The following is a 72,089-nucleotide window of genomic DNA, read 5'->3' on the forward strand; positions in this document are numbered from 1 at the left end:
TGGATAGTTCCTATGAAATTTGAAAATGGGGGAGATGAAGAGATGTTTAAGGTCTTGCAGCTCTTTCCTTTTCTGTTGAAGGGTCTTGGATAGCTCAGTTGCTTTAGAACCAAAAAGGGCAGAGTTATCCAGAGGTGCATCCATTAATTTTGCCCTAATATCATCGGGTAAGGGCTGAAGCCTTAAGCAAGAATATTGTCTCTGGACTGAGGCAGAGGCAGCCGATCTTGCAGAGACTTCTGCAGCATTACAGCTGCAACAAATAGAATGCCTGGTGACTTGAGATGAGAGATTAATGAGATCAGAAATGTGTGCCTTGGAAGCAGAATTTGGGAGGTCAGCCAAGAGTTTGGTGACCTGGGTCACAAGTGCCAAGGCATACTTGGACATGTGTGTTTGGTAATTTACTGTCCTGAAGGTCAGGTTAGAGGAAGTGTTACTTTTCTTACCAAGGCACTCCCATGGCCTTACTGTCCTTGTCAGTGGGGAGGACTGAGGTAGAAGGCAATAATTTGGATGGCTTACCAGTGGAGACTGAGACAGTGGCAGGGTCACCTACTGGGCATTTTATCAAACATTTAGCCCCTTCAGGGACCTGGTAGAACCTGTCAGGTCTCCTGGGAACAGGTGTTTGGGAATCAGGGTTAAGAGAGGCAGCATTGAAGGCATCCATGAATGCTGGTAATATTGAGGGAATTGTAGAAGGAGCAGGAGTCTCCATCTGCAGGACCTCATAATATCTTTTTTGTACCTCAGAAATCTCAGAGGAATCCCACTTAAAAAAATACCTCATTTTGGTAACTGTCTCCCCAAAGGTGAGATCCTCCAGCTGAGGAGTCAGCCTCAACAGATTCATCCTATGTGAAAGCCCAACCAAGAGGAGAGGGCATCTGGAAGGAATAAAAGAGGGAGTTCTCCGAAGAGGAATCTGAGGAATCCTCAGCTTCAGGTAAGATGACATCCTCAATCTGAGGCCTGCAACTGATTGGATGAGGCCTTGCCTGTAGAAATCCAGGCATGGCAGGCCTTAGAGCCATAAAAACATTAAAGAGGCTCTGAGAAAAAGCCTGCCAATCTGGTTGGCTTTCAGGAGATGGGGAGAGATGCTTGAACTTGGCTTTCTTTTTCAATGAAGGCCTAGGAGGCGTAGGGCCTAAGGAAGGCCTAGTGTCTGGATAAGGCCTAGATTCAGTAGACTGAGAAGCAGATGGAAGGCCTGTCTGGGCAGCCATTGGAACCTGTGGTTCCCCCTTAATATTGCAAGGCGATGTCTGAAAACCCTCCCCGGACATGCCTAATACATGAGGTTCTGCTCCATCCTGAGGGGTACCTGCTATACCTGCATCAGCAGACTCTGAGCATTCCTCCAGGTGAAAATTGGCCCAGTGAAGGACGTCAGATGGAGGAGGGGCAGCAGTAGCAACTTCGGGCCTGTAAAACCTTGGCCTTCTTCTTAGGTGGTTCCATGGGCTGACTGGATAATCCTTTCATCCCTAAGGCTAAGCATTTTAGATGCTGATTTTCAAAAAATATATTTAACTCATGCAAGTGACTACATAGGGTTTTCTGCACGAAGGCCTGACAGATCGAAGAAAGATGGTCATGTGTAGGACCTAGGCAGAAAAGGCAAAAAACGTGGGCATCCTTATGGGGGATCTGACGACCGCACTTGCACTTTCCCTTCCTGGATGACATGCAACCCTAACAGGCATGCAGTGACAAAAGGAAACAAAAACTTCCTCAATAGGGTGCTTATCTTTAGCGAAGATCCAAAGTGAAGACGGCAGGAACACTGGCATTCAACTGCTGACAGAGAAGTTCTAAGGAAAGGTACGTGCAGATGTGACTTTATGGCCCCAATCCCTGGGCCAACATCAGATGTCCTATGGACCTAGCAGTGACTGCAAGCATTTGTATACTGGTCGGATGTTCAGGTAGCAAGAGAGTACTGCAACATGAGAATAGAAGGACATCTTTACACTTCACTTTAGGGAAAGGTAGTTTGAATACATCCTTGCGGTAACAGATTATAGGTTGTCAGTTCCTATAATTTTATTTTAGTAGATATTTACTTTAGTTGTGAGATTTTTTTATTATTGTCATCAATATGAAGGAATATCCCTTAAATATTATTGATGATTAGAGAGTTAAAACAATTACTATCATGCATGGCAGCTTCTTCTTTGGCAGCTGGCTATTCAACCAAAACAAAGAGCATGTTTAGTGAGCTTATTGGTTATCAGTGTTTGTTATTTTGTCCTGAGATTCAGAGAGAGTTTAGGTTTAGTAGAAGCATCAAGACTTGTTTATAATTCTCCTTAAATGTCGTTGCTTGTCAGTTGAGGGAGTTAAAAGAAGAACATCATGAGCTGTGGCTCATGAGCTGTTGTACATGCATTTGCACCAGAAAGAAGAAGAAATGTATTTGCATTGACAGAGTATTGGTTAGGAAAGGAAAAGGAAAAGACAACAGGATAAGAATGTCTGCAGTATTTCAGACAGAGAGAAACGGAGGTCTCATGGTTCAAAATAGCTTTCCAGTATTTGCATTTCATTTCCTACTTTCATGTCTGCATAAGGGCACAAGAACACCACAACTAAGAAAGATTTGAATTTGTATGCAATGAGCATCATGCCTCATGCACAAATATTAAAAGCAGAGTAAATAGTATTAAGCTAGACTTAAATAAGGAAGTAATAATTATCAACAACAAAAACAAAAAGTGAGTCCCAGCTCTACTTTCAAAGTCTGGATAATTTATTCACTGCGATTCAATATACTTTCAAAAGAAACAGTTCTTATTCTCTTAGCGCCTCGGCCACACCCCCTGTAAATTAAATATACCAACTCCAAGATAGCACTACAGTGGAAAAAAATAACTTTTTCCACTGTAATGCGATCTTGGAGTTGGTATATTTAATTTACAGAACGGTCTGGAGGGCAGAGTCCCCCACATGGGGGGTGCAGGGGGGGCTTGGCCCCCTACAAAAACGTAGTAGAAAGTGTGTTAGTTAGTTAGTTGTTGTTGTAGGTGGATGTGATATTATTTACTTGTGCAATGTAGTTTTCAATGTTATGAAGCACACTTTCAATGTTCTGAGTTTTCAGTGTTTTGGGTTTTAAGTGTTTTGAATTTTCGATGTTATGGTCTCAATGTTATGAAATTCAGTGTTATGAAATTTCAATGTTATGAAGTAGACCCCATTAACACACACCCTAGAGGACATATTGAGCTTAGAGCATGAGCTCTCTGTAAAACTGTTGTGTTTTACTTACTTATTTATATTTTTATTACTATATTATTTTTTATATATATTTTGGATGTAAAACAGTTTCTCCGCCTAATGTTTCAAAGTTGCTGTAGTATATGTAAATGGCGTTAGAGGAAGCATTTTACATTCAGAATATATCATTTAAAAAATATATAGATATTTTTTATTTTTTGGCCCCTTACTGCTAAAATGTTTTTTCCAGTCATTGAGTATTGAAGTCACTAAATAATGACATACATTTGACTTTCAGACTTTATTTCCTTCAGAGAATTCATGTTAACACAAGTCTTGTTATTTAACTTAATTTTTAATATTTTTAAATATAACATTTAAAATCTGTTCCTAGTTTGAAGCCTTTGTTCCCCTTTATTTCAGGATTTATCTACATTTCTTGAGCTAAAAGGTCGAGAGGTACTCAAGCCTCTTATCTGTTGCTGCCAGTGTTCCATTAATGTTACTGGGTCTCCCTCTATCACAAAGCATCATCCCACCAGACAAATACACACCTGTACTTCAGAAAATGTATGCCAACTTTGTGATTTTTTAAACAGGAATATGATCCTGTTTTGAGCCTTTGTTCCCCCTTTATTTACGTTGTATTCAGTTAACTACGAGGTGAAAGGTCCGTAAACCTCTGGAATGCTGCTGCCACTGTTAGATTGTTCTCTCTTTCTCACTGACACACATTTCAGTTTTCTGCGTGCATTCACATACACAGACAGAAGCATAAACACACACACACTTTCTTCTGTTATATTTAGATTTTACACTTGATAAACAGCAAAAGCGTTGCTTAGCGAGTGTAAAATAATGGCTCGATTGTTCTTGCTTTCACTCACATGCACGCATACAGTCACACACACAGACACACACACACACCACACCCATACACGCGCACGCACACACACACACACACACACACACACACACACACACACACACACACACACACACACACACACACACACACACACACACACACACACACTTTGTTTTCCAATTTTCTTTTTTCTTTTTTTTTAAGTATATTTTACACTCGCTAAACAGCAGAAGCACTGCTTAGCCAGCATGAAACAATAGGAACAGCTCTGTTTTCTCAGTCCGAACTCCACAGCAGATTAATATGCTGCTGTGAAGTGGTGGACTCATTTTTCAGTGGGCATTACTTGTACATTAATACCCTGCTGGAGAAAGTTCATTCTCCGATCAGGGTGCTGATCTACAGACAGCTTCCCATGTTCTAATATTTTATATTTGCCAAGTCTGTTTACTGTCCTTGTGCCTATATAGCCTTTCCTTAGGGTTTCCTCTTTCCACCCATAACCTGAACAAAAACTGACAGATGACTTGCCAATCCTTTAAATTGCTAATGTGTGTGTGTGTTTGTGTGTGTGTGTGTGTGTGTGTGTGTGTGTGTGTGTGTGTGTGTGTGTGTGTGTTTGCACACTAATGTGTGTCGGTGTGTGCTTTTGTGTGTATACGTGTGCGTGTAGTGTGCATGAGCAATGTGTACATTTCTGATGGTCTGAAATTCCTTCCAGGAGAGTTTTTTATGCACATTGCCTGCCTGGATAAGCTATAGTTCCCTATAGCACTGAACAGAATAAAGAAAATATCTGTAAATGAAAGAATGGATGATTAACTGAAACCCTGCATTTTATTACTCTCTCTCTCTCTCTCTCTATATATATATACATATATATATATATATATATATATATATATATATATGTCATATTCAGGACATTCAGGACTGACTACACTTTAATGAAAGGGCAGAATATCTGCAGTCATTTAAAACAGCAATAGGCTGCAAGATTCTGAAAGTAGATCATTTTAAGTACTTAACACTACCTGTCAGTGTACTTGTGTGTTGTATCAATGGAACCCAGCTGCCAGCTTTCTTGCTTTGGTTTTACACACAACTCTAAAATAAGGTTTCATTTAATTTAGCATCCTGACTGGCATTGTAGACAAGGAAATGGTGACATTCCTTTACAACAATAATACTTTCCCCTGGATTCACTATCCTTCCATCGAGGACTAGCTTAGTCCTGCACAGAAGTGGCCATTTAGGAGCAGGATGTGGCAGCGCACCATACATATTAATGAAGGCACGCTGCCTGAGCTCTTAAACTTACACAGAGCGTGTACGAGTGCAGGGGGAGTGTCTGAGAACAGAGCTCTCAAAATATACACGCCCCTGCAATGAAGAACAGCAGAGTATGAGTAAGAATGAGTGAGACCACTCATAGGTGTTCGCATACCCCCAGCAACATACCCTCACATTTACAAGAGCAATAGTTAAACATAAAATATAAAGAATTTATATTTAACCGTAGGTGCGCGGGTTTGCCCATCGCTTAGCTACAGTTAATGCAGCTTAAATAGCACAAGAGGATAAAAAACAAGATATATACAAATGAAGCAATACAGCAATAGTGTAGTGGGCAGAGCATTCGCCTTACAAGCAGTCACTCCCGGTTCGAGTCCCATTGTAGTACTATCCATTTTCCATGTCAAATCATTGTATGATCAATTTATTTTGTTGCATAACCTACGATAACATATATTTACAACATTTATATATTTATAACATATATTTGTGAACTTGAGTACTGCAATAAATGTAGATGCGAGGTGTCATTGTCATAATGTTGCAAAGTCCACAAATAATCACAAGTGCCCCATACAGTATATGTACACAGGAATCAGGGATACAAATGGAAGGTAAAATGTGTAATGAATGATAACTCCATACAGTTTCCAAATCCACCACCTTCCCAAGAACCATTAGCCATTACTGTCTAAATTAGTGCAGTGGTAAGCGGGAGTAAGCACTAATAAGCAAGTGTAAGCACTATTAAGCAGTAGTAAGTGGGAGTAAGCATATTTAAGCAGTAGTAAGTGAGTTTAAGCCTGTTTGCATGGGGGTAAGCAATGCGCACACAGGTTAAGCAATATTGAAGCTAACACTCTGTAGGCATATTTAACTGGAGGTTAGCATTGCTTACCCTCACGCAAACCTGTGCAACCCCGCTTACAATTGCTTAAAAGTGCCTTAATTGCTCTGTATGAAACAGATGCTGTTCTGGCCAAAAACAAAATAAACAGCCTTTGCAGGTCTTGAATCCTGGACCTTGTACACTATAGTCACAGTAGTTAACCAATAAGCCATCACAGCAGTACATAAGATTGAGGTATCACCAAACAGATCCTCACTATAGGAAAATCAAACTGAACATGTGAAAGGAATCTATATACAGTTTTCTGTTGTATAGCCTTCTATATAACATAAATATGTGAACTGGAGTACTGCATTAAGCCCAGATGTGAGGTGTCATTGTAATAAAGTGTTGAATTCGAATAATAAACACAAGGACCCCATACAGTGTATGTACACATGAATCATGGATACCAAACACATATATAACATGTAATAAATAATAAATCAATGCCAAAAAGCAAATAGTATGCAAATTAAAAATTATTAAGCAATGCTAAACATTGCACAGCCCAGCGTACTAGGTGTAAACAATGTGTAGGCCAGCTAACTCAATTTTCCCATTGGTATACCACTTTAAGCAATGCCACCCTTAGGTAAGCAGGTTTGCCCATAGCTCAGCCTTTTTAAAACTGTCCAATCACAGCAAAGTGTGAGAAATTGGCCCTATTTAAACACAACAGGTGGGAATACATCTGATAACTGGTTGTAGCTTCCCCTTGTAGGCACTATGTCTGGAATGGGAGAGGCTGTGCGCTTTCGGGTGCAACGCTGGGGAATCCAGGAGTCCAGAGTCATGGCAGGACTCCTTGTGAAAGACCATGACCAAAGACTGCTGCAGGGCCAGTACCAGGGTTCCCAATACAATGCAGAAGCCTGGGACCATCTCACCTGTGACCTCACTAATGCCACTAGCGTACCCCAAATTGGTGAGCAGGTCAGGCATCACTATGCCAACCCGAAGCTGCAAAAGGGGGATCTCTTGAATCAGTGGATCCAAGAAGCTAGGAGGACAGGGGACATGCCAACTGTGTGTAAGTATCAGTCCACTACCTGTTTAATAATTGCCAGCTCATGTATATTATGGATAGGTATGGCTAAATATTCCTCTTATGTCCCTCACAGTGGCAAGTGAGTGGGCTACGAACCAGGAGGTCCATGAATGTCACTTGGAGCAGTTGCAACCCGAGGCATGTTAGTGATACTCTTGCAGGTACTGTCATAGGAAATAAATCTAAAAGTAGTAGTAAGTTAATTGCCTGTATAAAACCTGTATTGTTTAAGGCATGTGCTGCATACACCAGAGAATATGGCAGGAAGAGTCTCATATAGGTTGTATGTAAATAAAAGCATAATAGACTGACAATAAATGTCTAACTGCTGGACTGCATGTGTTTACTCTGGTATCACATGGTAATGTAGATTTGCAATCATTTAATAGTACTGTTGTATTAAGCACTTTTACCCACACTGTACAACATAAATAAAATGTGTAGAAATATCTGTATATGACTGTTGTAATCCCAAGAGGTTATATAGTACAACTGAGAGAGACATAGACAGAAAACAGTGAAAAGGCAGACAACAAAATCCAAATAGCACACTCAACTGAGACTTGAACTGTTGTAATTTTAGCACACACAGCCATGGTTCAAATCCCAGGAGTGGTAGTAGGCTGCACACAGAATCATACCCCATAACTGTACAGATATGTCCAGAATGTCCAGTAAATTGGCCCATATCTGCTGCCTGTCACCCTGTCCCCCTGGGAAATCAATGGGATGATCCCATGTATTTAGGCAGCAAACAAGAAATACAACTGATTGCCAGACATCTATAAGAACAAACCTGTCACTCTAGTAACTCCCTGAAATGTTATGAGAGTAATAAGCCAAGTATGTCCCATCTACACCCCAATTTTGTCGATCTGTGTCCAGAGTGTGTACAGTAACAGAGTGAGATGTGTGTGCATAATACTAATGTGGAATCTGGTAATTTGTGTGGCAACATTCAGGTAGTTCTAACAAACATTGTTCCTGCAGGTCTGTTAGATATGAACACTGTGCTTAGAAATAAAATATTGATATCCTGTACAGGTACTGTGTACTCTGTTATTGTATGGCATTGTTAGTGTTGCAGTTGCTCTGAATAATAAGGTATCACTCATCACTGTCACCCACACTGTGCTACATAATATAACTGTCTAGGAAATCCTGTATAAGAGTGTTGTAATTCACTAAAGGTTTAAGAGGGCAATAGTCAAAATATGTCCAAGTTCACCTGCATGTGGTCAAGACATGCCCAGAGTCTGGGCAAAAAGAGATGGACAGATATGTGCATAACATCAACCTGGAATCTGGGAGTATGTGTAGAAACAGTTAGTTGGTGTTAACAAACAATTCCTCCACAGGTATACCAGGTGAGAGGTGTATACTGCAGGTAAAACCAGTTCATGTATATAGTTGTCGACAGCCATGCCACTGCCCAAAGTAAGGCAATAGGGTAATGTACTAATACTTATAAGGTACAGATAACAGCACTGACTAGGAAAGTAATGCAGACTACAGGAACATACTAGTTGTTAATTGACATCCTTCTCTCACCACCCACCATACCTGCAACAATAAGCTAAATACCAAACTCAATTGGTGTGTGCTGACTTAACTCTAATGTTGGGACATATGTCCTATTGTTCTATAATTATTTAAATCTGTTTCAATGCATGTTCTATGTTGAAATACTCCCACATTGGTGGCATGGTGCCATCACTGTACCTGCATGCTGTTGTAATTACCACTGTGGTCCCATATATGCATGTATTCTGTTTGCTATGCAACTGTTCCATATCTGGTGTTTGAGTTAATGGGAATAGCTATGAATGCTGTTATACCTAATCCTGAAATGTGTTGACTATTACTAACCCACATATGTTGATAAAACATAAACACCATAGCACGCATGGGAATGCGGGTCCCAGCGGACCCACTTGTCCCACCTCATCTGGCCATGGCACTGGGCACCAGCACATCTGGCACCCACCCTGGGACCTCCTCATCTGCTGGTCCTGCATCACCTTCACGTGGAACCACCTCAGGGGATGGGGATCACCCCCCCTGGCAGCGGGCACAGATAGGACACTGTCATCCATCACCAGGCACGAGGCATGGTGCATAGCGAGCTCCACAGGGAGTTTGGAGATCTGCTACGCCAGCTTGAGGGCCATGTGTCATGACTAGAGGGTCAGCCTGGCTCTCCAACTCAGCCCCCAGCACAGCCACCTTTGGGGCTGTGAAGGTGCAGTGGTGACTGCCCATGGGTGGGGACCTCAGTCCCACTGTTTCCACTAGGGGGCTCATGGGCTTCCGATTTCCCAGCACCCCTCCCCATCAAGGTGTTTACCCCATGTGTCATATACCCCCCGTATGCGTCTTGTTTGTCTTGTCTGTTAACCTACCCAACCTACCACCCCAAATATATCTACTATCCCTCCCAACATCCCACTCTCATCTGAAAAAAAGGGCAAGCTGTTCCCCAAAAATATCTCGCCCCTTACATAGCTGCCCATTTCGCACATGTGTCCACTGGACACATGAAATCTGGTCTAATTGGCTTAACAACATATTATTGTTGTCTTCACCCTTCTCTCAGGGGTATGAGTGTCCAACTCTATCTCCAAATTCAGTGTATATGCACAGCTGTTGCTGTAGAAGAAATGGGCAGCTATGGACCTTCCCTACACCCTTCCTGCATATCCCTAGTTATTTTCCCTACTGTATTTCCCTCTTTCTGCCCCTTTTTCACCACTTTCCTATCAACCCTTTTTTCTTTTCTTTTAAAGAAATTAGCATGGGGGAGTAAGCACTTTTAAGCAGCAGTGAGCATGTTTAAGCTTGTTTGCATGGAGGTAAGCAATGCCTACACATGTTAAGCAATTTAGAAGCTGAGTATAAGAAACTGTAACCAGAAGTTAGCAGTGCTTACCTCCACACAAACCCATGCAAACTCACTTACAACTGCTTAAAAGTGCCATAATCACTCTGTATCCAATGGCCCTTGTTCTGCCTAGCAATAAAATAAACAGCCATTGCAGGCCTTGAACCCAGGACCCCTGTATACTATAATCACAACAGTTAACCACTATGCCATGACCACTGTGAAGACTGTTGTTATTCTTCCAATATATCTGTCACTATACATATTGATTAGTATTGAACAATTGCTTTGACTTCCACAATTGTGTAGTAGTTGTTATTGATATTACTGTTGCATCACATATGCTGTTATAGCATAATGTACACATATCAGGTACATATGGTGAGATACATCTGGGAAGGTATACACAACTGTGATGTTTACACATGACAGGAATATAGATATATACATATACATAAGCTGATATATGTCTACATGTACATACACATGTATTTTCATACATATGTCTGTCTACACATCTGTATAGTGCATTATATATATGGCCATTTGTAGATCTCTTTGTATATATAGCGAATATTGAGGAACTTGAAACCACAATTGTGAGATCGCAGTACAGTGAAGATGGGAATATTTGCCCTTTCCTCACTGTAGTGCGATCTCGGAGTTGGAATATATATTTAGCGGAGGGTGTGGGGGGCTGTTTTGAGTACCTGGATATTCGCTCATGTGAGCGTTCGCTAAGATGAACTTTCATTCATCTAAAATAGACCTATATATATATATATATATATATATATATATATATATATATATATATATATGTATGCACATCCTATGTGTACAGAAATACCTATTTATGTTGATATATATGTAGATATCTATAACTATATGTGCATACATATCTTTTCAGATATACTTATTTATGTTGATATATATGCAGATATCCATAAGTATATGTGCATATGTATCTATATCTGTTTGTGTGTAGACATATATTTCTGTGTATATGTATATATTTGTGTTTATATGTCTATATATGTACATATCTATATCCATATATGTATGTAGATATGTATATGTGTATATATCTATATAGATATATGGATAAATATATATACATATATGTTTACCATATGTCCAGAATATGGAGTGGAGTCCTACCTCAGCACCAATAGTCCCAACCTCTTAGTGCAAGGGGATGCCATGTATGTATTGCAGGTATATATGTAGTCTGTTGCTACTGTAATAGGGGTTGTCTTAACAGATGTGTGTGGGCGATCACATCTGCTTTTGACATGTCCGCCATTGGCTACTGACAGACATCCTAAGGACATCATAGTACAGTACCACTGCTAGCACAGTAATAATCCTGTAGACTACAGCAGAGATATGACCAATATATGTGGACAGTCGGGCACTCTGTGGTCAGTCCAGAGGTGTACAGATATCCCCTTCATGCGAGACATGTGGACCACGCCTCCCAATGTGGATGTTAGTAGCCATGTATGTGGGTATATCACATAAATACTGGACAACATATGCCCACACAGTTTATGCATGCACACACGCCAGTCTGTCCTGACACATAATACTTGGTAATGCAGAGTTCACATGGCCACATACTACCCAGTAGTGACATACATCTGTACAGAATCCCACTGCTTTGTCAGAAATACACAACAATTATGGTGGCCTGGCAGCAGTATGTCTTGTAAATAACTGGACATAACAACACACTGGGTAATTACACTAGGATGCTAGGCATGTCATAAACCACTGTGCAAACTACAGGCTGACTGCCACAAAACTGGACTACATCTTGTATGGGGGAATATGCATGTCATAGCACAGAGTAACACGACATCTGTGAGAAAGTGCAAACCGACAACCAGTGTAAACACAGCCACAGCCACATATGGTACACAAGCTTAATATGACACTATATGGACTGTCTGATAAACACCATCCTCATATATGTCACTCACACACTAACCCTACATACACTGGGTCATGGTTCAGTGTGGTCCGATGGCTGTCTGTAGTATGGGACACTTGTGTATCTGGCCCTACAGACGTGCGCCAATAGGGTACCATACACTGAAGCAGCATGTAACATCATATAGAACAGGACCAAGAACAATGGCATCTACCACAGTCTGTGCACAGCCCAAGGTACGTATGCATAATACACATACTGTCGACAATCACCCTAAGTACACAGACTCCAGTACTGTACACACAACCACAGAATGGCCAAGTTATGTCCTCAGAAACAACTCCTACTATACATAACATGTCTAGCAGTCTGATATCTGACTGACTTGGTATCAGGTATGATGTTAATAAATAATGGTGTACAGAGCACATTCACCTGTTACTGCATGGCATATGTACAAGGTTGATAGACTTGTGGCTGGAGCTATGAACACTGGCCCAATATTGGCATGTTGCTGTGATAACCTCATACATTTACTGTCGTACCAGGGTTTGTTGTGACATATGTCCTATGAGGGATATGAAGTCATTAACTCTCATGGCCCTCACTATGTACTGACTGCAATCCTCACACTATGCTTCTGCAGTTTTGAGATAGGTGTTCTGTGAGTAACACAAGAAACAAAAGGCTCCACACACTGCCCAGTCTGCAGATGACCCTACAGATGGGAGTTTCATCAAAAACATAGCACTGTCATGACAGGTATTAAAACATGTAGACCAGCCATATCCACACACACCCTGTTAAACCCACATTACTCCAAATGCAGAATAGCAACACTTACATTCTGTAGTCATGTCTGGCACATCCCCCCTCCAGTCTGTTGGCCTGTTTCCACAGTGTATGTTGTTAGAGGTAAATCCCAAAATCATCTGTGATACTGTTTGCCAAACACCAGATCTAGGTTATGCTTACAGTGAATGAAAACGCCCATCACCAACATGATGTTCCTAGATATTGGAGAGTGTTTCCATGCAATTGGCTATGGGAATGTTACCACAGCTGTTCCACATGCAATCAGCTAGATAAGAACTGCAATTCATGCAGAGGCCATCAGCTGATCATGAGCATCACTTACAAAACACAAGCTGCTGCCTAAGCAAAGCAGGTGTACTTCTCCACATCTACCAGAGAGGGAGTGCGAGAGACAGACTGAGACAAGTAAGTCAGGGAGGGGGTGGGAGAGTAAAACCTAAGCATGTTTGTGTCACACACCTACCAGTACAGGGTTTCAAACCCCTGACTGGCTATTATTGCTATGACATGTCTGTGTAGTTATTGCATGCACCACATAACTTCCGTGTTGAACAGGTGTCCAAATGTATATGTGGTGATGAGTGACATCTGCAACAGTGCTATAGTAATGATACGGTAGGTGTTGTACATGTGTCTGTCCACATGAACAGGTGTCAGCGTCAACACAGCCACACTCTCTCAGGGACTCACATGCATTGACACACTTGGCGGGTCAGGAATACACTTCCTAACTAGTTAGTTTGCCACAATACAGTAATGCGCAGGTATCACATGCACCACAGGGGTTATCTGGTGGTTATATGGGCAAAGGGTATGTGAAGGTGTCTGACATCAGACAGCATGCTTCAGTATCAGAGCCATGGCCTCAAGCTCAATGCCAAAAAGTGCAGTGTCATCCCCTTTGGTAAAAACTCAGTAACCATGAGCTACCACATAGTCAGCAATCTAATTAACACCAAATGTGTGATAAGAAACCTTGGGAACCAGGTGGACAGTAGTCTCTTCTTTGATGGTCACATCGCCACAGTAGTCAGGAAGTCCTTCTACGTGGCACACCTCATCATAAAAGGGTTCTCATCCAGGAAAAAAGAGGTCATTGTTCCCCTCTACTCGACACTCATTAGATTCATTATAGAGTACAACGCCCTTTTTGGAATGTACCTCACAAAACATCAGCAGCATCTGGAAAGGCCACAGAAGTACCTCACAAAGAGGATTACTGGCCTCAAACGAATGCCCTACACTGACCGACTTAAAAAACTCCAGCTTTACTCCATAGCATATCACCTACTCTGAGGTGATCTCAGCCTAACATATAAAGCTATGTCAAACCCAGAGCTGTTGGACATGCTACACCTAAAGAAATCCCAATCCCTCCAAGCTACATGATCTAGAGACCTAAACCTTGCCACCACAATAAACAGGACATGCTGGAGAGATAGATTCCTGTCCCACAGACTTCCCATACTCTGGAACAGGCTACCCATCTATGTCAAGCAAAGTTCTTCATTACCACTCCTCATGAAAAATCTTGATGAGTGGGTGGGAAATAGGAAATACACCCCGGCGATCACTTCTGTGTCTCTGCTGGACAGTGGCACAGGAAAATAACTTTCTTGGGGGGCGTACGCCAGGGAAAATTGTTGGCTAGGCTTATGTAGGCCCTTGGGCCGATAGCCTAGTACCTACCTATGAACCTTTGCCAATGGGAGTTGTAGTGAATGTGAATGTGGTCAAAAACATCATACACCACACACACAGACACAGGGTGCCAGTACTGACATGCATGGGTGCATTGCTTCACGGGTGTATAGTGGTTGACAGTGCCAGTGCCATAAGGCTATACTAGGCTAGATGAAGGGTATACCTTGGCATCAGGCCACATGACAATGGTCTGTAGTGTGGCTCAGCGGTGTAGTGTCTGGATTGGCTCACACAGGTGGGTATTGTATTCACCATCCAGTCACCTGGGTTACTATTGTGTGTGGCCAGTGCTGTGCAATGCTTGCCATGTATGTGTTCTATAGTCCATCACATGGATGGTGTCTGGGATGTGCACACATCCCACATGCAGATACAGTGACATGCGAAACTGTATCTGGGGTGTCTGGCCCATGTTGTGTACACAGATTGTTATCATCAGATGTGCCAGTCCTGGACGAATGTGGCAGGAACTGGTAATGGACAGCAAGTTGACCCTGCACCTACATTGATAGCATGATGCAGGTATTCCCTGGTGTCAGTGACATCTGTCCATACAGAGAATGTGTTTAAGGCATGGTATGACATTTGTGGGTCACATTTGATGGCACCACAGTTGTTGTAGACGTCCAGTGGGTAACATACTGAAGGCAAACTGTCTGCAAGTACATGCCTATTGTACTGATGGACAGGGTGCCATGCCCTCTGTAGTCCACTGCAGTCACACCATGGTTACTCTCTGTGGGCAATATGCAGGGTACTACCAACATAGTGGTTGTTGCCTAGAGAAGTGTGTTTGTGTATGAGACATGGGTTGAGAGTGTTCTCTGGGTAATACAAGGGTTGCTTACTTTGTTCACCAGGCCTTGATGTCACATGTAGGGGTATGGATTGACACCCCAGCCTCTTGGCTATTTGACATCTGTTATCCTTGTAAGGTGGACATTGTGACATATAATAGGACCACCATATAAGAAAGTTGCAAAACCCACTCCACAATTACTCCAGTTGTTACACACTCACAATCTCCTCCACACAGGATACAAATGACAAACACAAACGCACACACACTTGCCATGTCTGGGATTGGAACTCCTACCTAACTAGTTTATCACACTACAGCATTAAGCAGTTATAGAACTCACCACAGAGATTACTCTTTCCCCAAAGGTGTATTTCACTGGGAATGACATCAGCAGGCTTGCCAAAGAAGGTCAGTGAAGGTTGTAGTGACTGTGAATGGCCTGAAAAGCATTGCACCCTACACAAACAAACTTGTCATGTCTGGGAATAGAACTCCTACCAAACAACTATATCACACTACAGCATTACGCTGTTATAGGACATGCCATGGAGATTACTGGAGTACTCCTTCTCCAAAGGTGTATTTCACTGGGAATGACATCAGCAGGCTTGCCAAAGAAGGTCAGTGGAGGTTGTAGTGACTGTGAATGGCCTCAGAAGTATTGCACCCTACACAAACATCCACCCTTGCCATGTCTGGGAATAGATCTCCTACCAAACTACTGTATCACACTACAGCATTACGCTGTTATAGGATGCACCACAGACATGAACGGACTCCTACTTCCCCAAAGGTGTATTTTAAAGTGAATGACATCAGCAGGCTTGCCAGAGTAGTGCATTTGAACTGTAGTGAATGTGACTAGCCTAAAAAGCATCGTTCTCTACACATACAGAAACACACACACACACACACACACACACACACACACACACACACACACACACACACACACACACACACACACACACACACACACACACACACACAGTTGCCGTGTCTGGGATTAGAACTCCTATCTAACTATTTTATTACACTACAGCATTATGCAGTTATAGGATGCACCACAGGGATTACTGGGCTATTCTTTCCCAAAGGTGTATTTCAAAGTGAATGACATCAGCAGGCTTTCCAAAGTAGGGCATTTGTATTGCAGTGAGTGTAATGAGCCTAAAAAGCATTGCTCCCTACACATACAGAGACACACACACACACACACACACACTTGCCATGTCTGGGATTAGAACTCCTACTGAACTAGTTTATCACACTACAGCATTACACAGTTATAGGATGCATCACAGAGATTAGTGGGCTACTCCTTTCCCAAAAGTATATTTCAAAGTGAATGACATCAGAAGGCTTGCCAAAGTAGGGCATTTGAATTGTAGTGAGTGTGATTAGCCTTAAAAGCATTGCTCTCTACACAGACAGAGACACACACAAACACAGTTGCCATGTCTGCTATTAGCACTCCTACCTAACTAGTTTATCACACTACAGCATTATGCAGTTATAGGACATGCCACAGAGATTACTGGGTTATTTGTTTCCCAAAGGTGTTTTTCAAAGTGAGTGACATCAGCAGGCTTGCCAAAGAAGGACATTTGGATTGTAGTGAGTGTGACTAGCCTAAAAAGCCTTGCTTCATACACAGACAGAGACACACACACAATTGCTATGTCCAGGGTTAGAACTCCTGTCTAATTAGTTTATCACACAACAGCATTACGCAGTTATATGTCCAGGGTTAGAACTCCTGTCTAATTAGTTTATCACACAACAGCATTACGCAGTTATAGGATGCACCACAGAGATTACTGGGCTATTTTTTCCCAAAGGTGTATTTCAAAGTGAATGACATCAGCAGGCTTTCCAAAGTAGGGCATTTGAATTGTAGTGAGTGTGACTAGCATAAAAAGCATTGCTCCCTATACAGACAGATGAACACACACACACACACACACACACACACACACACACACACACACACACACACACACACACACATACACACACTTGTTTTCCCAAAGGTAAAGTGAATGACATCAGCAGGCTTGCCATAGTAGGGCTATGGGGAGGGCAGTGTGTGTGCATGGGCCATAAGACATTCATCTAGTGGTAGACACACCACACTCAGTCACACGCAGGTTTATATTCTGCAGGTACATGTATACAACTGCTAAATGAGTACTGCCTTGTACAGTCATGTTGCACAGCTAGCACTCGCACCACAGTGTCTTTAATGCTGAGGGATACCAGTGGCTAATTTCTACAGTGAGTGACATTTATACATCATGTGGTTGTAGCCATTTGGCTGTGTGCTGGGTGGGACAGGCCTCATGATGGAAGGCTCTTTGTCACTGTCATTCTCTTCCACACATCTATGTATATGTACTTTTGGCATATTATAGTGTGTTGCCCTTGGATATATGTGTGTATTCCTATCCAATGTGTGTGCAAAGCATGACTGGTGCATACTGAGGAGTGTATGCACTAACATCTGCAACTGTCAGATATGTATGGTCCACTGCTGTTGACAGACATGGGCTTCATTTGTTTGTGTGTGAGCATGCCCAGTATGCCCTTCTGTATTGAATGCGTGGATACATTCCAGGTAGATTGTACTCCAGTGCAGACCTTTGTGTTCTACACCTACAACTAGCAAACTGTTTCTGCAGGATATCTGTAGATCAGTTGGCAATATGGGGTCAAACTGTGCAAGGGATAGTGTGTACTGTAAGTGATTGTGTCTGTGCTGCTTCTGCTACATGGCACTGGTGTTAGCAAAGATATTCAGACATGTGTACTGTTATACACTGTGATGTTTTATGTCCTCAAGTACTGTCAGGTAGACATTTTTGCTTGAAGTTATGTCCTGGGGAACATAGAGTGAATGCAACTGTGTCAAGTATTGTGGTCAAACGCCTACATATTCATGGAAAGTTATGTCATTCTGGAGGGGGAGCTGCAGACACTTGCTGCTGGGTCTGTGTGTTCAGTTCAGCACCTTGGTACAGTGATGGCAGAGGATCCCATAATTGTACATCCATCAACATGACAGTATGGCCTTATCTTGCTGTGGCAATACCTCACACCTGTACAGATTCACACAGGTTACCCAGAGGCAGGTGTCATAAGTCAGGACATTTCCACTATTGTGGTGTATGGGCAGATTTATAGCCACCCAGTTTTGTGTTTGCAGCCAGGGATAGTATGTGCACACGGCTGTGTTTTGCACTTTGCACATTCCATGCTGCCCAGGCTCCCACCCCCCCCATCATTCTATCCTCTTCAATACATTATGCAAAGATTCTAATGTGCATAGAGCTGCTATTTCCTGGTTTACTTTCTTTTCCCCTTTAAAACCCAGTGCACACACCTGCACACCTGCATAGGCAATGTAAAGAGTACTAGGCAGCCTCAGACACACCCCCTTGCTTAGCTCTGCTAAGGGCAAACCCGAGCCACAGGGCTCCAATCCACTTACAGTATGCCTGACACACCCCCTATGATGTCAGCTAACTCCTAGGCTTGCACCAAGCTATTCCTGCTCTTACACTTTTGGGTGCTGACTAGCACTGAGGGGAAATCTGGGATTCAGTATCATTCCCCTTATTTGCATAGGATTGCCTGCTGATGCATAGTTACAGATCCCAGACTGAGCCTCTCCCCTTAGCAACCACTATTCACTGGTCATGTTGTCTTTTGCCTGTCATTGAGTATAATGGCAAAACAGTGATTTTTTTAGAATGCTTATTTTAGGTTTTTTTTTTTATTTTTTGCCCGATCCCGTTTGCTCGCCGCTGCCCTATGCTTAAACAGGCGAAATCGGCTAAAAAAGAAATAAAAGTTATTTTTTTTTGCAACTGTTTTCCATGCCAATGGCCATATATTTGGCCATTGGCATGCTTTCAATATACTATACATAATATACACCCTTTATTTGAAGCTGTCATGGCCCCGTTTTGTAGTTTGCAGAAATGCACTCGGTTACTAACCGAGTACAGTTCTGCAGATTACACTAGTCCTGCACAGCCGGCTGCCAGCTTCCTGGATCGCAAAGTCACCTCATTTGCATGGATTTCACCTGCAAATGGGGTAATTTGCATACAGGAGCTGAGTCCGTGCACAACTAGTGCAGGAGTGCCCTTGCACATCCCTGCAACTTATTCCTGGATCGCACGGCCGACATATTGCCTACTGGTGCTCCTGCACTAGTCCTGCACACCGTGCAGAGCTTGCTGAATCCAGGGGTTTATCTGAATACTCTTCTCTGATATATATATATATATATATATATATATATATATATATATATATATATATATATATATATAAAAAAAGTCCCCCATGGTAAAAGGTGGTACTCACAAACTCACAAAACTGGATGTGATGATTTGATAATCCACTCAGTTGTATATGGTCCTGTAGCACAGCTAAAGGACAAACAGTTTGAAGCAACACTGAGTTTTTGTCTAGAAAATGAATTAGTACGGAATGTTTTTATTGAAACATCACAAAAATATATTACTATTTGTAATAAATAAACTGCCTAAATACTAAGCATTTATACCATGATTCACATGAAATAAACTGAAGTGTTTACAGAAAAAAAATCCGTATAAATTTTTATGAGATAATCACATATGAAGATCAACAGCAAATAATGTATAATCTTCCTTCTTAGATATTACCAATGGAGACTGTGATGCAATAAATTGAATACACTATCCTCATTGGTCCAAACAGCTCTTCTTCAGACATCCTTCTTTCACTTTAGGCCTGGTAAACTGTGTAATACTTTATTGATGCAAGTGAAAAAGACTGTAGTATAGAGTTTTTAAAGAAACCTTTAGATGTTTGATTTAAGCATAGAGTTTTTAAACTGATTTTTTAGCAAACACTTAAATGACCCCAGTGGGCTTTGAGTTTGTAATCCACAATACTGAACATTGTTCTTGCTAAAGTATCTGCCACTAATTAACATAAAGGAGTAACTGACAGATTAAAAACATTGCATGTCAAGCCATGCCTAATTTAGTGGGTAAAATACTAATTATATAACAGGCACAAATCATGATATGGAAGATATGTAACCATCCCAAAAGGTACCCCAAAGAGAGCAGTACTTAAGCTATTTCTTTTTCTATGATTGTTCTCACATATAAAAGAGCAAATTGGGTATGGCTAACACCCTGTCCATTCATCCATCTATTTGCTAAACTGACAATTGATTAATGGTTATGGGAACAGCAAGCTGAACAGGGCAGGCAAGACTTTTCTGCCATCAATACCAATCTGCAATTGAATGCCAAGATGCTCCCAAGTAAGGTTAGAAACATAATTTTCCCATTGAGTTTTGAATCTGCCCAGGGCCTCCTCACTATGAGCCGTAGTTGATATACCTTATGTGGAAATCACCCAAGTGGCATCCTCACTAGATCCCCAGACCACCTCTTTAGGCTCCTGTCAGTTTTGAGGCTCAGTGGCTCTGTTCTAAGAACCTGCCTATTTGCTGAGCTCCTCATCCAAACATGGAGAGTGATCTCAAAAACTCAGCAACGGAACCTCATTCCCATTGGCTATATCTGTGATTTCAACATGAACAAAGGCAAGTGAAGAAAGATAAAGAAGAGTAGTCATTAGCCACCCTTCATAAGGGATGCCAGCCCCTTCCTGCTCACCAATCCACAGGACTAGAAAGGCAAAGCGAAGTAGTACTTCTAGCAGTTTCTAAATAAAGAAAACTTCACAGAAGCCATACTGACACAGATATAACCTACAATGAAAAAGTAAAATGGACCTACCCTATAAGAAATAAGAACAGCACTAAAGAAAATGAAATCAGGGAAAGCAGCAGGCTTGGATGAGGTCACAACAGATCTGGTCAATATGCTGGCCGAGTTTGAGGAGAAATGGATCCAGAGGGTACTCATAACAGTATGGAGGGAAAGGAGCATCCAAGTTGACTTGAAAATAAGCATTCTAATGCAAGTGCATAAGAGCAAAGGGGACATTCACAAGTGCGTGCAGTATAGAGCTAACAAACTCCTGTCACACTGCAATAAAGTTCCGGAGAGAGTGACTGATAAACAAGTACACAGAGTAGTAGAAAGTAAAATGGCAGAATGAGCAGTTTAGACCCCACCGAGGATGTAGTATAGCTGACCAGATGTTTGCAGTGAGGTAGATAGCGGAGAAGAAAGTAGAGATGTGGAAATAGTCCAGCTGGACATTCCAAGACTTGGAGAAAGCATGTGACATGGATCCAAGAAAGCTGATATGGGCAGTCCTGCAATGGTTTGAAATCTAAGAAACATTGGTAGAATTAGTACAGGCTCTATACAAGGACACACTGACACGAAGATTAACAGTATTTGGACTCACAGAGGGGTTCTCAGTGGGAGTGGATATGCATCAGGGTTCAGTTCTGAAACGTTTGCTATTCCTACTGGTGAATGGACTACATTAATAAACATGTAAGAGGGGACAGATCAACAAAGCTACTGTATGCACATGATGTTGCATTGTAGACAGACTCTGAACAAGAACTTTAGCAAATAATGGGAGGAATGCAACTCAAAACTGAAGGCACATGGGATGAAACTGAGTTCTGATAAGGCAGCTGCAATGACAGAAAACAGCAGAAATCAGAAGAAGCTGAAAAGTGGCATGCAATGGGAAATAGTAAAACAGGTTAACAGCTTCAAGTATGTGGTAATGGTGATTGAGGAGAAGGGAAGTCTGAATGAGGAGGTCAAAGCTAGAAACAGGGTGGCTACAGCAAATTGGCATAGAGTGTTAGGGATAGTGAGTGGCAGAAGAATGTGAATAAAGCTGAAAAGTACAGTGTACAAAACAATGGTATGGTACAGAAATATGGGCAGTGAAGGCAAAGTAGTTAAGGAAAGCAGATGTGATGGAGATGAAGTGCCTGGGATGGGTGGTAGGATGCACACTGTGGGACAGACAAAAAATGAGGATCTCAGAGCAGGGCTTTAAATAGCTCCAATTGCAAAGTAGTTGAAAGACAACAGATTACAGTGGTTCAGGCACATGTGTAGGAAAGCAGAAGACAATCTGGGGATGCAGATTTTGTACAGATAAGAAGAAGGTAAGAGGAAATTAGGGTTTCCAGCAAAGGGATGGATTGTGTGAGAGAAGACCTGTGATAGTCAAATATGACTATTAAAAATTTTATTTTTTCATCCTTTGTTGACTGAGTTAATCCTACTAGTCTAGTGGCCTCTTTTCGGGGAAGGCCCAAGGTGGTGTTTTATTCTACTAGGGGAAATTTAACCAGGGTATTGGGCAACTTCCCCTACTCTTTTCGATACATATCGTGGGATCATTTGCATCCACTTCAGCTACCACAATCTCAAGCAGATGGAATCTTGGTTTAATCTCTCATCGGAAGGAAGACACAATGCACTCCTCCTAATGCTGCACTGCAGTGTCAGCAATCCATCCACCTGGTGTGGAAATAGAAACCACAATTGTCTGCAATTAATGCAAGTGTGCGATCCACTGTGCTACTGACACTGACAAGATTGTAGGAGAGTAGCACTGGTTCGAGAGAGATTGTGACAGTTGACTGAACACCCCAACCCCATATAGAAAACTGGAAAAAGGGTGCTGATGGTGATGATGTCTGTGATCTCATTTTTCCTTAACTAGCTATGTTCAAAACCATAAGTGATGGGGCCTCAAAATGACTGTTAAACTGAGAGTTTCATCCTAGAGCTCAACTCACACTTCACCATCATTATCTGGCACAGTGCACAACACCTATAGTACTGTCACACCTGCATCCAATCACTGCTCAGTGATGAAGTCACACGATGTTGTCGAGGTGTCACATTTAAAATTCCTTTTTACTGTTCTTTGAGAGGCAGTGAAAAACTCTCAGGATTGGCAAAATGGAATTGTTGTTGTCCCCATTTTCAAAATTGGGAAATACCGAGTGTGCTCCAGTCATAGATGGGTCAAACTATTTGTGCTCTCTGGGAAAGCCTACACCAAGGTGCTTGAAAGGAGATGCTGTCAGATAGCTGAGTCTCTTATTCAAGGGGATTAATGTGGATTTCAACCTCTTCATAGAACAGTATATGAATTATTTTCCTTTGCACAGATATTGGGGGACTTGGATGTTTGCCAGTCCTGTTTACATATCTTTTGTGGTCCTGGAGAAAGCATATGAATGACTACCCTCGTGACTTGAAGAGTTGTTACAACAATGTGGGAATCTAAGGCTGCTGTTGCATTCCAGTATTTGTAGAGTAAGAGTTGCCTCCATATTCTCAGTGTTAATCTGAATACATTCAAAGTGGGCTTAACACACAGCCAAAGGTATGCTCGTCTTCATCCTTTTTTGTTATTTTCATGACACAGCTATGTTTGAAGACCATCTAATTTGGTAACACAAGGCTTGCATCTTTATTGTTTTCTACACAATGCTGCTTTCTTGGGCTGAAGTCATTTTCTTCTCCCATATGCATTGATTTCCTGAGCCTGCTAGAAAGGTGACCCGAAGGTCTGGTAGCATTTGTGGCCTCCTCTCAGGTAGACAGAGGCTCTACTTCTGAGTGTGCCCCAGAAATTATCCCTTGGTCAGCCAGGAATGCAGCATCTAGTCACTACCAAGGTTACCAACAGAAGGATGCCTGCAATGGAACAAGGGAGCACCTCCTAGCATGGCTGATAAAGTTGCATGACCAGACTGCCCCAAACAGTGGGCCACCCAAGGCCAAGCCTGCTCATGATATCAGCCACAGAAATGCCAGATATCTGGGTGGCATTCGTCTGTACTAGTCAGACCCCTCCCCCTATCCCTTCCTATCCTACATCTTGTTGTTCCTTTTCCTTATGTGTCATTCCTATGCCCTGTTTGTAGTCCACTCTTCTCATCAGAACTATAGTCGGCTTAGCTGGAGCTTGGTGCTATTTTCCAATCTGGTACCCCTCAACTGTATAAAAAAAGGAAAGGCCCAATTTGACTGGCACTCCTAAAACCTAGGAGCCCAGCCACAACCCATTTCCATGCCCCTCAACTCCAAGGAGGAGAAAAAAAAGGACTGGTACAATTTATAAAGCACAAAGTTCTGCTCTAACTGCTGCACTATTGAAGTCCATTTATGTACCAGCATTCATTGCATTGTGCCATGACATTATAAATGTTTTTGAATACACTCCAATTCTCAACAAATTTAATCAGTTATTCTTGCATTTTAGCCCCCAGTACACCTTACTCAAGTAAATCATGAGCTACTCCCTTAAATGCAAGCATGTAAAAGAGGAGAGGCTGCCAGTATAAATCATAATGATATTTGGACTGTAATTATAATAATAATAATGAAATAATTTTCATTTGCTGTGTCTCTTAACAAAGATCAAAAAACAAATAGGCAGCTGGATGTAGAAAACGCAGGTTTATTTAGAAAATTATTCTTAAAACCAGTAGTACAGGATTTCGTCCCACCAACAATACCGGAACTTCATCAGATAAATTCAAAGAACTAATACGCACCCTTAAATAAAAAGAAAACCAATCAAAAATTCACTTAAAATACACACCTCTTCTCAGAGACCAATCAGTAACTAGCCTCATGACATACTCCCAGTACACAGTCTTCATTCGCAAAGCAACTTGTTTCAAAATTATGTGCACAATGTAGCAAAATGTGGTTCATTGAAACATTTTGTGTTCTATTGTGTTCACCCCATGCTCTCTTAACAAGGATGTAATGTTATGCTGTTCATAAAGTGGGGGATGGGGGACCGACGCAGGGCATGGCAGTTAGGTTATACTACTGCATACGCTCTATGTTTATTGTCTCTTACAAGCCAATCATCTGAAATAGCTGATGACACTTTTACTTCTTGTACCTTGTAGGGGCTCAGTCTTGTTTTCTTCTCATATATTTTTTTATTGAAAAAAAAACTTTGTTATTGTTATTTGTATTTTTTAATCAAAAGCATATACATTTTCTTGTATGTGCATCTGGGCATGTGTTTGAGTACTTTGCATTCTTCATTACATTATCTAGGATCTTTCAGATATTTGCTTTGTTTAGAGAACAGAAACTATTCAAGTTGCTGTGAATGCAATTCTTGACTTGTCTGTCAATGTAGTTTATTAATTCAGTTATATAGACAGCTGGCTCTTGATATTCTGACAACAGTAGGTTTTATAGTCTTTTTCATTATAAGGTAGTAGAGCAATACTTACTTATGAAGTTTGTAAAGTTTGTTTTATTCATTTATTTATTCATTTTATGGATTTATCCTTTTGTTGACCGGGTTAGCCCCACTATGTTACTAGCCTCTGTTCAGGGAGACCTGAGGTGGGATTTATACTACTAGGGGAAGTTTGGTCAGGACATCAGGGAACTTCTCATATTTTTTTTGATAGGCACTGTGGGCTATTTTATATCCACTTGAGCTACCACCAAAGCAAGCAGATGGGTCCTCAATTTAATGTCTCATCCAAAGGATGGATTCAAAGTTATGTTTTGCTATCTTTTCACGGTGATTTCTGTTAGGATTTATTTACTACATATTTTACTTATATTTCAGCACTTTTTTAATAGGTTACTTATTTTTATGTTTTTAATTAATTGCTTATCTTGTGTGGATTTTAAGATTACTGCATTTGTTTTCTTTTATGAACACATCCATGGTAATAGAATACTTTTACTACATTCAAGAATAGCTCTGCACATGTATTGCATGAATAGTATCTGGAATTAAATATTTTTCTATGACATTAAACATGTCATGTGCAAATTTACTGAATGAAAACATGCTTTTGGAGTAAGTGTTATTTTGTTAGGATGTTTCACTCTAAGAATACTTTAGAATGCAGTTTACAGTAGTGAATATCACCTCCAGCACATAATCTTAATATTAGTTATTGGTGCTTATGTTGGTAATGACTTAGTTTGCACAGTTTCTTGATTAATTATCCACAGTGACCTTAACATTTCAATATCTGAATGCTCTTTGAGTAATAGCACTAACTGCTGTAGAAATATAATATAATGGTGGCAATGGTGTTGCAGCAGTTAGTGTTGTCACCTCACAGCAAGAGGTTCTCTGGTTTGATTCTTGGTTGGGGTGCCTTCTGTGTGGAGTGTGCATGTCCTCCCTGTGGTCATGTGGGTTTCCTCTGCATACTCTGGTTTTCTCCCACATTCCCAAGACATGCAGTAGGTGGATAAGACATTCTAAATTGCCATAGGTGAGAGTGTATGCGTGAGGGGTGCGAATGAGCTACTGCGCCAGGGTTAGCCACCCGGCAGCATAAACCTTGGCTGAAGATGATTGTCACTGCAGAAGTGACACCCCAACCCCATGTGCAAAATGGAAAAAGGGGGCTGAGGATAGATGGATAAATAGCTCACTATAAGGTTACAAAAATACAAAAAGAACTATCTTGAAGTTTAATTTTGGCAGTGTAGGAAAATACACTGTCATTTGTACATATATGTTTTTAAATTTATTTGCATACACATGATGGAGTGTCAGACAATATAATGCATATCTCTTCAGTGTTTGGTAAGGGTAGATTTTTATTGGTTGTAAGAATTCATAGAAAATAAGATATTATAACTCTTCAGTGTGAAGTCCTGGTTTGTGTTATAGATCTATAATTGTAATTATCAATGATCACTGATTTTTGTCGAATAGTGTGCCTCTTGTTTTGTATATTCTTCATTTTGTATTTCTTGAAAAAAAAATTGCGATATTTCATATTATGCAAAACTGCAAAGCGTTGTATAACCTCTGGGTAAAGCAGCACTCATCTGGAATTGGTTTATTTACATAAATTCCCAACTGTAAGAGGGCTATCTAACTTCTGAACAAAGCGGACTAAACTTATTAGCATGAAATCAAATAGGGAGAGTCAAACATTCACATTATCGACTCTCCCAAATAACGAAAAACAGAATAGTGAAAGTAACAGGTAATTACAGAGGGCTACACATTATGGCATGAGCGGTACTAAGGCTGACGCATGTAATTTCAGGAGTGCTGACCATCTGCTCAATAACCTAGTAGCACTACTGGTTTGAGCCTTCTCTCAAAGTTTTTTTTGTTAGTATATATTTACATGCAGTCCCATCCCATTTACTTATACAATTGTAAAGTATTTATTTATTTATTTATTTATTTATGTATTTATTTATTTGTGTAATGTATTACTTTATTTTAGTGCAAGTGTTTACTTTAGTGCAAAATGCTACATTATTTACCTTGTTTGGCTTTATTTTATTGCAAGATTTAATAGTTCTAACAGTTTTATAGCTAGACTTGTATTTATTTAATTATTTATTTATTTATTTAGTTAGTGTATGTGTCTTTCAGGCTAAATGGTGCAGCCTTTTGTATTTGCGTTTTACTCTTGCTGTTCTGTTTTTCATCATTAGAGAAAGTTGATGGTGTGGACATTCGACTCTCCCTGCACAGTTATGTGCTGATCAATGTAGTTTGCTTTGATTAGAAGTTATGTTACCCTACAACATTCCTAAGGGAAATATAGAATGCTAGCATACAAATAAACAGGGCTTACTCTCCTAGAGCCACTGACAGCATTGAATAGTAGTCATCTGTTAGTGTGCATTTTTGGTGCCGATTCTTTTAATATAAACTACAATATGATGAAGGCATTGGACATTGAAATGGGTAGATTTAACTGTATTTGAATTCCAGTGTAATTTCTACTGTATTTTGTAGGTCTTCAACACTAAGATGTCTGTGTCTGTGGGGGCGCTAGAATTCCTGCTGTTACTAACCATCCAACTTACACTGTGGCAGCATTTATGACATTTCTGAAGTAAACATGTAAAAAGAGAAATCCCATTAACCATTGCGTTCACTAAAGTGGGTATAAAACAACATATTATATCTGAGTGGGTGTGGGATGGTCAAAGTATTTGTGTTTTGATTCTAAAAAACTAACTTGTTAAAAGTGTACCACACCTGACTGCAACAGGCCAGTAGTAGTGTTGAATGGTGGTGGTGGTGACGGTTGTGTATTTGTTTAGTTTACCTTGTTGCAACCTTTATTGTACTGCTGAAGTACAAAATATGTGAGGCGAAACCATGGTACCTGCTTATTTACTTAGTGTCTCAGTCTTTACGAAAGACCCTACCATAAGGAAATAAAGTAACATGTCTGAGTGTATGAGGATGGGATGTTGGCATTTCAGCTAAAGAAAATGACTAGTAAACATGAGCTTCAACAAGACTGTTTCTTGGGGGAGGGGCTGAAGATTGTGCTGTTATGAGACTGTGAATGTGAGTTATACTGCTTCATTCTACCCTGTTTCAGAATTCCTCAACTGCTGAATCTTTGATTAAGGAAATGCTGTGTAATATAATAACTGATATATTTTCTAAGAAGGAGAGATGCATGTATGTATGTCTGTAATAACATTCCATGTCTCAGTGCTTCTGTGGAGCAGGGGAAAGGTTTTATCACTGCAGTACTATCATAGGATCATATGATGTTACTAAGCTATAGACCTGGAGGTAATTTCAAGCCCAGCCGTTTCATCCCAATGTAATACTATAGATACTCTAGTCAATACCCAGGAGTATATTTATTAATGACTGCCCATGTCCAGGAGGGTTGTGGGCACTATCCCTGGTATGATAGACTGCCATTTTGAGCCATTTTAAGCTAAGCAAATTAGTCTATGTGAGAATTAAGCACTGCACCTTGTGTCTATAAGGTAAACACCTTAACAATTATGCCAACTTCCAAGCCTGTCTATGAAACAAATTGCTAAGACTTCACACTATTCCTTCCACTATAGTAAGCGGTAGTGTACCTCAGACTTTTTTTTTTTCCTTTTGATCTGTTTCATCCCTAGGACTCTTTACAAACTATGGTAAACAAGTCATAGGATAGTACTTGCGTAGTGAAAAATTATAATGAATTAAAGTTGTCTGATTATGTTCTTGTGATCATCACAACACACCAATTATGTCTGCATTTCCTTAGAAGAATTATACTTGACTGCATTATCAGAATCAGTGATCTATATTTTGATCTGTTGGGAGCTAGTTAATTCACCCTGGGGATGACTACAGTCACTCTGCTAGACAGGGGTCTAGGGAAGTAATTATTGTGGGAAGAAATAGCCAGGGAATTGTTATGACTAGGCTTGCATAGGCCCTAGGACTGATAGCCTAGTACTTACCTAGGAACCTATGAACCTATATACATGTTTATATTGTTTTATATTGTACCACATTACACACTGTATCTATTTTATTATCCTTAGAATTAGACAATGGTATAAATTGTTGCTCTTAGGATGCTATAGCTTTGTACAGATGAGCAGTACAACCAAACTGAAGATGTAGTGTTATCAATTCACAATTAATATATATATATATATATATATATATATATATATATATATATATATATATATATATATAGATAGACAGATAGATAGAGATATTATTTGAATAATTTATTTTTTGACTCACTATCACCATTATTTTTTAATGCCAGAAACATCAACAACTTTAGACTAAAGCTGGTACAGGACAGCTTTATGTGCATATAAATTTATATATAAAAATAAATTCCACCTCTTAACTGGTACTAGAATGTGTCATACTATATCATCATAACACTTATGTTGCTATAAAGGAGAAGTTCTGTGCATTGCATTTAAAATAAAAAAGTTCATAATTAGCACTGTTTATTCTAAAAAAATACATTGTCTTCCAAAATACTGCAGAAAACCTGAAGTTTCAATTTCAGATGAGTTTTCTGTTATTTCACTCTGTTACACTTGATTTTTATATATATATATATATATATATATATAAATATATATATATATATATATATATATATATATATATATATATATATATAAAATATATATATATATATATATATATATATATATATATATATATAGAGGACTGAATGACTGAATCCTTCTAAAATGAACAAAAGGCACCGTAGGCATTGCAAAATCCATTTCATCATACACTGATTTAGTTTCTATATCCGATTCATACTTCAAGTTAATGTTAAAATCATCCATAAAAGTTTTAGAATACACTTTTAACATCAGAAAGAATGTAACATAGTGGGCTAGGATCAGGTTTCGGATTGTAGGATCATAGGATCATAGGATCATAGAAAGTTACTAAGGTATTGGCCCTGAGGCCCTTATAAGCCTAGCCAAGAGTTTAGCCAATGTTTAGACAAGTCAGCACCCAAAGCCCCTGTCCAGCAGGGACACAGGTGGAACCCCAGGGGTGTATTTTCAGTTTCCCATCCAGTTATCCAGGTTGCTCTTAAAAACGGATAATGATGTACTCTACTTGACATGGACAGGGAGTTATTCCACAGATGGGGAGTCTCTGGGACACAAACCTATCCTGCCAACAAGTTCTATTGATATTACAGACCAGGTTGAGGTCGAGCATGTGGGTTACTCGAGTGAAGCTTGACTTGCAGATATGCAGCAGTCCCATCAAGGCAGAGTCTGACATTGCTTTGTATGACAGACAGAGGTTAGCTCTGAGGAGTCTGTATGAAACTGAGATGAGGGACAAGTTTTTTAGCCTATCTGTGTAGGGTAGATGTTTGAAGCCCTGGATTCTCCTGGTGAGAAACCTCTGTGGTCTGTCCAGCTGCTGCATGTGTTTTGCGAGGTACATGCCAAAAAGGGTGTTGTACTCAATAATTGGCCTTATAAGGGAAGAATACAGGGATGTTATGACCTCCTTGTCCCTGGATGAGATACCCTTACTTATGAGGTAGGCCATGTAGAAAGCTTTCCGTACAATGGAAGCAACATGGTGGTCAAAAGTCAGGTTGCTATCAACCTGGGTGCCCAAATCCCTCACAACTGATTGTGTGTTTAGGACATTGTTATTAATGTGATAATATGTGGGGACATAACTCTCCCCAAAGGGGATGATGATTAATTTTTTGGCATTCAGCTTGAGGCCATGTTTCTAGCACCAGTCATTTGTTTGAGTGAGATTCTATTGGAGGACATCCACATCACTCGGGGACTTGATGACTATGCCCAACTTGCAGTCATCTGCAAACTTGGTCAGCCATAGCCCACTGGTTTTGGCCTGCACCTCAGACAAGTATATCCTGAATAACAGAGGCCCCAAGATTGATCCATGGGGTATGCCGCTTGTTACAGGTCTACTGCTTGAGGTAGTTTCCCCTATTTTGATTAGGTGGGTTCTATCTGTGAGCCAGTTTGCTACCCATCTGGTAACATAAGGATTGATGCCTAGTTGAGAGAGTTTATCTATTATGCCCAAGTGAAGAATAGTGTCTAAGGCTTTAGCCAGGTCAAGGTAAGTGGTGTGCACCATCTTCACCTCATCAATGGCTTTGGTGACTGTCTCAAAGAAGTCAACCAGCTTTAACAGACATGACCTCCCCTTGACAAAGCCAAACTGTGTGGAGTCGAGTGTTTGGAGGCTGCCAATGTCCCTGTTAATGAGGTCCATGATAATCCATTCCATGGCCTTGCAAATCAGACTAGTTAGGCTGATGGGTCTTTAATTTCCTGGATCGAGGGATGCTCCACCTTTGTGTAAAGGGATGACACTGGCTGTCCTACACTCAGCTGGGATAAAGCCAGTACTCATGCTTTGGTTGAATAGGGTGCCTAATAGTGAGGAAAGCTCCTGACTGAGTTCATGTAGGATGCAGCCTAGGATGTTATCAGATCCCATGGAGGCTGTATTTTTTGCCTTTGAGAGGGCAGTGATGACCTGTTTCCTAGCGATAAAGGGGGAGGGGACAGGTGCTGGGAATATCCTGATTTACTGATGTGGGGACAGAGGGGTGACATTTTAATTTAATCTATCAGTAAGTTGGCTATATCTACAGCATTTGTTTATGTAGTGTCCTTGACCACCAGTTCTGAACAGATCTGGGTGCTTCCTTTGAGATTGCAGACATATGTGACGAAGCTCTTATGGTTGTCTATAGTAGATGTGGCCAATTTGTACTCAAACTTGGCTTTAGAGGATTTCACTAGTGCTCTTATTTGCTTGTTCAGGCTAAGGAGAGATTGCTTCCAATTGGGCACCTGCTCCTTCTTGGTCCTGGACTGCAATTTTTTTCCTTTTGTTATATAGTTTCTTTATTGCAGTGTCCACCAGACAGGTTTACTCTTCCTTGCAGAGGATGATTTTGTCCTGTCAGGTATTCCTGATTTCATGTATCTATATAAATGCTTGTATAGTACTTTGGTGCAGATTTGGACATTGGTGCCAGTTCCTACAGAGGGGGAGAGGGCTGTGAAGCTTTTTATACCATCCCTCAGGAGGTTGTAATCAGCTTTGGAGAAGTTTTTTTGTTTGCCCTAGCTAGAAGGGGGGTCAGGGGAGATTCTGGCTTTGAAAGTGACCACTTTATGGTCATATCTTACCAGGGAGGATACTGTGGGAGTGCTGCAGTGGTTACTCATGTTGGTTAATACCAAGTCCAAGATATTATCACCTCTTATAGGGGTATCGACTAACTGTTCAAAGGCATTTACACTGATAAAATCAAGGAATCTCTGGGCATTTGTGTTCTGGCATGAGTAGTTTTTCCAATCTATGGTTGGGTAGTAAAAGTCACCCAGGATCAGGGTAAAAGGTTGAATCTTGATAGATTCAAAGACGTCCATATAGGTGGAGTGAACATCTTGAATCAAATTTTGGGGTCTGTAGCTAGCTATGATTTGAATAGGGGTCTTGTCAATGGTTAACTGCACCTGGAGTGTCTCTTGTGCGTCATACTGTTTGACCAGCCTGGAGGTGTGTGTGTGTGTCTTTAATATATATTGAAATCCCACCTCCTTTGGCTTTGCTGCCCACAGTTTGGGGTCTGAATGTATGATAGGATGAGTAACCAGGTAACGCTGGGGTGCTCTTCACAGCTTTAAACCAGGTTTCTGCGACTGCACAAATGTCAGTATCTTCCAGGGTTAAGAATGCTTGCAATGAATGTGGTTTCATGTTTAGACTCCTAGTGGTTAGTAGCATGACCTTTAATTTGTATTTTGTTGAAATTTTTATGTTGGTTGTATTGACCTCAGGACTTTTCCTAAAAAAGGCACTATGGGGAGGCAAGGGCCTTTGCCAGAAGCCTGAAGCCCAAGTGAGACAGTTGCAGGCCATCTCTAGCAAAGCATCATGGTCTGTCGATCATATCTTCCCAGGCTGTCAGGTACTGGACCCCCCTGGAAACTAAGCCAATTGTTAAAGTCAATAATTTTTGATTTGCATTGAGGCATCATTATGGGTGATGGTAGAATGCTTCTTAAGGCTAGGGACATACCTGCCTGGGACACATATTCAGCGAGCTCAATCATGTCTCTCTTCATATAGTCCAGGGAGGTACATCTCAAGCTGTTCACCCCAACATGGACTATGACAGAGTCATAACAGCATCTGTTGGTGAGAGACTTGAGTGCGTGTGTGATATGATGGATTCTGGCACCTGACAGAAAACTAACCGTGACTTTCTCCTTAACCAGCCTGGTGAGAGGCGCATCTGTGTATCTCACAGTGGAATCTCCTATGACTAATATGTTGGGTTTATGGTTAGCCCTTAGTGGTTGCGAAACACAGGTGTGTGGACTATGCGTGGTATATGGTGTGGAGGGTTGTGGAGTTCACTTGTGTTTTTGCCTCTGAGGTCTCCTTTGTTTGGGTTTGTTTTTTTTTGAGAACTGCCACATATGTGGGTGTGTGTTGTGTAGTTGTGGGTGGTGCTTGAGGTGTAGTGATTGTGTTGACAGCATTCTCAGTGCCAGATATACTGGCTTGTGAGAGAGACAGCATAGACTCTAGGTTCTTAATGTAACTGAATCTCTCACAAATTGTGTTCCTAGGTGGTAGTAGTAGATGGTTGTCCATGTACATGAGGCAGTCGCTACACTGTCTCAGGATGCCCATATCAACCAGGCTGGCAGGAGAAACAGTAGGAAATTGTCCATCCATATTTGTCAGAATCTGAGGGAGAGAGGCCATGGAGAGCTAAGGGGTAAGCCTAAAGCCCAAGTGCTTATGCCAAAACTAAGGGACTTAGAATAACACTTACAATTTAAACAGACTAAAACATGCAGTAATAAATGTAGCAGAAAAGATGCAATTGAACACTTTAGGGAACAAATAGCAGAAAAAGCAAGATGAAGAATAGAGACACAAATACTGTAAAGGCAGCTGAATAACATATTTTTTTAGTAAACTGGAAAGGGAGGCAGGAGGAACAGAAGATAATTCAAGGTTAATAAACTAAGTGGGTTGTCCTTCCCAAATGCTCTTTCTGTATTAAGTAGAATGAGCTAATGAGACTGGACTGGAAGGAGTGTCCCAGATCAAATTTACAGTAGGGGCTGGCAACTACAAAGCCATCAAGTTTAAGAACAAGCATCTCTAACAACTAGAATTTCCACAGAGGTTCCTCACTAAAAGAATACAGGGCATAAGTAATATGTCCTATGCAGACTTTCCCAAGGCCCTATCCCTGTATTCTGTCTCCTACTGGCTTTTGAGGGGAGATCTATGCCTGGCATACAGAGCATTGTCAGACCCCATGCTGATGGACCTCCTGCATATCCACAAAATAAACAGTACCAGAATTATCCATTCTAAAAACTTAAACCTTGTCTGTGATATAAATAGGACATGCTGGAGAGATAGGTATGTATCCCAGAGACTACTCATCTATGGAACAGGCTCCCCATCCATATGAAGCAGAGTTCCTCCCTAATTCAATTCAAGTGCAACTTGGACAATTGGATGAGAAAACAGAAATTCATCCTTGGTTTGGCACCTATGTCTCTGATGGAAACAGGTAACCTGTAAATGGTTCATTTCCCAGGCCGATGCTTACACTTATCAAGGGTATCAGAACTTGTCAGAGATTTGGGATGCATGGCTAGGTTTAAAAAGGCCCTTGTGGTCGTTAGCCTAGTAAACACTTATGAACCTATGAACCTAAGACAACAATAGGGAGGAAGGGTGGGAAACTATGCTACAGCTACTAGATACACTATTTTAGGCAGAAAATGCTACAGAAATGCTTATCACAGCAGAAAAACAGCAGTGAGACACTAAATGAAAGTTTTAAACAGGAAAAGGAGCAAGGAGACTCTAGAGAATGCTTCTAGCTGCAAGCAGGAAGGAAAATCAGAACAACAAGCAGATGCTTAACTAATGCAGAACATTTCCAGTTAATACATTTCACACAGTGAAACCAGCTAAAAAAGCTTTACAAACAGTGAGGCAGTAACAAAACATGATTTAACAGGCCCAGTAAGTCAGACAATAGCAGTTTAGTTTATAGCAATAAAATATAGTAAAAGTAGGCAGCAGATAATAAAAAGTAGGCAGCAAACAATAAAAAGTGCAATAAATGGTAAGAATAAGCAATAACTAGTAAAAATAAGCAAGACAACAGGATACTTATTGTTATATATTACAGATCAGAGTTGTGGTCAGTGCCCTGCCTCCATTCAGTTCAGTGTGGATAAGTAGAAACCCTCTCAAAGGTAGGGCTTTAGTAGAAGAAGGTTCAAATCTGAAACAAGTTTAAAAAAGCTCAAAAGAACCAATGAGGTGCTTACTCCAAGCCATAGACCAGCCAGTGGCCAATCAACATGATACTCTCACTAAAGTGAAGAATGACCTCTGCTAATCCAAGATGATCTGGAAAATGTGCTCAGAACAAACAGCCACTGCAAACAAATAACCAGGCTCAGATACAGCAATCCTGAAATTGGACTATGCTACAGCTACTAGCTACACTATTTTAGGCAGAAAAACACTACAGAAATCTTTATCACAGCAGAAAAACAGCAGTGAGACACTAAATGAAAGTTTTAAATAGCAAAAGAAGCAATGAGACTCTAGAGAATACTTTAACTGCAAACAAATCAGTTATATGATACACTCCTTGGTAGGAAAATCAGAACAAACAGATGCTTAACAAATGGAGAACATTTCCAATTAATACCTTTCACACAGTGAAACTAGCTAAAAAGCTTTACAAACAGTGAGGCAGTAACTGATTTAACAGGCCCAGTAAGGCAGATAATTACAGTACAGAGTAAATTAGTTTATAGCAATAAATACAGTAAAATGCAGGCAGAAAATAAAAAGTGCAATAAAAAGTAGGCAGCAGACAATAAAAAGTGCCACGTTATTACATGTTTGAGACATGGATGCTAAGAAACTCACCTCAAGAGTGAAGTTCAAGAGATAAATCTTGGCTTCCATGTTGAGAAGACATAATAATGAGTTATGATCAGTTTGACCTGATCATAACTCTTTGTAATACATGCAGTTTTATCTACTGCAAGTACTACCTGTTACAAAAAAGGAAAAAAAAAAGCCAAAGTGTTTTACCAGCTTTCAAAGACAGTAAAGCACTTACTGAGTATTGTTGAATAGACAGCGAGTAAGGAAAATAATCAGGGACAATTTTTAAATACTGCCCTAATTTTACATAAGTTACTTACAGACTGACATCTGTAAATTTACATGGACATAGCAGGAAAGATATTCAATGTACTGTTGAGAGTGATGGAATGAACCTTCCCTTATACCCAACTATAATAGTGCATAGGGGTGTGTAACATTTGTTACATGCCTTTGAAACAACTGTTGCAGTTGGGTCTCATACTGCAGTAACACGTAACAGGTTTATCTTTTTTCAAGTTTTGAAATGTAATCACGGTGCTCTGTGAACTACAACAGGTTCTTTTAAAGGAAAACATCTACTGAGCAGCTCAAAAACAATAAGATATTTGCACAATAGCCACAGCATGCTGAAGTGCTGCACACTTGTAGCAGCAGTATTCACACATGTCACTGAAGGAATGGTAAAGGTAAATGGTCACTCGGATGTTACTTCTGGTCTGTTGATTGTTAAGCTTCCTTACATCCCTGAATGAGGATCCAAAGTGGATAATTTCAATATCATTTTTACCAACAGACATACCTCTCAACCAATCAGTGAAAAATATACAAATTATCAGGGACAATAAGGGACACTTTTAATACACTAGTGTTGTTAAAATGAGACATTCACAGAATAAGAGAATGTGAATTAATGTACAATTTCTGAAGTAGAAGAAGTCTATAACCATAATTACTGCCATTGTTTATTAAGTGTAATTCACTACATTTTCTCCAAAAGACACCTGTATTAGGAGGGATTAGGAGTGACAGAGCTAAAATATGAGTCAAAATCAGGGACAGTTGAGAGGTATGTCATCAGATTAATGCTGCTCAGAATTTTGTTACACTAAGAAGTAGCTCTCTCCCCTTCAAGGAAAAGTGATGTGTTACTTGTGTTTAACATTGCAAGGCTGTAGCTGAAAGAAATAAAACTTGGATGATGACTTACAGTTATACTCATCTGCCTTCTTTGTTATTTACACACACACACACACACACACACACACACACACACACACACACACACACACACACACACATATGTTCATGCACATATAACATTCATACACTTGAAACATCTATGTATCTATTTAGCTGTGTAAAACTAACTGATAAAATATTGCTTTTGCATGTGTAATAACTTAAATATTGAATACTAGCCATCATGGTTTGATATCTATCCATGATGACATGGTTTAACATCTATCCATGATGACATGTTTTGAAGCATGATTTGTAAAGTGTAAATTTTATATTATCAACTATAAGGGAAATTATCATTCATTCATATATTACTAGTCTATCAGGAAATGTCAGATTGTGGCAAAAAAGTCAGATTACATCCTCCTGAAATTTACAGTTTATTTTGTCCTTTTGGAAGAAAAACATATTTCATATTTTAGAATTTACCTTTACCTAGTGTGTCCTGTGCTGAATGCCACTTTTCTGAAAGGAAGAAAGAGAAACATAATTTCTTTAAACTTGCCTTGATATGGTAGTGCAATTTCTTGTATAAAATTAAATTAGGACATAAAATCAGTTTTCCCTATGTCATTTTTATGACATTCCATTTCCTAACTGGGAGTGCAATAAAAGCAAAAGCATGCTAATGGTAGCTCTGTCATGATGGAGTTTAAAGTATATCTATGTCAGCACCTAAATATGAAGAATTACTGTACTTAGTTCAAAAATTAATGTTAAAAATACAATAAGACTGCCTGAATTTGACTACAATATAACTGATCAAATCACTGCTCATTGATTAAACACGGGTAACTGCTAAATGATTTTCTAAACACAAACAATCTTCAACACATTATCAAGTAAACCATAAGATCCTACAATATGCAACACATATTAATAAACATGGAAACTGTGTGTACCCCTGCTGAAGTTAAGAATGCTCTTCTTGATCCAAGCATAAATACATATTCATTAGATGAGACCAGGATAAAAAGGCAATAAAATAAGATAGCAAATCAATATATTTTTGGTTATTAATTTTAGGATTGTCATACAAAGTCTGAATACCAAGAAAAAAAAAAACAAATGGAAAAAGTATCTTTGCCCTGCCTAAGCAGTTGAGAAAATAACATGGAATCTTACTAGAGTCAGTCCCACAACTGGTATTGTGCTCACCTTTGATAATAAAAAGTCAGAAGACTGTGGGTCCTATTCTAACAGACATGTTTGCATTCCTTTGCCTAAAACCTAAACTGTGCTGCACAATAAGGAAGGTGCTGCACTCTTCAGTATGGCAATCCTTCTTATGAGACATTAAACCAAGGCCCCATCTGCCTGAGTTGGTGGTTGCACAGGTGGGTGAGAAAGGTCCCATGACAATTATGAAAATGAGTAGAAGAGCTTTATTACATAATTCTTCATCTTATATTAACCCTTTCTCTTAATTTTATATATACTGTTCATTTATATCATTTATATATTTCCTTCTTTCAAAATTTTCATTTTACATTTCATGTTCCTCCCCCCAAACCTTTTCACAATAACCAGCATTGAATTCTGCTTAAAATAGCATCAGAATACATCATATTATTGTACAGTAACTCCTTATATTTCCATAAAATCCATGGTACACTGGCAAAATTTTCACTAGTAGGTAAAAATATCACTTTGCTTCTCTCTTGAATAGAGAACATGAGTCTAGTGGGTTTAACCAAGTCAACAAAATCTATCCATCCACAATCCCTTTTCCTAAGTTTGTGCATGGGTTCAGGGAGTAACTTCAATACTGACAATTATCTAGAGCCAAGGTTTACACCACCGGGTGGCTAGCTCTGCTGCAGTAGTTCTTCCACGCCACACACTCACATGCACTGTCACACCTATGGCCAATTTAGAGTGTCCAGTTCACCTACGGCATATATAGGTTCATAGATTAGGTTAATAGATTAGTACTAAGCTAGCTGCCCTTGTGAGCCATTTTAAGCTTAGCTAATTATCCTTTGTGAGACTCAAACCCTGCACCTTGTGTTTGTAAGGCAAACACCTTAACCATTAGGCCACCCCCAACCCCCCTTTGTCTTTGGAATGTGGGAGGAAGCCCATGTGAACACAGGGAGGACATGCAGACTCAGCACAGAAGTCACTTCAGTCAAGAATCAAACTGGGGAATCAACAAAGTGCAAATAAAATAAAAATAAAATTAATTTATTCATGTATTAAAAATTACTTTTCTATGTGATACATAGAGATAGAGATACATTTATGGCAGATTTATAAAAATAGTAAGCTATATAAAAGAGAGAGATAATAGTAAATTCAAAATAAACTCTGTAACCCAACTGAGGAATAAAAGGTTAACTATGAAACTTGTCTTGTCACTAATGCTAAGGGGAGTGAAAATACATTCAACAACTAAACTCATAATGCATATAAATTAAGCAAGAATATAACTTACAAAAAGTAATAGAATCATAAAATAATATATATATATATATATATATATATATATATATATATATATATATATATATATCCTCACAAACACATTTTGTAACAACCTCTAATGGTCTTACAACATTGATATTAACTCATGTTAACTTAAAGAAAACACCAGAAGGTAATGTTATAGTATTCCTAAAAATTAAAAGCACTGTGGGTCAAGACAATATTTCAGCATTATATTCTCAGTGATAAATAAATATAACAGAAATATGGATTTATGATTTATGATGACAAGTTGCAGTTGTTTGTATACCCAAAGAAGGTGTTCTTCAGACCCTGATATTAGTGACAATAAGACTACCATTGCCTCCTTTTGGACTGTTATCTTGTGTTGATGAAAGAGCTTGCACTTCTCAGTAATTCTATGAAGAATTCTATTTATGGCCTCTCAAGGCAGACATATCATAGTTCATCACCCTTACAAGTAAGGGAACCATCTTTCTCACTGGTATATATATATATATATATATATATATATATATATATATATATATATATATATATATGTGTGTGTATATAGGTGCACTACATTTAATCTAAAACAACCAAGGTTGACTGCTATAATACTGACCTCAAAACATCGAAAAGAATGTAACCAACACAGTAATTCACATATGCCAAGAAACAGCCTTGGCGCATGCAAAATCTACCTTCCAAAAAACAATCAAAAACATTGTTTTTTGCAGGGGCAAGCCACCCTTTCAGATCATACTCTCTGATAATTATATATACTAACTCCAAGATCACACAGACAAGGGCTAAAGGCAAATTTCATAACCCCTGCATTTCTGCAATCTCACACACCTGTTGCTCAGCAGTCTAGTCAACCATATGCAGTCAACTAGGCAGCTGTCAACCTAACACACAATTAACCCATCCAATAGCACCTATATAAATATATATATATATATATATATATATATATATATATATATATGTGTGTGTGTGTGTGTGTGTGTGTGTGTGTGTGTGTGTGTGTGTGTGTGTGCGTGTGTGTGTGTGTGTGTGTGTGTGTGTGGTGTGTGTGTGTGTATGTGCATCGTGTGTGTGTGTGTGTGTGTGTGTGTGTGTGTGTGTGTGTGTGTGTGTGTGTGTGTGTGTGTGTGTGTATAGGTATGCTGCAAAAGAAGCCATTCTTCACATAAAGCCTCCCCATTTTGAATGTATTGACAATGGCTTCATCTGAGAATGCCACTTTCCCTGACATCATCTTTCTTAGTGTACTTTGTATTTCTTCTAGGCTGAGTTCTCCTTTCTCTTTCATTGTTGGATGTTGTGCTGTGCATGTGGCAGTACAACCTCATTTTTTTTTTCATTCAGACGCTTCTTGATGTACTGCTTCTACTTGCTCTCGATATCCCTCAGACTGGTAAGCAGATTTGTGCTGGCTTCCCTTAGGAATGCAGTCTTCCATCTGTGATCCTTATGTTTCTTTCCTTGTCTTGCAGCCGGATAGTTTCTTTGTGCCAGCTGCTGAGTTAATTTCCAGAAGGTAGTAGTTTTCCTGATGCCTTATCATTTGACATGTTGGCTTCTCTCTTAGCCTCCTTCATAGCTAACCACTATCCCTCTTTCCCTGGTCCACCCTTTCTGTGTCCCACTACTTGCACTCCTTCATTCTTTTGATAAGTCACTGAACATCTGCATTCTTCTTTCAGATTGTTGCATGTACATTATCTCCATATGTGGCTCAACCCCATATTTATTTATATTTGTTTACTGGGATAGTGCACTGATAAATATTGATCAAGTTCAGGCTCAGTCCAGGTGAAATTCAAAATATTTCATATTCAAAAAATACAGAAACGGAATTAATAACAGAGTAGTTTAGGCTAGTTACACAGAAAAACGGTATATGTACATTCTAGTGAACAAGCACAGTACAACAAACAATCAAGCAGAGTGGCCTGAGACTGTAATTGGTCCAATGGGAACAGTTCTTTACCCCAATTAGCAAACTGTATTATTAGTTAATTAATTAAAATGTACAATGTATTCATTAATTTCTAAAGTGAGTCAATCTTCAGTTAATCTTGAGAGATGAGATGAGACTTGGAAAGGAGATCGGCATAGTGTGTTAGGTGATATGTCCTGTGTTGGAGATAGGTTAGGTGATATGTCCTGTGTTGGAGATAGGTTAGGTGATATGTGCTGTGTTGGAGATAGGTTAGGTGACATGTGCTGTGTTGGAGATAGGTTAGGTGATATGTGCTGTGTTGGAGATAGGTTAGGTGATATGTCCTGTGTTGGAGATAGGTTAGGTGATGTGTCTTGTGTTGGAGATAGGTTAGGTGATGTGTCCTGTGTTGGAGATAGGTTAGGTGATATGTCCTGTGTTGGAGATAGGTTAGGTGATATGTCCTGTGTTGGAGATAGGTTAGGTGATATGTCCTGTGTTGGAGATAGGTTAGGTGATATGTCCTGTGTTGGAGATAGGTTAGGGTTAGGTGATATGTCCTGTGTTGGAGATAGGTTAGGTGATATGTCCTGTGTTGGAGATAGGTTAGGTGATATGTCCTGTGTTGGAGATAGGTTAGGTGATATGTCCTGTGTTGAAGATAGGTTAGGTGATATGTCCTGTGTTGGAGATAGGTTAGGTGATATGTCCTGTGTTGGAGATAGGTTAGGTGATATGTCCTGTGTTGGAGATAGGTTAGGTGATATGTCCTGTGTTGGAGATAGGTTAGGTGATATGTCCTGTGTTGGAGATAGGTTAGGTGATGTGTCCTGTGTTGGAGATAGGTTAGGTGATATGTCCTGTGTTGGAGATAGATTAGGTGATATGTCCTGTGTTGGAGATAGGTTAGGTGATGTGTCCTGTGTTGGAGATAGGTTAGGTGATATGTCCTGTGTTGGAGATAGGTTAGGTGATATGTCCTGTGTTGGAGATAGGTTAGGTGATATGTCCTGTGTTGGAGATAGGTTAGGTGATATGTCCTGTGTTGGAGATAGGTTAGGTGATATGTCCTGTGTTGGAGATAGATTAGGTGATATGTCCTGTGTTGGAGATAGGTTAGGTGATATGTCCTGTGTTGGAGATAGGTTAGGTGATATGTCCTGTGTTGGAGATAGATTAGGTGATATGTCCTGTGTTGGAGATAGGTTAGGTGATGTGTCCTGTGTTGGAGATAGGTTAGGTGATATGTCCTGTGTTGGAGATAGGTTAGGTGATATGTCTTGTGTTGGAGATAGGTTAGGTGATATGTCCTGTGTTGGAGATAGATTAGGTGATATGTCCTGTGTTGGAGATAGGTTAGGTGATGTGTCCTGTGTTGGAGATAGGTTAGGTGATGTGTCCTGTGTTGGAGATAGGTTAGGTGATATGTCCTGTGTTGGAGATAGGTTAGGTGATATGTCCTGTGTTGGAGATAGGTTAGGTGATGTGTCCTGTGTTGGAGATAGGTTAGGTGATATGTCCTGTGTTGGAGATAGGTTAGGTGATGTGTCCTGTGTTGGAGATAGGTTAGGTGATGTGTCCTGTGTTGGAGATAGGTTAGGTGATATGTCCTGTGTTGGAGATAGGTTAGGTGATATGTCCTGTGTTGGAGATAGGTTAGGTGATATGTGCTGTGTTGGAGATAGGTTAGGTGATATGTCCTGTGTTGTGATGTGTCCTGTGTTGGAGATAGGTTAGGTGATATGTCCTGTGTTGGAGATAGGTTAGGTGATATGTCCTGTGTTGGAGATAGGTTAGGTGATATGTCCTGTGTTGGAGATAGGTTAAGTGATATGCCCTGTCTTGAAGCATGAGCATTTGGTTTGGATGAAGTGATTTCTGAGTTGTATTCTGAATTTGAAATAAATGCTGATTTCCTTTAGGTTGACAGGGAGAGCTTGACAAAGAGTAGGTGCCTGAGAATAGAAAGCATGTGCTGTGCTGTGCTGCACTGTGGAAATTAGTTCTAGGGTAATGGGAGTTGATGTGACTTGTTAGTAGCGTCTCAGGCTGTATGAGGAGGTTGCAAAGGTAGTTAATGTGTGGAGCTGGAGTAGTTTGTAGAGCTGTCATATCTTTTCTTTTGTTTTCACACATGCTGTGAATGCCACTATTCTCCTTCAGCTACAAGTATTTCCTCTCAAAACTCCAAGTCTTTAGCCTAGTTTGTGTTTATCTTAGCTCCTTTTCTGACTACTACTTGCAGCTGACTATGGCCACCAGTGGTTTATACTATGGTCCAGCCATTTCTTAGGAGATGACTTTGCAGTCTCTTATTTCATAATAAAACCCTTTCCATACTAGGAGGAAATCTACCTGAGTTGTATATTGACCACACATGTAGGTGATCTTGTGATCATCTGTATTTGCAAACCATGCACTGGACACCCTTAAGATGTTTGAGGTAAACATGTCAAAGTTTTTCTGAATTTTGCTAATCACTCTTGAAGATAATTTAATATTTCATGGTCCTTGGGGAGTACAGTTCTCTCCCAGGAACTGAGTCATGCACAATGCTCACTTGTATAGATGTGTGTGCCTGTGTGTGTGACCGTGTGTGTAACTGTATTGGCTACATGTGCATAGGTATATGTGCGATAGCTGCTGCATTTGCATGTATGGTGTATAGTGTCCTACACGGTGCTTCTCAGGCATATACTGCAAATACCCCTCCCATGAATGCTAAATACCACACCACACTTCAGGCATATAGTTTGCTACACTGTGCCCTTTTCCATCTATGCACCACTTCCCAAAGTCCTATAGTTCAATACAGAGACTGGCATTCTTTGTTCCCTTAGCTCAGTCTGCTACCATCATCTCATTGCTCACTTAACCTTTCACATTTAAGATGAGCAGATTGATAAGCTATGTGCTGTTATCATCAATGACCCCTTCAGACAAGTTCTATGTTGTCATTTTGCAGGAGCATAGGCTGCTGTCTTGTGCACCCCACCTTGCAGTTGCCCAGTGACACTACTGTGTCTCAAGCTGTACTTATAATGTATCTTTGAAATAATCAGTATGCTGATCTGTTGATTACTCTGTGTTATCTATTTCACTGTAGGTCACACTGAGCCCATTGTGACAAGACACATGATTGATTTAATAACTTTCATGTCTGACATTGCTGCAGACAAAACCACCTCCATACTGCAGTTATCTCAAAGTGCAGAGGGCATCTACCTTTCATACCATTGGAAATTATGACAAATCATATTATATTGTTAATAAAACGGTGACCAGATTTTCTGTGATGCAAGGCAGAGTTATAACTAGGCTGGGGGAACTTGTGTAGCAGGCACAAGGTTTTAGGGGGCATTATCATCCAGTGACAATGGTGTGGTAGTGCAGTATTGGCAAATTATTTCTAAATGCCAATACTGCATTTGCAGTCATGGCTCAAGAGTGATGGCAGCTGAGTTTTTTTTAAAGTAATAAAATCATGAAATGAGTTCAGAAAGTAACCCAAAGTTTGTTGCAATGCATGATGGCCCAGAATCTGTAAGTGCAACAGCAGTATTTCTGCTAATATCCGAAGACTACTGATGACAAACACTTTGTCTTCTTTTATTAGGCAAAATAAATTTTCCATTCAGATCCCTGTGATCCAAAATATGCTAAATATTTAAGTGTAGCTTTTCTGTTTGAAAATATGCAGGATATTTGATAATGTGATGGCTTCACATAAATTTTCCTACTACAGGCTGCCAGTTACTTTAGCAACAGACTAAAGCAGTTTCTTGCTAAAAAAGCATATGTGCTGATGGCCTGCTACAAAGTTTCACTTCCACTCACATGCGTAAGTCTTGTTCATGCTATTTTTTTATGTTATTCTTCTGTACTGCAAAGTACAAAAACACCTGAGTTGCAAACCCTTCTGTTTGGTTATGTACACGTATGAAGGGACATACCGGCTTGCATCAGAAAAGTAATACCCTCATAGACATTTCTGAGCCACCCCCACTACAGTGCAGCTTGCAAGGGCTGTAGTGTGGATCATGAGGAGTACACAATATGCCAATGAAAGGCATCAGCATTCAAAAGCTATCAGAGATGTCTTGTTGTTTTCAACAACAGCTATGCATATTCCTTATTATACAGCTGGCCAAACTATTATCAACATGCATTGCTTTGTAGCTTTCTGAACACACTGTAGATGAAATAGTTGTACTTCTTCCATCTTTCTGTCTCTCTTAAATAATTCAATTACATACTGACCTACTCTTTAATTTCCACAGTTCTAGCCACTATACACATAACTATATAAGTATCACTGATTTCTTTTGTTTTCGTTTTTCTCTGCAACTCCTAAAAAAGGCAGTCAGTTGTGTTATTTTTGTTGTCATAAGTTTCCCCACATGTACGATTAAATGTTACTGAAGAGTAGCTATAATAATATATATTTATTTTATTTTATTTATTGACATTTGTCAACCGGGTTAGTCCAGCTGGGAAAGTAGCCCGTTTTCAGTGGAAACCGTAGGAGAAAAGCACTAGTTACAATCAGTTTACAGTTTAATCAAAATTCACACTCCAAGATAGTAACATTTAAAAATACAGCAGGTCAAAAAATAAGGAGTAAGAAACAAAGACATTATAACATACAAGTAGCATTGTATAAAAATGTACAAAGATATACAAAACTATACAAGATGGACAGCAGAGTTTCAGCTTTCAATATTGTGTGTATGAATTTACTAGACAGAATAATTATTAGGTTAATTAGTGAGAAGGCTAAGCCTAGTATAAATATGCATATGATGGGAATGACATATAAGGGTGAGGAGTGGTTAGGTAGGGTCCTGACAGGGGCAAGACTTGATGTTAAGTAGATGATGTTTGAATTCCTTCTTAAAGTGTACTGGGTGGGAAATGGAGCGTATGTGTATAGGTAATTTGTTCCAAGCTCGGGCAACAGAGCATTTATAAAGTAGATTGCTCACATTTTTATTTTGTTGGTAAATATCAAGGAACTGCTAATTTGAGGTGCAAAGGATCGTAGAGGTGGAGTAGGTAGAAACCAGGGAGGAGAGAGCTGGGCATGAAGATAGTTTATAAAGTATAGAGTGTATCATCTAAAATTTTGATAGGAGTTGTTGGGGGATTTCAAACCATTGAAGAGAGGTGAGTGTGAGGCAATGGTGCGAGTTGTAAGGAGAGCTGGTGATAAATCTAATTATTTTGCGGTATATCTGTTGAAGTTTAGGCAAGGTTGTAGACCAAATGTTGGTTAGGACAGGGGCAGCATATAGAAAGGAGGGAAGAAGAAGTGCCTGCGTCAGGGAGAGTCTAGCAATGGAAATTAGAAATTTTCTGTTGCGACAGAGCAAGCCTAGTTTCTGGTGAGTTTTTTTTTATACATTGGAGTATATGTAAGTTAAATTTAAGTTCATCATCAATGATGGCACCTAGAAATTTTGTATGAAGTTCAGGTTATATAAAGGTATTATTAGAGGATGTGATAACAAAGGTGGATTTGTGGTGGGTGAGAGAATGGGGGAGAAAGAGCAAGAGTTTGCTTTTTTGGGGGGTTTAGAATGAGTAGATTATCAGACAGACACTTTTCAATCGATATAAAGGTGTCCTGGGTTCAGGTATAGAGTTCAGAGATATTGCTGGAGATGGAGATGAGATTCGAGTCATCAGCTATTGGATAAGAGGGGATTGTTTGCAGGATGTGTGTAGTTCATTAGTGAAAATATTAAACGGGGGGAACCAGGATGGAACCTTGTGGAACACCGCATGTGACTGGGATGGAGGGAGAGCAGGATGAAATCCATCTGACAGATTGTTGCCAACAAGAGAGGTAGCTAGAGAACCAGGATAGGGAGGCAGTGGATAGTTTAAGATTATATAGTTTAGATAGCAGTATAGGGTGAGAGACTGTGTTGAAGGCTTTGGAGAGGTCAAGGGCAGGATATGAGTTGGTTATTGTCAGTGGCCTCAGCAACAGTATGAGTAAATGATAACAGGGCAGTAGTTGTGCTATAGTTTGGCTGGAAACCATGTTAAGTGGGAGTAAGAAGGTTTTGTTGGAGGAGATAGTTGAGAAGCTGGGAGTGGATGCATTTTTCGAGTATTTTAGATAGAGGGGATAGGATAGCAATGGGTCTATGAGCATATAATGCTGTGGTGTTTTTATTTTGGTCTAAGTCAAAACAAGCAGTTGTTTTTTTTACTTTAAACATTTTGATATATGTCTTTAAATTAACTAGACAAATAATGCATCATTCCAGTAGCAGCCTGGATCCTAGCAATAATTCGTCTCAGTTGCACCTAATTATCAAAGCAAGATCTAGATATGTGTCAGAAATAAAGAAAAGCAAAAAGCTAAAAATTATGATAAATAACAATAATAATATTCAGGATGTCAACAATTATTTTGGACATTAATTTATAAGCCGAAGTGGCATCAGAATGTTATCATACCAGAGGAATAATGCCTTACAGAGTATGTTCAAGAACAACTTGATAATAACATATTTGTTGGCGCTATCCTTCAGGATCTCTCTAAAGCTTTTGATACAGTCTCCAATACAGGCCTAATGAGGATTTTAAAATGTTATGGCTTCACTCTCAGTGTATTTAGATAATTCTCTGACTATTTGACATAGAACAGAAATGTAAAATGTAATGATCCTGTTTTCTGCCCTTTACTGTTTAACAGAGGTGCCCTCCACAGCTTGGTACTTGGCCTGCTGCTGTTTACCATTTAGATAGGTTTATAGGTTCATAGGTAAGTACTAGGCTATCCGCCCGAGGGCATCTATAAGCCTAGACAGAATGTATTGGCTTTCGCTGCCCCCTTAGATTAGTTCCCTGTGCCTCTGTCCAGCAAAGCCATTAGTTCCCTGTGCCTCTGTCCAGCAGAACCACTGCAGTGATCCCCGGGGTAAATTTTCTGTTTCTCATCCACTCATCAAGGTTTCTCTTGAAGAGTGTTAGTGAGGGGCTCTGCCTAATGTAGACTGGAATCCTGTTCCAAAGCATGGGGAGTCTCTGGAACAGGAATCTATCCCTCCAGCATGTCCTATTTATTGTTGTGGTGAGGTTTAGATCCCTAGAGCGTGTGGCACTCGGGGATTTGTTTTTTTTTAGGTGGAGCATGTCTATCAATTCTGGGTTGGACATAGCCTTGTATGTCAGGCAGAAATCACATCTGAGTAAGCAGTATGCAACCAAGTACAGCTGGAGATTCTTCAGTCAGGTTGCATAGGGCATCTGTTTGAGGCCACTAATCCTCTTGGCGAGGTATTTCTGTGGTCTTTCCAGTTGTTGCAGGTGAATTGTAAGGTACATCCCAAATGGGGCGTTGTACTCTATGATGGGTCTGATGATTGATGAGTAGAGGGGCACAATAACCTCTTTTGTTCTAGATGTGAACCCTTTTGTGATTAGGTGGGCCACATAGAAGGATTTTCTAACCACCTTGACAATATGATTATCAAAGGAGAGATTACTATCTACTTGGGTCCCCAGATCCCTTATTACATTTTCTGCATTTAGGGGACTACTACGTATGTGGTAGTTCGTGGGTACTTTGTTTTTCCAAAGGGGATTACTATGCACTTTTTGGCATTTAGCTTGAGGCCATGATTTTGACAGCAGGTATCTGTCTCAGTGAGACCCTTCTGGAGGATGTCTGTATCAGCTGGAGTGTCAATTATGGCCCCCAGTTTGCAGTTATCTGTGAACTTGGTCAGCCATAGTCCTTGCCTGTACTTCTGAGAAGTATATACCGAACAGGAAGGGTCCCAGGACTGAGCCCTGGGGAATGCCACTTGTAACTGGTTTAGAGTTGGACCTAGAGCCTGCAACTCTCACTGTGTGGGTTCTGTCTGTGAGCCAATTAGCAACCCATCTCCTGACATAGGGTTTTATGTTCAAGCTGGTGAGCTTGTCTATAATTCCAGAATGGGGAATGGTGTTGAATGCCTTTGCGAGGTCTAGGTAGACTGTGTGGACCTCCTTTCCCTCATCTAAAGCCTTGGTAACTGTCTCAAAGAAGTCCACCAGGTTTAGGAGGCATGATCTGCCCTTAATAAAGCCAAACTGGATAGAGTCCAATGTTTGGAGGTTCCCAATGCCTCTGTTAATGAGTTCCATGATGATGCACTCCATAGCCTTGCAGACCAGGCTAGTCAGGCTTATAGGGCGATAGTTCCCAGGGTCTGTTGTGGCTCCACCTTTGTGGAGCGGGATAACTGTTGCTGTGCACCACTCTATGGGTACGTAGCCTGTAGAGAGGCTGAGCTTGAACAGTGTGTTTAGGTGAGGGGTTAGTTCATTTTGGAGCTCATGTAAGACACAGCCTGGGACACCGTCCAGTTCCATTGAAGCTGTGTTTTTGGCTTTAGATAGGGCTGTTTTAACCTGTGTCAGTGATTTTCAGGGCTCTACATTCTTCTGGTATGGTTATGGGCCCTTTAGGGGGTGAGAGGAGGATGAAGTTTGCACTAAGTCTGTCTGCCAGAATGTTGGCAATATCAGTTGCTTCAGTGTATTTTGTGCCATTCTGCACTAACTCAGAGCAGATCTGAGAGTTTCCACTTAGGTTCTTGACATAGCTGAAGAACACTTTGAATGATATTCCCTAGATTTAATAAAATCCATGTAGGCATAATGTAGAGCCTACATGGAAGGCACTGTGTCTGTATATGTGGATCCACCTCAGTAGCACGCCACCCATGCATAGTAATGAAGGCGCATTACTGAGGGAGAGCCAGGGGAGGTGGTATTGAATCAGTGTAGGGAGTGTATCACTAACTGTGCCCGTAGATGAGTAACACACCCCCTACACTGCCAAGTGCCTGATAGCAATAAATGCAATGTAATAATTATTATTTTTTTTATGTTTATGTGGTGTGGCACCCAGTGACTGACACATGTCAGATGTCTAAAAATAGAAGTCAGATGCATTTAATTAATGATTCAAAGGTCAACTTTAAAGCATAACAGGGTTTGTGTGGCACTATGCATTGCTTAGTTGTGCTTAAACTTGGCTCAGAGGTATATGTAAAAGTATAGCACCATTCCCCATATCCATGTTGCCAAGTGGTTAGAGTCATGGCCTTATTTGCAATAGGTGCAGGGTTTGAATACAGGGAAAGAAAATTAAGCAATCATTTTCTAAATATAAACTATGCCAATTATTTTTAAATTATTTTGTACTGTACTCAGCTAAGCTCTGCTAAACCATGCTAAGCCAAGATAAGCACTGCCAAAACAATCTCTGTTTAAGCACCGCTTGGCTGCACTTACCTGGTTTCCACACTGCTAAACATTGCTGGGCATTGTCAGTTTAAGCTGTGCTCAGCTCAGCTAAACTGGTTTACGCAGTGCTAAGCAACATGCCACAGTTTCAAAAATGTCCCAACTGTGTGTAAGGGTGGGAAAACAGGCTATATTAAGTGCACTAAGCAGGAATACAGCATATTATGTTGAAGTCTGAACTGTGCAGGAACTATGGCAGGTGTTGGAGAGGGTGCTCATTTCTGGGCACAGTGGTGGGACATTCTGGAGTCCAGGGTCATGAGTGAACTCCTTGTGAAAGACCATGAACACTGGCTGCTGAAGGGCCAGTTCCAGGGATCAGAGTACAATTTGGAGGCCTGACACTGGCTGGCATGTGATCTCTGCAGTGTAACAAGTATCTCCTGCACAGGTGAGCAGGTCTGTCACCGTTCTGATGATCTGAAATGGTGGAAGAGGGGACTTCTGGACACCTGGGTCCAGTATGCCTGGGATGGGAATGCCCCACATGTTTGTAAGTACTGTTAGCATTGTTTTGCCAATATCTAATCTGAATGTGTGATACACAGGTACATATAATGGTGTGCTGCTCTCCCTACAGCTGCAGAGAAGAGAGCTCACAACCTAGAGGCCCATGCAGGGTGCCTGTCCAGGTTGTGCCATGAGTGTGATGAGTTCAGATTAGTTTGCAATTTATAGTCAAATACACAAGATAGGGTAATTCATTCACTTCCACTAGGTACATACAGTACAGATTTGTGTATTGCAATGAATGTGGGCGTAGGCCTGTACTGCAACAACTGACTACTGCCAAGTATAGTGCAATAAGGATTAAAGCAAGAAACCTGATAATGTTAATGAAATAATGTTTCTACTGCAATAATTGTTGAATTACAGCTATACTGCAACACCTGCATTATATAATCTGTTGTGCAATAAAGACTTGAAAATATACCAATAACTGCATGAAGGTACCCCTAATAAAGTTGTGTTGTGCAATATGTGTGTAAGTAGGGCTGTTGTTCATGAAATAGAGTATGACATCTGCTCTGCCATGTTCAAAAAGCACAAGACCCACAAACAGTGGCAATTTTCACCAAACTTTTTATTTCATTGTGCAAAAGCTCAGAGGAAAAATCAAATCAGTTTTGGCTCTGAAATACAAACACAAAGAATACCACTAAGTGACTAAAGGTTAACTAAGGAAGAGTGTTATGCTGAACTGTAGATTTAAAGCTGTACTACAAGATATTTGCATAATGACATTTGTTCTGCACTAACATCTGAAGGAATACCAGGAACACCCAAGGTAGACTGTGTATATCAGGATTGTCTTGTGTTAGCTATTGCATTTCAGCTATATGCATTCCTGCTCCGAGGTATGGTGCTGCAGGCAAGTATGAAACTGTAATAGCTATAGACTGCAAATATACTATCTGCAACTGTATATGGGTCAGGTAACCAACCCAATACTCCGATATGGTGTGCACATGTCACAGATATTTCCGCCCACTAAGAGTTAATTGTGCACACCTGCATTGTATGCATTAATGTACAGTTCATAGGTTCATAGGTTCATAGGTTGATACTAGGCTATCTGCCCTAGGGCATTTATAAGCCTAGCCAGAGTGTGTTTGGCTTTCACCATCCTTTTAGATTAGTGGACTGTGCCTTTGAATAGTAGGTCACAGAAGATAGCCCTTTTAAGGTTAGTTTACTGTGCCTCTGTCTAGCAGGGATGGGGGTAAACTTACGATCTCCCATCCACTCGTCAAGATTTCTCTTGAAGAGGGTCAGTGAGGGGCTCTGCCTAACTTGGACTGGGATTTTGTTCCAGAGTGAGGGGAACCTCTGGGATATGAATCTGTCCCACCAGCATACCTAGTATCTCTGTCATGTATGAATCTCATGCATGTGTGTTCAAGTGTCACTGCAATTTTGTATAAAACTGTTCTACTAATACCAGGTCATATTTTGTTTCCAGGTGAGCTCTAGACAAACATTAGTCAGTCAATACTCAGCAGTGGCTCAGTAGCAGAGTTTGTCAAATGCTGTGGGTAATGTATATTTTTTTACACAGACCAAGGTTTGAATCCAGTGACAGGTACTAGTAAATATCAAGGAATCAGTTATGTATTGTTAACAGATGTTCTCCCCATAAGTCTTACAGGTAAATGGGTGCAGTAGCCCTTAGTAGGGGTTAATAATTTGTATGTTCAAATGTAATAGAGTGTTAACAACATTGATCAGGAATGTGATAAGACATCATAAAATAAAGACTATAAATACAATACTAGTAAAAGTTAATACATTGAATAAAATGGGCAATCTTTGTATGGCTGTATGCCTGGTGTGTCTGTGAATGTTTGCTGATGGTCTAACCCCATGCCTGCTAAGGACGGCATGATAGTCGTATACTCTCTGTACTGTACACAATACTTGTCTCTCAAGTGTCATACTGTCATGGACTGTAATCACTGTTGCCGAATCCCTCTGTCACAGATCTATGATCAACATGATTATGTCAATAGCACAGTCACACTACATCAGTCCACAGTACACCTTGGTAGTTATATAGGTCCACCTGACATGTAATATTCCTCTGTAGTTGTGTACCTGTAGGTGTTACTGCCTTGCCATACTGTCACATGCAGTTAGCGTTTGAGGTATGTACATCCTACAGCAGCTATAGGGAACTTTATATATAAAGGAAGGGCAGACCAGTAGAGTACATTACAGTACTGTTGCAAACTATATAGCCCATACTGGCATTAATGGACTGTATTTCTCTCCCCCCCACCACTTATCTTCATCATAATTTATTATTGTTATACATTGGTTATGGTTTGCTATTAACATATGTTGTTCCATAAACATTATGTTAGGCCTTGTGTTTTATTATTCTTATGTATTATAATGGTTGCATACTGACATATCTTGTTGCTTTATCTATGTTGTTGGTCATATGCAGTAAATGTTACTGGCATGCTGTTACTATGCTGACTGTTATACAAATTGTTGTGCTCCATATACTATTCAATGTTATGTTACTGGGTTATTTGCAATGTTCTGGCATGCTGTTATAACTAACTAAATGGTTTGTTCATTACTAACCTATACGCATTGAAATACCTCAACACCACAGCTTGACTGGGTAGGCCAGTTCCTGGCAATCCATCTACCCTACCTCAACTGGCTGTGGCACTGAGTCTCAACACATCTGGGACTCAAGCTGATAGTGCCACCTCCACTGGTCCTGCATCACCTATGGGTGGAACCACCTTAGGGGACGGGGCCTGTCCCCCCGAGAGGAGGGGTGGAAGGGGGGGTTGTCACCCAGGATCAGCTACTGCTGCCATCTAGGCACACATGGACCTCTGATTCCACAACACCTCCCTGTCCAAGATTCTTACCCCCTTGTGTGTCACAAACCATCCCTGCATGCTGTCTTATCTGTCTTGTCTGTCTGCAAATGCAACCACTCCTACCCAGCTTACCTCCCCATATGTACCTATATCTCTTCCCCAACATTCCTCTCTCTCCTTAAAAACAAAAAGGAGCCTGTCCCACAGAAAAAAACATCACCCCAAACATAGCTTTCCATTTTGCGCACATGTCCACCGGACATAATAAATTATTACATTAATCAATCAACACATTTATGTTGCCTTCAGCCCTCTTTCTGGGGCGTGAGATTCCAAATTCTGTAAAACCTGCACAGCTGTTGCTGTAGAAGAAATGGAGAGCTATGGTCCTTTCCTACACATGTCCTGCACACCCCTACATGCCTTTCAGTATGTTTTTCCCTTGCTTGCCCTGATTTCACCACTTTCCTACCACCCCTTTTTTCTTTTCTTTTTAGCATGGGTTTAAGTAGAGCTTAGTGGCATGGTGCACAATCCCACTAAAAACTGCTTAAAAGTGCCTTAATCATCTTATGTGTTTCTGACAATGTTAGGCACATCTGCAAAATAATCACCTTTGCCATGACTTGAACCCAGGCCCCTGTCAATTACAGCACAGAGCAGTCTGCTCTGAATTAAAACAGGTGTTTCCATTAACATATCCTGATTGCCACTGACACACTGCAAGTACATATAATTGGGAAACTGGCAGTGTACTTGGAACTGTGATGCAGACACTACACTAGTACACAGCCAAATAAATATTAAGGGATGTACCTAAGGCCTGGGATAACAGGTATAGCTATCAACTGTACAGACTGTTACAGAATGTCCACAGTTGTATCCTCTAATTTTGGCATGGTTTCACAAAAACAGGTCTGTCTGCTAAAGTACTGGCACATCATTAAAGATGAGATTAGAAAATCATGACAGATATTTGAGTGTCACATCTCATGTCCATCAGAAAACACATGCTAATGCAATTCCTGTGTCACAGACTGCATGCATGCTGTTGCAGTAGTGACTCAATAGCTCAGTCTGTTAAATGCCATGTACACAATACATTTTTGCCACCCACAATCCTGGGTTCGAATACAGTGTGTTGCACTTCAATTACATTCTTGTGAATACAGCAGACAATGACTGAGTCATGCAATTTTAACCAAAACAGGTTGCTGCTACTGAATTAACTGCTACTCATGTTAGCAAGTCACATGCCTGTAGGTAGGGACACACTGCACATATTCGTATAGCCTACCTATATTTTGCCTGCTACTCTCTGATTGGCACTGTTACATAAAGATGTACCTTAAGCAAAAGCCTCAACTGGACTGTTTTTAGGCAAAAAGCAGTAGCTGCAAGCTGCAACATATGCAGCTGTATGTTACGCTACCTGCTACAGACCTACCATACCTCACAACCCCCTAGAACAAGGGATCCACACAACAGCCATACATAAAGGGTTGGGGAGGCAAAGGTTGAGCGACAGGGGCAAGTGTCACAGTCTGCCCCTACAAACATACATAGCTGATAGACCAGCAGCTACTGCAGCAGCATGCATATTCTGCTGGGTATGACATCTGACACTGACATGTCTCTTCCCCCTTACTGACTTCAACCCACACTATTTAACACTGAACTGCCAGATAATCATAAAGTAATTTGCCAATGGCCAATTATAGCATGCAAAACTGTGGACATACCTCATAAAGCTCAACAGTGGACAGTATTTGTACCTATCCTCTGCAATGCCGTAGTCTACACAACCCACTAATGTCCATCTCACAGACTAAGAAAGGGTCAAGGCCTACATGAAGGCCTTAAATATTGCATTGTTGTGCCATGTCATTGGCTAATGAAACTGCAACCAAGCTTTTCTGGATGCAATTAGCATGTCTGAGCCACTGAATGGTGCAGTTAATGAGCATTACCTACAAAAGACAAGCAACTGCCTATGGGAAACAGGTCTGTAACTTGCTTAAACAAGACAGACTGTAATTTACCAAGCATTGTTCTTGAGGATTTCTTCACAAAAGGATTACATCACTCTGCCAGGTATGTAATACAAGTCCCCATATAATGGTACATGGATAGGAGGATGCAGTTATGGGGAATAGGGATTACAACAGTAGAGCTGTAGTACATCTCTGGGAATGACATGTAGTTGATACTCTGCTGTACAACAGCTATAGGCATGGCTTTCAGCTGTGCCTGCTGTGGAATACATCACAGCTGTGGCCATCTCACTCCATCCTACAACAGTTGGGTCCTGTACGAATTCTACTGGATTATGTGTTAGACATATTAATAGTAAGTAAGGGTGGACACAACTGCCATATCACATGATGTACTGTCAATCAGATCATCTCATTCTGTGAATGTCACACAGGAATAGTTCAGACATTGTAAAGGTGTTCCTGACTATCCCTGATGTACTCTAGGTCACTGTTTAGTTGACATTTGTACGTCATTGCTTGAGAGCTATGGCTAACATACCTGGCAACCCCCTACAGCAAGAAGTCAGATCATAGCCATTATTAATGGGGGGCACAGGTCAAACCTCAGCATCAGAATGTACATATTGGTTATACAAAGTGAGACTATGAATAGGGTAACAGATATTACTGTAGCATAACTGTTTTCTGAGGGTTTTGGCATGGGTCAGCCAGATTCTCTATATTCTGAGAACAACTATCAATTATTGGCCAACTGCTTGCCAGCCATCCACAAGTTTGTGCCAAAAGAGCCACATATATCAGACACACAAACACATTCATCAAACATCTGTGTACTGGAGAAGTGTGATGCCTACAGGGAGGATGTACTACAGCAGGTTTGCATTGCTGTCTGTCATTGTGACACTCTGATGTTGTTGGACTGTCACCATATACTTGTAATAACACACACCTATGTGTCTGACAGTGGCCGTAGGGCATAGTAGTGGGACTTTGCCCACAGGGGACACACCATAGTAGATGGCATTGATGGTTGTGGTGACATACAGCACATTCTGTCATGGCACACAGGGGGCATAACTAGTATTGCTACTATGTTGGCTATAGTGACATACATAGTGTGTTGATAGACTGTGGGGTATGGTGTGGGAGGTATCAGTGCATAGTGTAAGCCAACTTGGATGTGCTGGGTCTGTACATAGTGGATATCAATGTAACTGGTCCTGTGATGTGTTCCCCTCTTGTTGTCTTTCAGAAATGATGCATCAAAGGAGGCGCCTGCTATTTTCAGAGACTGAAAATAATGTCATCCTGGATGGTCTCAGACTGCATCACAACATTCTGTTGTCCAGAACTCACCAGCATCGTGACCAATGTGCAGTAATGTGGGCTGATCTTGTGACAGCAGTCAACCAAGTAGGCTTACAGGACAGAACCTACAAGCAGGTCCTACACTGGGCCACTGCTATGGTCAATGCTGCATGGCAAAGGGCTGCCGCTGTGGCCAGGGAGCATGCTGCAACTGGTGGAGGGCCTGCAGTAGAACAACCACTCCCAGCCCCAGAGGAATTCCTGGCAAACCTGGGAACAACCACCAGCTCCCAAGCATCCATCACCCCATACATCATGGAGGTGGGTGCCACAGCATCCACAGCAGAGGAGCATACAGGTAAGCTTCCTGTGTTTATCAGTGTAATACTGTATCAGTCATTGTGGCAGCCTCTGCATACCAGTACATGAGTGCCAGCTCTAGCTGCATTGGGGGAGGTGTTTTGTTTTAATGTACAGCTGTGCACACATACTCAGAATGTCGCAATGTAGGCAGTATCACATTAGCTAGTGTACATGTTGATATATGCACATATTACCCTGTAACAATGCCACATTTGGTATTGCTGACAATACCTCTCCCTCACATTTCCATAAGTATGCCAGGTGTGGCAGGAGTCTAATGTTCTGTACCTGGTAAGTGTTATACTGTTGTTGTATGGATCATATGTACCCTAAGAATGTTAATGGCTGATATTTTGCCCTACACACAACTGCTCTGCTTAGCCAGAGTACAATAGCTGTATGGTCAGTTTCAGAGGGGTTAACTGACATACATTGAATGGTTATCACAGTTGTGTATTTACAGAAGCAGTAACACATTTGCACTTATATTTGAAGAGGTGTGACAGTCTGCTATATAGAAGGCAATCACTCACAGATTCATGTTCACACACAGTATGGAGATGGTACATACCTAAGGCAATGATACTAGAACTGGAATAGTATGCTCAAGATGAGTGCACTGTGTTTTAGGTGCAGGTCTATCACATACACTGATATATTGCTTAATGCACAGGTGTATAGTACTGGCAACATTAACCAGACATAGCTGCAGTGCATGTTTTAAAGGGCCTGTCTTGTCTGTGTATGCTGTAATCTGTTTGTGTGTTGTGTATGGGATCAGAAATAAGATGTGGTATGTGTAGTGCAGTTGTGGCTCCTCACCTGTAGGTGCATGTGTGTGGAATACCATACAAAATAATGCAGGTCGTAATGTACTTATTTTGTCTTCCTCCTCACAGGTAAACATGGGGTTTGGAGTGTGTCCCCCTCACAACCTGATGTCAGTGTCTCATCAGACTCTGATGATGATGGTGGCCATAGTGAGGCACAGGTGGGGTTGTTGAGGAGTGAATCTGTCCCATGGGTTGACATACCATTTCCTCCCCCAATCTCCCCGCACACAGTCAGTATGCCTACACATACTCAGTCCCCTTCTGCCACAGATATCATATCAGACAATCAGAGTGTGGCAACTTCGAACAGGTGAGTGTGGCAGCTATGGAATCAGTGAGTGTAGACACTAGCCATAGCCAGAGATCTGGTGAGGTCCCACACAGGCAGATTGACAGGGGTGCTCAAAGGAGGATTGCTATCCATCAACCACCTGTCACAGGTGTCACATCATGGGTCATTCGACTCATGTTTCAGTCCATCATGGAGACACAAGCACTTTTCAAATGCAACACCAGACAGGTGCGCAAGATCATGGATGCAGCACAGCCTGACATCCGTGACTCCCTCCACCACATTGGTGAAGCCATGGATCATTTCACTGATGTAGTGGACAGATGGTGGGGTGAGACATTGTCAGTCCTTGACCACATGTTGTCTGTGCTGGAACAACTGGTAGGAGTAGGGCAGTGGACACGTGGATGTAGGTTAGCAACACCACCCGCTGAGAGTTCACATGGCCATGCACATGCACACTCCCGTAGTGGCAGTACCTCCAGCACTACAGAAGGGAGTGTGCTGTCCACTGGTCTATATCATATGAGTGAATCACACAAATTGCAAACGCTCATAATATCGAATGTACCGGACCTCGAACTTCCTATTGTGGGGGGGCTGCACCCCCACACCCCCCACTAAATAGATATTCCAACTCCAAGATTGCACTGCAGTGAGGAAAGGGTAAATATCCCATTCTTCACTGTACTGTAATCTCAGAAAAAGCACTTTGAGGTCCGGTACGTTCGATATTATGATTGTTCGCAAATTGTGCAATTCGGTCATATGATATAGACCCGCTGTCCACATCACTAAGTGGCAGGCCATGGGTGGTCCCATGTGGGATATGAGCCAAGCAGACACCAATCACCATCAGTAACTAGCACCACATCTGACCCTGGGCATGGTGGTGGCAGTGCCACTCCTGACAGAGCCAGTTCCCATGTTCATGGCCAGAGACAGTGAACTGTCCACTCTGCCATATACAGTCCATAGCTGTCCAACATGCACATGTGTAGGGCTAGTACTTGGCTTGACTGTGTACATGCACACACTCAAACATCTCTGTCACATGCATGTCACCAAAAGACACACACAGCACCTCTCAATGGCCCTGCTAAGCAGTACTCCTACCTGACTCACACACCTGCTGTCAACTGTTTGACACAGCCTAGGCCTCTGTCACCCCCCCACACCACACCCTGTGCATGTGATGATACCTGTGCCACATCCCTGCCATCTATACCATCAATGCAGGGACATGCAAATATGTGTCTGATGCACAGGGTGACTATATTACATTACATGTAGGTTTTTAGTGCAGTAGTGTTATGCCATGATAGGTGCTGTATGCTGGCATGTGTCATGAGTACACATCAAATTTTGTGTACCTTTGTTGCATGATCTTAGACTGGTGGTAGTGTTGCAGAATGACAGGTGTCTCACAGAACCTATTTCTGTTCCAGGGGTCTGAGTGGCTAAGCTATGGACACTTGGAGGCAATATAGTGGCACAGAACAGCATGGCAGTATAGCAGAAGTATGACATCAGCAAGGTATGGCTGTATATGTGCAGGATTATCTAGGTGCATATGTGTACAACAGTGTGTCAGGAACAATGGGGGCAGTCAGCGTAATCTTGCATGCATACCCTGTGGCAAGGCCTGCTGCCCTTGATATGTGTCACCTGGATGCTTTTTACATACAAATGTATGTGGTGGCAAATAGCATGTATGCCTCAGTAGATGTGGGCTATTTAGGGCCAGCACACATAATGACAGAGCAGTAAAATGCATGACAATTACACACCCATATAGCCATATGTGTACTGCTGCATGAGAATATATTTGTGCATTCACACACACAAAGCTGCCCTTAGTGATATTAGGATGCCTATATATCTATTAGCATACACTATAGCACTCAGTCATTACTGCATGCTCCATGGAGCTTATCTGTTTTGACATTGTCAGCCAGTGCTGTTAAGGTGGATGACATCAGCAGGCCTTGTAAAGGAGGGCAATGGGGAGGCCAGCAGGTAGTCACAGGGCCTAAAAATATATAAACATTGCACAGATATAGGCACACTGCTGCAAGGGGATATATTTACACACACAGAGTTACTGTTCTGGAGATTAGAATCCCTACCTATCTATTAGTACACACTACAGCACTAGGTACTTACTGCATGCACCACAGAGCTTATCTGTTTTGATATTGTCAGCCAGTGGTGTTAGGGTGGATGACATCAGCAGGTGTTGACAGGGAGGCCAATGTTGAGGAGGATGATAGTCACAGGGCCATAAAATGATTGACCATTGCACAGAGGCTAGATGGGCATGTGTGTACCACTGTAAGGGAAATATCTACATGCACACACACACACACACACACACACACACACACACACACACACACACACACACACACATGGTGACTGATGTGAGATTAGAACCTCTGCCTACCTACTATTACATACTACAGCTCACAGTACTAATGGCAGGCCCCACTGGTTACCTGTGATGAACATGTGGCTGCAGCAACAGTACTTGTGGGATATGCAAACTGGCCTTGTCTTATGTGGCCAGCAGAGTGAACCTGCTTTATGCTGTTATTGTATCTAGTGTCCTAGCAGTGACATACCTGTTCATACCCCTGTTATGTGTGTATAGTTACCAGTATTGGCATTTCTGGCCAGTTGCACTTTGTTAGGTGGACAATTGGACAGTGACAATATGACCTGTCTAAATCCTGCTGTGAAGCCATTGCACATTACAACACCTGCTCACCATTGTCTGTCTACAGGGTGACATTCCACAAGCACAGGGTTCTGTGGCTGGGTGGATTATGTCCTTATGTGGTCTTGGTCTTTTACCATCAGACAATGTTATGTAGCTGCAGATAACCCCAACCTTCTGCTTGTAGGTGTAGACATTTGTGCATACCCACACACATATACACATGTGTGTGTGTGTGTGTGTGTGTGTGTGTGTGTGTGTGTGTGTGTGTGTGTGTATATATATATGTGTATATATATATATATATATATATATATATATATATGGATCTAAGACAGTTGATCGAAAGGCCAACTGTCCGAATCCTACCCTACCAAACACTGTTTACCGAAACTGCTTTCACTGAAAAAGCAGTTTTGGTAAACGGAAGGTAAAACACACACACATACACAAAAACAAAAAAAAAAAAAAAAGCACACACACACACCATGTTTACGCAGGGGTCTTCACCCCCCTCCACCCCCACACCCCCCTGCTTTTATATTCTCATTCCGAGATCGCACTACAGTGGGGAAAAGGGAATATTCCCTTATCCCCACTGTAGTCCGATCTCACCTACTACCACATCCCCCGATTCCCTGTACTTTTACGAAAGTTTCACGAAAGCACTTCTTTCGTTAAAAAGTGCTTTCACAAAACTGTGGCAGCCCGTTTCACTTTCGGTGAAACAGTCTTTCAGTAGACTGTCCAAGACATATATATATATATATATATATATATATATATATATATATATATATATATATATATATCTATATATATATATATATATATATATATATATATATATATATATATATATATATATATATATATATATATATGCCACATGATAGATAGGGTGATCATGTGTGAGGGGTATAGGTAGAGGCAGATACATAAACGTAGCTGTCTGTATGCACAGACATATTTTTACATATCATTTCTGCAGGCAGATGAGGCATCAGACATGGGCTCAAGTTAGCTAAGTGTAGAGCATGCCCAGTGTGACTGTCAGTACTTACAAGGTGACTCCAAGCCTGACCTACCTGTACTCCAGTCTGAGATTTTGTGTGCTGCTACCAATGGACTGCTGCACTTGATTAAACAGTTCAGCACCTCCCTGATATTTTGTCCAAGGGAGTCCCTGGCTGTGTGCTGAATGTAATATATGACTTATACCTAGCTACTGTACAGATTGTAATAGACTGTACATAGTTTTGCATCATATGTGTGATACGTTTTACATAGCATTATGATTTTCTGGTACATCAGTGGCAAATCATTATAGATTAACATTAGGAAATGATTTTATTTATTTATTTTATTTATTTATCATTTGTTGACCGGGAAAGTCCGACTAGGTTCCACAGAGCCTGTTTTCAGCGGAGGCCCGGGAAGAAATCCTCCAGATGCATGTCTTTGGAATGTGGGAGGAAACCGGAGTACCTGGAGGAAACCCACGCGAACACAGGGAGAACATGCAAACTCCACACAGAAGGCACCCCAGCCGAGAATCAAACCGGAGAACCTCTTGCTGTGAGGTGACAATGTTAACCACTGCACATGATGACATACATTTGAGTTACTGACTCCATACACACCAGTAAACCCATGCTACTGCATGACCTGTAATTCTCTGAACTTTCTAAATTTCTCTGGCCACTAGTTAAACCGTCTCCTTATATTCAGGCCTTTTTCCCACCACTGTTCATAGGTTTGTCCAGATTTCCTGCTCTAAGTGGTTATAGGTATGCTGTGACTGGGGTACATGATGTAAGACATCACACAGGGTGACTATTTTCACACCTCTAACTCGACATGCTTTGCAGAATGTCCAGCACTCCACCCTATATATCTGCTCTGCTCCTCATACAGTTGTGTTTTTCTGGTAGTATACTACTAAATGAAGCCCACTGAATTGTTGTATATACTGACACAGTTAAGTGATGGCCTTTACATCCTGCTGCTACTCTGACTTTTTGCAACCTGCTGTTATACTAGCCACTTTCTTGGTTACTCAGAGAATGTATAATGTCTGTAGGTTTGGCTCTCCATCCCTCCATTGTTTCTGGCTTTGTCCAGTTTTCTTGCAGCAAACAGATTGCAACATATTGACAATGTGTGGAACTCGTACCATAGGAGTATCTCACATGCAAAAGTTGTAGGTGCAGCCAGCTTCGAACCATGAACACCATTAACCATGCTAATGTATTTAGCCCACTGAGCCACAACAGCCACCAGAAAGTGAGTTTTAATTCCTCACACTATCAACAGCAGATAGACATATACACTTTGACTGTGCATATTGTGGAAAATAGGACATGTAGCCAGGTTGTTTGGAACCGCCCTGGGATTGTGTGGTCTGCTGATATATCTTTGCAAACATACACTGTTACTGCAGTTGCATGTAAACGCTGATGTGTTGGGGGTTTGGGATTGTAGCAATGAGAGTCATGCATCTGTCCTATGACCCTGCTGTTTGGCAATTCCCTTACATACTGCTGTAGGTTTTGCTGCCTTGTGGCCTGCTGCATATTATGCAGCAGTCACTACTGGACAGAGTACCTGTTGTCTCATACAACTGTTTGTTCTTTGTAAGTAGCCCAGTTGCCCACTCTACTCCCTTGTATAAATGCAGCAGGTCCATACGTATGTTACCATAGTCTAGTATCCCGTACATTTGTTGTAAAGGAGAGTGACTTACCTTGTGCATGCAGCAGTTTGGATACCTTTTTCTCAGGGCTGACTCTGTCTGATGCACGCAGTACACAGCCAATACATTGTAAGGTACAGGTTGTGTGGTGTGACTGGCATCATTTTTACTATGTATGCAAGTTGGAGTAAGGTGTCAGACCCTAGGACCCTAGGTTGTCAGTGCATGTCCTCTGCGTTGCCTCTTTGCCAACACCAGGACATACTGGGCACATCTACGACTGCCTACAGGGACAGCCTCAGGGGGTTCCTCCTACGAGTTCCCCTGTGGGTGTGGCTGGTGGGACCTTGGCACTAGTGGAGGGCTGTGTGTCCCTTTACTGTGATGAACTTGCCACAGCTGTTTCTGCGGATCATATTGTGTAGCATGCACATACTGTGAACATCTGTCCACATGTGGCTAGAGTACTGCAGGACTCTACCAGATATACCAAGGCACCAGAACTGTGACTTGAGCAGCCCAAACACATGTTCTGTGATGTTCTTAGCTTGTGCATGTGCCTCCTTATGGTGTTTTTCAGTAGTTGTGTGTGCATTTTTGATGGGTGTCATCATCCACAGTTCCAGTGCATAGCCAGCATCCACATCCCCCACTAGATGGCCATATGGGATGTGCCCCTGGCAAACATCTGGTACAGCTGTGATGCATGCCAGATATATGAGTTGTGATAACTGCCAGGGCTGCCAGCACGCACATTCATGATGATGCCCTGGGCATTGCACATGATCTGGCAGTTGATGGTGTGATACCCTTTGCGGTTGACATAGACTTTACCTTCCTCACCGGGCGGTGCTTTAATGTGTACATGAGTACAGTGTATGGCACCCAGTACCTCAGGTTAGTGTGCTACATAGTAGAAGAGATGCATACTGCTGGCCCTCTCCTCAGGCATGCAGGGTAAATATATGTGCTTACTGGCAAGTCTTTGCATGACAGCCAGAAACTGGTGGAGTACCCTGGATGCAGATGCCAGTGAGACCACCATCATGTCCCCAGTTGGTCTTTGGAAAGTACATGTAGCTAGTATTCTAAGGGCTACCCATACCTTTGTTTCCACTGGGATGGGTTTCCCTCTGTGGGCTCTGGGTCTGAGTTGAGGGCAGCAGAGCTTGGTGAGTTCTTCTAGTATGTCCCCGTCCACCCTGTATCACTTTACAATCTCCAGCTCTTGTAGCTGCTGGAAGGTTACCCTGTGGCTGAACACTCTTCTTCTCAGTCCAGGCCTATTGTCAGTGGCAGCATCAGCACTGACCTGAACCTCTAGCACATACAGATGTAGCAATGCTGCAGCAGTCCCTAACATTCTCTCAGTTAAATTTCCCAAGTCTGTACTCCAATGGTGCAGAGTATGGGGAGAAAATCAGATTGTAGGGTGTATGCATACTTTATAGTGCTCTGCTGCAGATGCAGCCTATGTAATTGGATAACTCTGATACATTCCACCTGCCTAATACATCACTGAGGGGTTTGAATGGCCCAGTGTAAATGGAACAGGGGTCATCAGTATTTTATAGATGATTGGCTTTCCCAGGCAATTTCCTTTTTTTTTTAACTGCCTTCCCTGCTAAGCACTGCGGCATGGCATGTAAACCCGCGCCACAGATATAAACTATTCTCAGCAATCAATAGACACTCCCTCATGCATGGGCACACTCAGCATGGCTCAAATCAGCTAAAACAAGTGCCCCACAGCTAAACAAAGCTTAGCAGCACTGGACACACTCCCCTGCTTAACTGAGAGGTGCACTGCCAAACGGGTACCGCTGAGCTCCAATCAGTTTAAACATATAGTGACATACCCCTTTTTGATGTCAGCTAGCTCCTCTGTGGACACCAACATGGTTCAGTAACCCAGCTCCTTTGCATACAGATCCGTGCACACAACCTGGATACTTCACTATTCCAGGGCCTACCTCCCTAGCAACCACTGACATCTACCTTTGTACACACTCCAAGCAGGGCCATATAATGTGTTATTCTCACATATTTCTTATTTTTAGTTTTTAAACTTTTTAATATTTTTTTTTTGCATAATGGCATGCTTGTGTGCTGCTGCACACCTTGCAAATGTAATATGGGTATTAAAAAAAAAATTATTACATTATTTTGCATTAATCTTTGGGCACACAGGGCATAGATTTGCACATACCTGTGCCTACTATGCAATTTATGACCTTCTAAATGGGCTTTTATAGCCCCTGTTCCATTTTTATTTTCTTGTATACGGAAATTTTCCATGTACACTTCAGACACCAACATGTTGTCTGCAGAACTGCCTATCTGCTTGATGGATCACTCCAGCACCCTCATTTTTATGCAATTCACCTGCTTATGAGGTAATTTGCATGCCACAGACACTTCCGTGTCCGCAAGCTTGTGCACGCCCCTCTGCTCTGGTTACTGGATCGCATGGCTGCTTACTTCTGTGTCAGCTCTGTGCCACTATGCCTACACAGAAAATCAGTGTGTGTAGGCTTTATTGAATTCCCCTTATTATCAATCACTGTGAAGAGCTGAGTCTATTTTTATATGCTGACTACTCCACTATCTCCCAGAGTGACAGTTGATCACAGTGTGTTCATTTCAAACTTGCAGCATGTTCAATTCTCTACAGTCTTGGCCAATCTCCCTGGGTCTACATCTCATTGCATCAATGTCCATCTCCTTACTCTTCTTTTTCAGTACAATTTTAACCGCCACTTCTGACTGCATTGACCCACTACCTCCCACACATACCTCAACTGCTAATGGGTCCAGATTAACCATTAAAACTCTTGACTCCAATGACATAGACACTATTAATTTAGGTAAACTCCATGCATTCCATTACTGATAATCGGTTATAATTTTACCTCTAAGTAAAGAATGCAGTTATTAAGACATATATAAAATTATGGAAACCTTACAAGGCCAAGGCATTCTTAATAGCTAGTACCAGGTTAGCCAATGCAACTTCATTCACTTATGTAGTCTTCTCACCTTTTGATTTGATTCCTCTTTGTTATTTCATAAACCCAAAATGACTTTAACAGAGTTTCTAAATTTGCTTTACAATACCACAACAGAATGCACCCTGCTTATCCATGCAGAATCTACTCTGACCCAAAGTCACTCATTACCTTTTTATCACTCAGCTGTACTTTACTTATAAACTTTTCCAACAACTGCCTGTCGTTAGCTCACAATTTATCCCAAATTCTGAGAACCTAAGTAGGTCAAATAGTGTCTCTACCTAAATCTTTCAGCACTTATGGAGACAACAGCTGGGAAACTATGGAATCAACTGCCATTCAACATCTGCTCCATCATACAAACAGGTTTTCAAGTCCACTGTTAATATCTCTACCAAAACTAGACTCACAGATGTGATATCACATCATTCTTTTGCATTAATTCAGTCTAACATTCAGCCAGCTATAATGCACTGTCGACTAATTATATTACCAGTTTATATTTTATGTGCATCACTCCCATCATAATAATGCTCATCTGATTGATGACATCACAAACAATAGCTCTACTTCTGTATTTATCTATAAATTTACTGCAGCTAGAAAATAATACCATTATTTGTAATACATTGTACAATTATATTTGTCATATAGCTAATACTGATTTTGCTGTATGTTTAACACTTACTATTATTCATTATATATTCATCTTGTTAGGTTATTCTGCATTCATGACATTTTATTCTCTTAAGTTGCTAGTCTTTATTATTATTTTTTATGTTGCATGATCCTTGCTTTTTGTTATGCTACTACTGTATGTCTTCTTAGGTAACTACACATTTATATGCCTTATTTTTATCATTTGGAGGTTTGTCTCTGTTTATTCCACTGAAAGGAATTGTTCTAGCTGGACTTACTGAGAAAAATGTGGACAATAAATAAAGTTTTGATCACAGCTGCAATTGTTACAAATCGGTCAAATAAAATGTATATCTTGGAATGAACTGTGTTCTGCTTATCTACATCAATCTGTATTATAATATAAAGTTTTGTTACTAATCAGAGGCCAAGACGCAAGCCCCAGAGAAGCAATGCTTGAATTCTGCTGGTAAACAATATCAATCCAGTAGATCATTAATGCTGCAATATAACTAGAACATACAATGTTTTCATAAATGGTTAGGGGAGATGTGAACCAGTTGTGTGTATAAGCAGCATTTATAGGTATTTCCTTAAGTTCAGTACAGCTTATAGTTTCATAGGTTCATAGGTAGGTACTAGGCTATTGGCCCAAGGGCCTACGTAAGCCTAGCCAGCAAGGTTCCATAGCTTACGCCACCCAAGAAAGTTATTTTCCTGTGCCACTGTCCAGCAGAGACACAGAAGTGATCCCCAGGGTGTATTTCCTATTTCCCATCCATTCATCAAGATTTTTCTTGAAGAGTGCTAATGAAGAACTTTGCTTGACATAGATGGGTAGCTTGTTCCAGAGTATATGAAGTCTGTGGGACAGGAATCTATTCCTCCAGCATGTCCTGTTTATTGTGGTGACAAGGATTAGGTCCCTAGAGCGTGTAGCTCAGAGGGATTGGGATTTCTTTATGTGTAGCATGTTCAACAGCTCTGGGTTTGACATAGCTTTATATGTTAGGCAGGGATCACCTCGGAGTAGGCGATATGCTACGGAGTAAAGCTGGAGTTTTTTGAGGCGGTCAGTGTAGGGCATTTGTTTAGGTCAGTAATCCTCTTTGTGAGGTACTTCTGTGGCCTTTCCAGCTGCTGCAGATGTCTTGTGAGGTACATTCCAAAAGGAGCGTTGTACTCTATAATGGGTCTCATGAGTGACGAGTAGAGGGGAACAATGACCTCTTTTTTCCTGGATGAGAACCCTTTTATGATGAGGTGTGCCACATAGAAGGACTTCCTGACTACTGTGGCGATGTGACTATCAAAGGAGAGACTACTGTCCACCTGGGTCCCAAGGTCTCTTATCACACATTCGGTGTTAAGTAGATTGCTGCCTATGTGGTAGTTCATCGGTACAGAGTTTTTACCAAAGGGGATGACACTGTACTTTTTGGCATTGAGCTTGAGGCCATGGCTCTGACACCAGGCATCTGTCTCAGTAAGGCCCTTCTGTAGGATGTCCACATCATTTGGGGACTTCACTATGGCTCCTAGTTTGCAGTCATCTGTGAACTTCATTAGCCAGAGGCCTTCTGTGTTGGCCTGTACTTCAGAGAAGTAGATACCAAACAGGAGAGGTCCCAGGATGGAATCCTGTGGTGCTCCACTTGTCACTGCTTTGAGGTCAGATTTGGATTCTGCAATTTTTTCAGTGTGGGTTCTGTCAGTGAGCCAGTTGGCAACCTATCTTGTGACATAGGGATTTATACCTAGTTAAATGAGTTTAGCTATAATTCCAGAATGGGGGATGGTGTTGAAAGCCTTGGCAAGGTCAAGATAAGCTGTGTGAACCACCTTACCCTCATCCATGGCTTTGGTGACTGCCTCAAAGAAATCGATCAGGTTCAGGAGGCATGACTTGCCTTTCACAAACCCGAACTGGGTGGGATCCAGAGTTTGGAGGTTATCAATGTCTTTGTTTATGAGTTCTATGATGATACGTTCCATGGCCTTGCAGACCAGGCCCATCAGGTTAATAGGTCGATAGTTCCCGGGATCAGTGGTGGCTCCCCCTTTATGGAGTGGGATAACTGTTGCTGTGCGCCATTCAGTGGCTTCCTTTTAAGTGGTGTATGAGACTCAGTCAGTTAGATGCTAAGTTGCAACTTTGATGGCCCTGACAACAGTAAAGCAGAACAAAATGTTGAAAATATTCATAGGAATCATAGGAAATGCAATGCTATTTGACCAGGGACGGTGCATGCCTTGCCAATAACCACGCTTAGGCTCTAGCACTCTTTTCAAGTAGGGCAATGCTTGTAAGACCTGGAGTAAATTTTAGGGTACCCATCCAATTGTCTAGGCTGTGGATGAAGTTTTACAGGTAAGCACACTGCTTGACATGCAAGGGAAGCTTATTTCAGAAAAGGAGAGGCACTGTTTAATGACACTCTCCATCCGTTTAGTTTTATTTCCAGATGTGGATTGCATTGTCTTGTTCTGCTATTGTCTGCACCATTTGACTAATCAACAAAAAGGAGGTCAAGTATAGTACAATCCCTGAGGACATGGTAAACAAGCCACAGATTTATCCTGAAGAGTCTAGATGAGATGTAGTACAGGGTCAGGGATTTCACCTCCTCATGTTAGCTAAGATTTCAAAGGCCATTAAAAAAAAAAAAAAGATTTTTAAGGCCAGAAAGCCATTAAAAAAAGATTTCTAAGGCTAAAGATCCTTTTTATTAGGAATCTCTGAGGTTTTCTGACTTTTTGATATATATAGTGAGATATATAAGAAAGATGGTGTTGCATTATATTAAATAATGGGTCTAGCCATAGTAGAATATAGGAGAACAATAGCTTCCATGGTTTTAGAAGGGATGGTTTTAGTGATTAGTTGAAAGATACAGAAGGATTTTCTAATTACCATTACTACAAGATGATTGTAGAAAAGGGAACCGCTGAACTGTGAGCCCAGATCCCCAATCATGTATCACTAGATTACTGCAAGATGACTGAAGAAAAAGGAACCACTGAACCGTGTGCCTAGATCCCCAATCATGTATCACCAGATTACTACAAGATGACTGAAGAAAAGGGACCCACTGAACCATGTGCCCAGATCCCCAGTCATGTATCACCAGATTACTACAAGATGACTGAAGAAAAGGGAACCAGTGAACTGTGAGTCCAGATCCCCAATCATGTATCACCAGATTACTACAAGATGACTGAAGAAAAGGGAACCACTGAACCGTGTGCCCAGATCCCCAATCATGTATCACCAG

Source organism: Protopterus annectens, chromosome 4.part0 (assembly GCF_019279795.1).
Source record: "Protopterus annectens isolate FY-2018-M chromosome 4.part0, PAN1.0, whole genome shotgun sequence".
In the NCBI taxonomy this organism is placed as follows: domain Eukaryota; kingdom Metazoa; phylum Chordata; order Ceratodontiformes; family Protopteridae; genus Protopterus; species Protopterus annectens.